The 72089-nt window shown below is 38.1% G+C and overlaps 1 protein-coding gene across 2 annotated transcripts; it reads left to right on the top strand.

The window, feature by feature from the left end:
• Window positions 1-15405: 15405 nt before the first annotated feature.
• On the top strand, window positions 15406-69152 carry DHX40 (DEAH-box helicase 40). Of its 2 annotated transcripts, XM_074223575.1 has the most exons (18): window positions 15406-15594; window positions 18103-18272; window positions 22688-22833; window positions 26479-26598; window positions 26851-27078; window positions 28200-28266; window positions 31627-31758; window positions 39876-39975; window positions 41545-41631; window positions 41812-41994; window positions 48160-48240; window positions 49438-49595; window positions 62534-62648; window positions 63344-63452; window positions 64901-64995; window positions 66924-66993; window positions 67310-67538; window positions 68092-69152. In XM_074223575.1, the coding sequence occupies exons 1-18, from the start codon at window positions 15521-15523 to the stop codon at window positions 68229-68231; spliced, it is 2304 nt and encodes a 767-aa protein (XP_074079676.1). In that variant the 5' UTR covers window positions 15406-15520; the 3' UTR covers window positions 68232-69152. The 2 variants fall into 2 exon arrangements, with proteins under 2 accessions (XP_074079676.1, XP_074079677.1); XM_074223576.1 differs by lacking the exons at window positions 15406-15594; window positions 18103-18272 and adding an exon at window positions 25842-25897 and having other exon boundaries at window positions 22747-22833.
• The last annotated feature ends 2937 nt before the right edge of the window (window positions 69153-72089 follow it).

Genomic DNA, 72089 nt, shown 5'->3' with positions numbered 1-72089 from the left:
TAAAACAGGGTATAGCAAAACAGGTATATAACCAAATCCAGTTTGCTCCCATTTTTTTATGGACCTTAGGCTTGATTTTTTAAAAGATTCCTAGCTTCCAGGTAATAGGAAAAACTAGCCAAGGCCTAGATTTATCCCTCAAGGAGGCATAATTTGCTGATCCATGAGCTAAAGCATTGGGCTGAAGCTAATAAAATGAAATTTAATAGGAATAACATATTCTTTACATATGTACCCTCCATATGTAATCATTCATTCAATAAGTATTTATTCCCTAGTTATGCATTTTCCCTGTGTGCGTGCCTTTCCCTACTGGTGGTATGGCTGAGCTGTTGGCAAGTTAACCCTATGTGTATATGGCATGGTATTATGTTATGTGCTATGATATTGAAATTTGTATTTTTTATTTTTAACTAATGTATTCCATTAGTTAGGCTACCAGGTAAAAGTAAGGCATGAGCTAAGGGCTATAACCTATGCCTCAAATTTTTGAGAATATTTCTGGGGATCTGTCTGGGGGGGGGATGCTCTCCAGGTTATTTCACAAGTCTTTCTCATTTCATAAAATGTCATATTTGGATAGAAAAAAAATAAAAAATCTTTAAAAAGTAGTTGTCAAAACCCATCACAGATTTCAACTATAAAATTTTTTTAAATGTTCTTCAGCACCTTTCACTAAGTTCACATACTTATTAACTTATGTATTAAAAGTGAAATTTTTAATGGAGTGATTACATACAACTGAAAATAAAATATCAAAATGAAATGTTTACTTGACTACTCTTTCTAATACTGTCAGGACAAGGAGTAGGCATGTTTTTTTTTTCCTCCTCATCAGGGATATGCTCTCCAAACTCTCCAAAAATGCAAGACAGCATTTTAAAGTTTAGTCTGTGTTATTAGCATTTTTCTTCATCACTTTCTTAAGCCAAGACAATTAACAAAACAATAAATCAAGTCCTGAACTGTAGTTTGCTGACTTCCAAGGTGTAAATGCTCTCATTGACAATTTACCAAACCAACTCCTGTGCAAGCTGGCTCTAGCACACCCATCTCTAGACTGGCATTCCTAGTATTTTCTCGACAATTGAGATGCAACATGGCATTGAGACTAATAGTGAATTCAAGCCCTCCCTCAACTATCTGCTGATGGAGTGATCCTGGCTGGTTCAGTTACTTAATTTCTAGTTGCTCTAGGCCAGTGGTATCAAACTCAGAAAAGGAGGCCATATATTGACTTAGTAAATAACAAATTAACATTGCTTATTTTGTATTCCATATTCATTTGTTTTCTTTTTTCTTTTTTTTTTTAGGTTTTTGCAAGGCAAATGGGGTTAAGTGGCTTGCCCAAAGCCACACAGCTAGGTAATTATTAAGTGTCTGAGACCAGATTTGAACCCAGGTACTCCTGACTCCACCTAGCCACCCCCTTCATTTGCTTTCTTAAACATTTCCAAATTATATTTTAATATGTCCAACTTTTGCAGTCAGTTAGGAAGCTTGACAATTCTGCTATAAGCCATTCTTAAAAACCATAAATTACAGTGTAGTTGCCAACTTGCATTAGTAGAAGTTATCTGGGCATTTCCTATATCATTATAATAATGGGTCCAATCCTTATCCCCCTATCATTTTCATTCAGCAATTGATCCTCTTTTAATAGATCCCACCATAAAATCGTGGTGATTGTTACCTATTGGTCTCCAGCTTACTCTCCACCCTTTCTAAAAAAATTCAGTATGTGGCTCATAGTCTTCCTCTCCTTTCCATACATGGTCCTTATAGTTTGTTGTCATTTGATCATTTCAGTACTGACATACTCTTCATTACCCCATTTGGGATTGTCTTGGTAAAGATCCTGGAGTGGAGGAAACTGGGAGGTTTAAATGACATTCTCAGGGACTCATAGCTGGTAAGTATCTGAGATTAGGTCAGAACTGTCCTTGTTTTTATAATTAAAGACTTTAATTCATATATTTATGTCTCTTAAAATACTTTTGCTTTGGGTGGCTAGGTGGTGCAGTGGATAAAGCAACGGCCCTGGAGTCAGGAGTACCTGGGTTCAAATCTGGTCTCAGACACTTAATAATTACCTAGCTGTGTGGCCTTGGGCAAGCCACTTAACTCCATTTGCCTTGCAAAAACCTAAAAGAAAAATACTTTTGCTTTTAAATTCATCAAACTTCTCAATTCTCAACCTTCTCAGATTCACTTCATATACACATGGAGACAGTCAATCCCTTGAGCTCTTCATTATCCATAAGAGTCTCATCTCCACAATCCAGTACTTTTTTTCTTACTATATTGTAGATAATTTTCGGGGGAAACTAGGTGGCACAAGGCATAGGGCACTTGATTTGAAATCAGGAAGATTTGAATTTAAATTTGGTCTTAGACACTTGACTGTGTGACTGAGTAGTTACTTAACCCTATTTGTCTCAGTTTCTCATCTGGAAAAAGAAATGGCAAACCATTGCAGTATCTTTGCCAAAAAAAAAAAATCCAAATGGGGTGATGAAGAGTCAGATGTGACTGAATAACAACAGTCTCCTAAGCTTCTAAACTGTCTTGTGCCTCACTCTTCCTAAATTGAGATCCATCCTTCTTGGTTTTCTCAGTTCATCACCCCTTTCATGACCTCAGTTTCCAGGAGAATACTATTGTCAACAAGTTCACCTTTCCATCTATCTTACCTCTGAAACCTCATACTTGTGTGTCCTCAATGTTTAACCCAATGCTTTACATTTAATAAGCCCTTAATAAATGCAATTTCATTCCTTTCTTTAGAGAAGCACCTATATTGCTTTTTTTCTTTTAGATGAGGCCGATGATGGAGTCTCACACAATCCTAGCTTGCCACCTTCAGGCCACATATGGATTTACACAGACCATTCAGCCAAGATAGAAAATACATTGAACAAATTTTCTACTGATATGGAAATCACAAGTTATTGACCACTCGCATAGGTCCCTTTGCTCATGAAATTCCTTCCCCACCATCAGAGATACCAACCAGTCTTTAAGGCTTGGTCCTGGGGCGGCTAGGTGGCGTAGTGGATAAAGCACCGGCCTTGGAGTCAGGAGTACCTGGGTTTAAATTCAGTCTCAGACACTTAATAATTACCTAGCTGTGTGGCATTGGGCAAGCCACTTAACCCCATTTGCCTTGCAAAAACCTAAGCAAAAAAAGGCTTGGTCCTCATGTTCTTTCCTTCATGAACTTCTTTGTCGTTTCCCCCATTAGATTATGAGCTCCTTGAAGTCAGGAATTGTCTTTTGCCTCTTTTGATATCCTTACAAAACACTACTGGAATATAATAGGCATTTAAAACAATGTTTATTGACTCACTGACAGATCACCAGTCAGAAATCACCTCTCCTTTTTCTGATCCTTTTCTTATTTTATACAACCTATAGTGTCCTTATCACAGTCATATTATATTGAATATAATTGTAATTATTGATGTTCTTTTTTCCCCTCCTCTGTAGCAAGCTTTTGAAGAATGCTTTTATAAATCTTTGAATTCTCCACTGTACTTCATAGCAAAAGCTTAATAAGTATTTGTGGAAGAAATGAAACAGTGAACAAATATAGCAAGATCATCAGTGAAATTTCATTGAGAGTAGGGGCGGCTAGGTGGTGCAGTGGATAGAGTACCGGCCCTGGAGTCAGGAGTACCTGAGTTCAAATCCAGTCTCAGACACTTAATAATTACCTAGCTGTGTGGCCTTGGCCAAGCCACTTAACCCCATTTGCCTTGCAAAAGCCTAAAAAGAAAAATTCATGGAGAGTAGGATCAACATCAGTGATCGGTCAGTGAAATTCTACAAATATATTCAGAAGTAAATAAGGAAGTCTTCCAGCACTGTGGGTGGACCCCTTTGTGGCAAATATGGGAGGATATGGATTAGAACTGCATAAAATGGAAAGGTCATAGATGCATTAGAATATTTGAATATCCTCTATGTCTAGGTTATGCATGTATAGCTTATATTAGATTGCTTTCTGTCAGGGGAAGAGGAAGGAGGGAGGGAGAAAAATGTAAAACTCAAAACCTTGCAAAAAAAATGATTGTTGAAAACTACCATTGCATGTAGTTGGAAAAATAAATAAATAAATTGATTTTTTAATAATATTTTCATATCCTGATGCCACCCACACCTCTCCCAGTGCCTTCTCTCTTAAGATTATTCCCTATTTTTCATATACATATGAATATATGCATACACACATGTACCCACTATATAAACATACATATTGAAATATATGCATATTTGTATATATTGGATCTTGAGCTCCTTGAGAACAAGGACTGTTTTTTGGCTTTCTTTGTATTCCCCAGCTTGTAACATGGTGTCTGACACATAGTAGGCATTTAATAAATACTTGTATATTGTTTATATCTAGTTTATACATAATTGCTTACATGTTGTCTTTCTCATTAGACTATAAGCTCCTTGAGAGCAGGGGCTGCTTCTTGCCTTTGTATCCCTAGCCTGTATCTGATATACAATAGGCAGGAAATAAATGCTTGTTGACTGAATGACTGCTCTATAACTGATTAATTGTTGTGTCAGTCATCAGATATCATTGGCAACGATGGCTATAAATATTTCTTCCTCTGTGATCCTCACAGACCAATACAACCAACTAGTAACTGTAAAATGATTCTTTGGGATCTAGTCCAGGACTAAGCTTTCCAGTCTTGACTTTGGACCACTAAGGCATATGAAGAACAGGAATTTAAATTATTTCACATCAAGTCTGAAATTACCACTCTGAGCATTATGATACAGGCACAATTGTTATACCTGATAATGATCTTTCTTTTTTTAATTCCCAATCTGTTTCTTTTTTGTTTAAAGAAATACCTTAAAGGACTATATTAATTACATACCCCTTGGGAAAAAAAATTTCTATCATGCTACTGTCTTCATTCCTGTTTGATCTCTCCATTAGAACTCTCACTCTCTCAAAGGTGACCAGTGATCTCCTAATTGCTATCTTTGATGTAATTTTCTCAGTAATCATCAATTGACTTCTCTGAAGCTTTTGAACTGCTGACCATCATCTCCTTCTAGTCTTTCCTCTTCTAGTATTAATTAGACAGCTCCCTCCTAAACTTCCACCTGCCCCTCTGACTCCTCCATCTCCTTTGCAGGATCATCATCCCCCTATGAAAGAATTTATTAAGTGTTTACTGCTGCCAGGCACAATACTAAATGCTGACGTTACAAATACAAAAAGTTACATAGTTCCTCCCCTCAAGGAGCTCACATTCTAAAAAAGGAAAACCAACACATAAATGGTAATTGGTGACTACAAAAGAGAATTTTGGTCTCAGGAGTTACAGGAATAGTGGACTGATGCCCAGGATAATTCAATGGTGCTCAAACATTTTGGTCTCAGGATTCCTTTATATTCTTAAAGATTATTGAATAATTATCTCTCAACCCAGAGAGCTTTTGTTTATCTAGGTTCTGTCAATATTTACTATATTCGAAATTAAAATAGAAGATTTTTAATAAGATATTTATTGATTCATGAAAAATAGCACTAATAAATATATTACAAGTTATTATAAATAGCTATATCTCTCCCAAAAAATAATTAGAAAGTCATTATATATATATGCAAATCTCTTTGATATTTGGCATGCTAGAAATGGCTGAATTCTTATTATTCTTATTAATAATTAATAATTAATTCTTATTATTTGCTTATATTCTTATATTTGCTTCTGCATTGTTTTGGTTCAAGTATATGAAGAAAATCCAGTTTCATACAAACAGATAATTGGAAAACTATCCTAATGGTTAAGTGACATCTTAGTATTATTATGAAAATAGTTTGACCTTGAAGACCTTCTAAAAGTCTCTTGGGGACCCCACAAGTTCAAAGACTGCACTTAGGAAACCAGTGGGATAATCAATTGATACACCCTTTCCATGAGTAATGGCAATATTAATTTGATTAATATACTCAAAGCAAGAAGAGAAAGAGTGGAGAGAAGAGTAGTCTATATAGCTTGAGTGGACAATTAGATAGAATGTAAAGGTGAAACATGGTCTGATCTTGGATCTAGATATAGTGGACAAGATGAGTTTGAACTCAGTCAATCACCAATCAAGCCAGTTGAGCCCCTGGGTAAGATTTTCTAAAAGTTTGGATTAACTTCTCAGGGCATCCTTCAAGAGGTCTTCTTCACATTCTTTCTATTGGTGACCTCTTTTCCCACATCACCAAATTCTTGCTGGATATCTTCAGACTGTCCTGTAGCATCTCTAACTGAATGTGTTCAAAGTAAACCTTATCATCTCTCAGCAAACCCTCCTTTCCTTAACACTTCCTTATCTTTATTGAAGGCACCTTCCCATAATGTAGTTTCATAAATTTGGGAGTCATCTTAGTGTACTAACAGTCACTTTGGGTTCACTCACCCAACCTCCATTTGACCTGGCAAGTTTGGGTCCTCTGAAGACAGATGACCACTGCTCCTCAGGTTCTAAGGATAACCCTGAGATTTTGGGGTTTTCTAATACTGTTATTGTGAGCCCCCACTGATGATTAACTATCTATCCAGAATGTATTAACTTGTAAAAGTAGGTATTCACTAAGGTGTTATAATAAGAAAACTGGTACATAATATCCTTCCACACTAGGGGCATTACTAAGCCCTTTCAAACAAGATCCCTAGGAAGAATGGATGCCAGCTTGGAGAGAACATGTTACAAAGGAATAATTCACAGTCCTTGGATACTGAAAGTCTTTTTTTAAATTCATGTAGCCCTCATGAAGTCTCCCTTAGTTGTAATAATTCTCTGTTAGGTTCTCAAGGTTGGTATCAATGTACCTTTACCCACTATATCTAGATATTCCTTCAAGTGTCTCAACTCCTGATTTAGATCCTGTCATCAGCCACTGATGTTCTAGGGAAAGTGCTTCTCCTTTTTCCATAAGTACCATTTGAATATTATAGCTAATTCTCCTTTGGAAAACAATTAGTATCAAATAGAACTATTAGAGGATAAAACAAATTAATAGAGTCAATGAGATGTTTCAGGCTACAAAGCAAAAGAGGAAGTGATATTGAAACTAAGGAAAGGAAGTTGAGAGAAGACTCAAGTTACTATTTTGAGAACTGATAATATAACTGTAAAATCTTCAACCAAGTATAGAAGTTGAAGTGTAAATTCCTTTAAGAGATTAAAAAAATTTTTTTTCAAAAGTCTGAACTAGTATGGAGAGCAAGGGAAAGGTGCAATGACTTTTATTACTGTGTGACGTTTGTATTTCTGTCACAACTAGGGATGATTATTTTTGTTTCAAAAGTACACTGAGCTGCTTAGAGAAGACAGAGGGATTTTAGGAATCTCTCTTCACACTCCAAATTGTTAGGGACAATGAAGACTTCCAAAGGAAATAGGAGTGAAAAATCAAAGAGAAATGAGGAGGACAGATATGCCTCCTAGAGAAAGTTTAGACATTGGAATAGTTATTATTACCCAGAGAGGAATGGAAAAGGAAAAGGACAGCTATAAATTTAGGACCCATAAATAAATTTGAGTCTCTTCCTGAAGAGGGAGCTATCTGCTCTAAGAAAGAAGCAACTTCTTGTCCTCTAAAGAATGACTTCGGATTGCAGTCAAAATTTGCCCAAGACCCTTTCAAGGGATCTATGAAGTCAAAACTATTAAGAATGTAAAGAAGTCCTGAGACAAAAAAAAAAAAAGAAAAAGAAAAAAAGAAACCACAGTAGAGCTACAGAAGACATTGGGCAAGAGATCAGCCAGCAAACAGTAGTAATAGTCAATGATTTCCTGTTCTAGGGTTCTGAGGCAATATTTTGTCTACTAGAAAACAGTACTCAACATCTGTTATCTTCTTAGGATAAGTATCTGAGATAAACAACAGAGAACTTCTCAAGATTTGTTAAATTGTATAACAACTACCTGCTTCCCTGCTTCTGTGCGGACACAAATGGTGCTGTCAAAAGGAACCTAAATAAATTGTCAAAGATTATGAAGCTTTGGGGCAGCTAGGTGGCGTAGTGGATAAAGCACCAGCCCCGGAGTCAGGAGGATCTGAATTCAAATGTGACCTCTTAATAATTGTCTAGCTGTGTGACCTTGGGAAAGTCACTCTTAACCCCATTGCCATAAAAAAAAGTTTTTTTTTTAAAAAAGAAGCAGTACATCTGAAAAAAATCAGGGGTTTTATGAATTGAAAATTAAATATGAGTAAGCAGAATGGTGTAATAAACAAAAAAATAATAATTTGGGGTTGAAGTTCTAATCCCAGTCTCGAAGCTCATTGATTGAGATTCTCTCTTCATTTGATGGAGATAAGTACCCTGTCCTATGTGAGGGACAGAAGAGTTGGAGATTGAGAAGGCTTCAGTCTTCTTTGATTTCTTTTCAAGTTTTAGTCCCAGAAGTAATTTTGGTCAATTTTGTCTTCCAGTTTCAAGAAAGAAAATGGAAGAGGCCAAACCCTCTTCAGGTTGCTGAAGGAAAAGACAAAGACGACATGAGAAGAGCTGGCAATCTCCTTTATGTCTGTGTCTCTAACTGGCTATAATAGAGATTCTGGGGAGATTTGGTGAAATCTAGGATGCTGTTTTGGTCAAGCTGAATTTCCTCACTCCCAATGGGAGACCTCTTTTATTCTGTTTTGTTTGATATATATTATGCTTCTCTGATTTCTGTTTTGCTACACAATTAGTCAAGGTATTTTGCAAGAAAGAGAATATTTTATGGGATCTTTTATCTAGTATATACCTAAGTTACTGTGCTTTCACTCCCTTAATCTACCTTTATAATATATGTAGGAAACAACACCTTCTTTTATTTCGGGTCATACTTCATTGTAGCCATTGTATAAATTGTTCTCCTGGTTTTGCTCACTTCACCCTGCATCAGTTAATAGAAGGGCTTCCAGGTTCCTTTGAGTCTATCCCTTTTATCACTGCTTATTAGTGCTATAATATTCCATTACATTCAAAGTGGTCTAGTGGATTAAAGAGCTAACTTCAAAAGATTCAAGTTCAGTCTTTGTCAACAGACTGGTTGTGACTTAGGACAAAGAATGCACTTAATAAATGCTTTTGAAATGTTTATTGATAAACTGAAGGAGAACAAAGCAGGATGATGAAGAATCTTGAATCCAAGTCATATATGTGTGTGTGTGTGTATGTATCTATATCTATATCTATTATCTATATCTATATCTATATCTATATAGGCATATAGTTGAAGGAACTATGATGTCCAACTTGGAATAACCTGGGGGTAGAAGTGGGGGAAGAGTTCAGGTGGTATGAGAGTTGTGTACAAATATTTGCAAACCTACTGGGAAAAAAAGTTAAGACTTGTTATATTTGGCAAAAGAGAGTAAAGTTGGGTAGAAGTTGCTAAGGGTCAAATTTCAGCCTGATGTCAAGAAAAACTTACTATCAATTAAAGCAGTTCAAAAGTGCCTTGAAAGAGGGAACTTTCTCCCTCTTTGGAGGTGTTCAAGTGGAGATTAGATGGCCACACATCAAGTAGGTTATAGTGGGAATTTCTTGTAGGTATGGATTGAACTAGATGGTCTACTGATGTCCTTCTAATTTTCAAATTATGTGATTTCTTTTCTCTCTTCATTTATCCTCAATTCTCTACCTACCCCTTCTTTGTCTTTGGACTTTTTCAAGATTAGCTATTCTGGGAGAAGCATCCAAGTTTTTAATGTGGAAGTCAATCTTTTTCATAGAAAGTCAACATTGGAAGCGAATTCCAAAATAATCTATTCCAATTTGTATCTAAGCAGGAGTCTTACTTGTAATTCTAGAGCGCACAGTTTCTAAAAAGGATCTGCTTGACTTCAAGGACAAAGAGACTTTTGAGAAATAATAAATAGGATTGTGTGCTGGTAGTAAAACAAATCCTTATATTTAAGTCCAAAAAGTAGAAGCAGTCAAATGCCCTAGGAATAAGTCTGGAACAGAAATGTAGGAAGCCCACTTCTGTCGCTTATTTTACCATTGTTACAACAGTAAAGGCATCAAGGAAACCACATCATTTTTGTGGTGGAAACTTGTATGAGACCAAAGGAACTCTCAGACTCACAGCAATCTAGAAATTTCATTTGGTATATAATCCTTGTGAGAATTTATGTGTTTTTCTTTGGTTATGCCCTAATAGATATGATTACCAGGCACTTGTATTGTGTGTTGCCTTAGACCTGGAGCCAATAAGACCTAAATTCAAATCTAGCCTAAAGTCTTACTAGTTTTGTGATCTTGGGCAAGTCACTTACCTTCAATTTCCTCAACTTTAAAATGGGGGTAATAATAGTACCTATCTACCACCATTGCTGTGAGGATCAAATTTGTTAATATTTGTAAAGAACATGGCACATGTTATTGCTATATAAATGTTAACTCTTATTGTTATTCTACTTTTCCGTTTTTACATGGGCACTGATTCTCACCTATCTTCATCCAAATCCCTACTGAAAGGATTCTAGAATCTTCACTGCACACTAAATTTGTTTTTCTTAAGCTTCTACAGTAACCCCTAGAACAGGAAGTGAGTAAAAGATGCAAGTATGTATATATTTTCTATTGTTTTCTTTTTGTGTTTTATCTACCACTGGGATTTGTGAGGACACCAGAGGAAGGAAATGAATGTACTGTCTTTCTACTTTGAACAGGGCTAAGCATATGTTTATTATTAAGGATATTGTATTTTATAATCCCATAGTCTAATTACAATACTTTGTATTGTTCCTACTTTTAAAAATAAATCATATTTATGTTGAACTCTTCTGTTGCCATTTTTAATAAACAGATTTAATTCTAGATTTTCTCATTATGCAATTTCACATGCAGGAAAAGAATGATGCATTAGAAAAACTTTACAAAATAAGATATTATTTTAGGGGCGGCTAGGTGGCATAGTGGATAAAGCACCAGCCCTGGAGTCAGGAGTACCTGGGTTCAAATCTGGTCTCAGACAATTAATAATTACCTAGCTGTGTGGCCTTGGGCAAGCCACTTAACCCCGTTTGCCTTGCAAAAACCTAAAAAAAAAAAAGATATTTAATACCTTAAATATAATAATAAATAAAAATTAAATTATTTATTTAAATAATGTATTAATAGGTTCCAAAATAATCCCTGAGTTTTAAATCTACTCACAATTGCCTCTTGAGATACACCTTTTTTAGATGTCATTGGCCTGGCTCTACTTGTACTAAAGTAATTATCTGGATCACCACTGCTTTTCCTGAATTTCCACTTTGAAGTGTTTTGTTTTTTGGTCTTTGCAAGCTTTAGTACCTTGACTTACTGAAAAAAAATGTTGCTACTTATAAAAAGCAGGATGGAAACTGCCTCTGACAGGAAAAGCTTGGGATGCCATTCTCTACCTTGTTATTATCCTTTCTAATCTTTCATTGCTGTAAAGCTAAGAGCTATATAACTCTCATGTTGTATGACAGCCAGAATCTCAAAAGATTTAGTTGGGATGACTCTATTAAAATAATATTTAGGATGTGAAGTCTTATTCTTGGGTTCAAAAAGTTGGACTCACAAGCACAACTTATATGGGAGTGGAGAAACAATGCAGCAATCTCTCCGAAAAAAATCTGGAGATTTCAGTGGACTGCAAACTCATATAGTCAACAATATAATAGATGCAACATGATTTCCAGTTGCATTTTGAGAGGCATAATGTCCCAGGCCAACACATCCCTGATTATGTAGCCTCTGAGAGCCCTTCCAACTCTTAGGTTCTCCCTTTTCATTGTCCTCCCCTTCCCCTCTCATCCCTTTTTCCTTTCTTTCTCTTAATTTTCCTTCCTCTCTTTAACAAGTATCTTTAATTTGAGTGATATTTAACAATTACAGAAAATTACAATGTCCTATTGCTTTTAATATGGATTTTTATATAAATTTTATAGAGGTAGTTAAGTGATTTAGTGGACAGAGCATTGGGCCTAAATTCAGAAAGACCCAAGTTTGAATGCTGCCTGAGTACCTACTAGCTATGTGATCCTGGGCAAATCACTTAACCTCTGTTTACCCCAATCCCCTGGAGAAGGAAATGGCAAACCACTCCAGTATCTTTGTCAAAAAACAAACAACCACCACCAAAAAGAAAAACCAAAACAAAACACCAAACCATGGATTCTATCAGCGCGATATGGTCTATGGGGTTAAGAAGAGTTGGACACAACCGAACAACAACAAAAATTTAGACTTTAAGGTTTGCAAAACATTTTAGTATGTTATTTCATGTGATCCTCCAAATAATCCCAAGACATAGCTGCTATTATTAACCCCATTTTACAGATGAGGAAACTAAGTTTGAAACTGGTTAAGTGCTTCATCCAGGATCACACAGCTAATATGAACCTCAGGTGATATATGAACTCAGGTATTCCTGACTCCAGGCTGAACACTCTATCTATCCACTTGCTATCTAGATCAACTTTTAGAGAGTAAGAGACACTAGCTAACTAGAAAAGGATATCATATAGGTATGAAATGTTACTGATATGAACCATATGAGATTACATTAGCATGGGCTCTGTGATAAATATAACCTGTCCAGAATGTCCTTGACAGTGTTTACTATTTCTTGTGCACCTAAGACTAAAAAGACCTATCAGCAATTAGTAGACTTTATCAATTATATCACATGCCATTAATTACTTAGCCTGGCATCTGACTAGGTCTAGACCTTTCCTGGAATCAGAGTTCATCATAGAAGGCCAGTTTTTCCTGCTGCCAGGTTTCTGAGGATTACAAATCTAAGCCACATCCCTTGAAACTGTGATTCAGAGCCAAGATAATGATATGAGTCATGTGAAGGACTGACCTTTTTTGTAGCTCTAATCCTATGTGTGTTCACATTATCTGCTGTTTTGAGTCTGTCAATGCAACCAGACCTGGAAATAAAAGAGCAAAAGAGGATTATGTGACTGTGACTTTGAGTCTTCTAATTTATGCCCCTTTTTTCTCCTTAGATCTCACATAGTATTTTGATGCATTCTTTATGCATTACTTTCTCTAGCTATCTAACCTTGGAGTTGGGAGACAAGGGTCTGAATTTTGACTTTATTGATGTATGATCATAGGCAAATCACTTCCCCTGCCTGAGTCTCAGTTTTCTCATCTGTAAAATGGATTTAATAATACTTACACTAGGATCTTTGTAAACTTTAAAGTGCTTTGTAAATATAAACTATTATTATTTTCCAGTGGGTACCTCTGGCTCATAACCCAGAGCAATAGGGAGACGATATCTGACCCTTGATATTTTAGAGTACACTTTAGCGAGAAAGGTTTCCCTTTTTCCCATGCTGTCAGCTCCAGCCTCTATCAAAGGATTTTCCTCAGTGTTGGGTTCCACTGATTGTTCCAGTTCTATTGAAGAAATTAACATCAACTACATTTAATAGGGGCAGCTAGGTGGCTTGAGCACCAGACATTTTGTTTTGTTTTGTTTTTTTAGTTTTTTTGCAAGGCAAATGGGGTAAAGTGGCTTGCCCAAGGCCACACAGCTAGGTAATTATTAAATGTCTGAGACCGGATTTGAACCCAGGTATTCCTGACCCCAGGGCCGGTGCTTTATTCACTGCACCACCTAGCCGCCCTTGACCTCAGACATTTAATACATATTTGGCTGTGTGACCTTGGGCAAGTCACTAAACACCACTGCCTTGCAAAAATAAATAAAAATCAAATTAGATTTAATGAACTTTTACTTTGAAGATGTAAAAGAATAAAGCATAAATATTCATTGTGATACCTCACAGGCAAGCTGTTCTACATCACTTCTATATCTTCAAAAAGTAGGGTCAATCTTAGCACACAGTTCCAATACAACTTTGGTTCCACCAAGTTTAAGTTGTGATGCAGTGAGTCCTGAACTCAGCTGCTGCTGATCTAGATCCAGAAGGTCACTGCCAGGGTCCACTTCTTGTTCTACTGCTTCACTGGGAAAGCAAAACTTTTAATTTGTGGAGGTTCTAACCCCTTCACTCAGAACAGAAAAGGCAGAAATTCAGAGATCAAACACCAGGATCCATTTCACAGGAGTCACCTTAGACAGGTGAAGACCCCTTCCCTCATCATTGTTTTTCAATGGCCTCTATATTTATGGGAGTCAAACCACTAGTGCCTAGCACAGTCAGACAGAGGCAAAGAGAAGAAGGGGAAGTTCATTCAGGTCTTTTTAAGATGTCCCCAATTCTAGCTATACAGCCAATCCTCACCATGGGGTTAACAGACCTGAAATAACAATAGCAAAAAAAAAAAAAAAAGCAGCTACCGTTTATTACATCAGATAGTTTACAATTTTGATCTCATTTTATCCTCACAACAATTCCACTGAGGTAGGTGGGAATCATCTCCATTTTACAGATGGGGAAACTGAGGCACAGAGATGTTAAGTGATTTGCCCAGGGCCACACAGCTAAGCTAGTGTCTGAGGCTGCCTTTTTTTTCTGTATCACTCCCCATCACACACTTTACACTTCTGTCAAACTGGCATGCCAAGTGCTCCTCCAAGGGGCATCTAGGTGGCTGGGTGAGTAGGGGTTCTGGGTTCGACACTTGACTTTTGACGCTTATTGGCTGTCACCTTTCTGCCTCGCACAACTTGTGATCTTCTATCTCATCTTCTTTGCACGATTTATTTCCTTTCCTCCTCTGCTTTCTTCCCTCCTCAGGGGCAGTTAACGTATTATTGTAATACCTCACGGGCAAACTGTTCTACATGATGATGATTATGATTAATTATTCAGTTTGCAAACAGCTTCGTTCCGGGCGGCACGCAAGCTCCCTGAAGGCAGGCCTTGCCCCACTTTTGCCTATGGCCTGACGTGCTAGTGCTAGCACAGTGGTCCGGCCTCCGCCCAGGGCTGTGCTTTCTTGCCTTCCAGGGCGCAGATGCGGTAACTCTTCATTGATAGCGGCTGGCTGTGCTTTCTTGCCTTCCAGGGCGCAGATGCGGTAACTCTTCATTGATAGCGGCTGGGAGCCGGGGCAGGGCGCGCAGCGGGCACACGCCGGCCCCAGCGTGCCACTTGGGCAGAGCTCTGCCTGCGCGCGCGCGCGCTGTACCTGGGCCTGCACAAAGCACCCGGAGACGAGCCGGAGGGCGCGCGCCCCGCTTACAACCCGACTGCGCATGCGGCACTAAAGCAGAACTGGGCGGTGCCTGAGGAAGGCCTGGGCGCGCACGTGCAGCCGGGAACTCGGCCGTTGGTAGCAAAACCTACTAACCCCAATTCAAAAGGAGAAAGGGCGGGGCTCCATTCCCCTGGAGCCCCGCCCCGCCTCTGCTCCGCCCGCCAATCCGCAGCCCCTCCCTCCTACGTCCTAACGCACACGCGGAAATGAACGCGCGATGGTCATCAAAATGCGCCCGCCCCCACTCGTCATTTTCTCCCGGACCAGTAGGTGTCACCCTGAACTACCCGGGCCTAGACTGCATTAGCATCTGATGTTCCCGGAAGATCTGCGCTATGGCTGCTGACAGGAAAAAGGGCGGGAGTCCAGCACGAAGATCTGTCCCCGTCGGTCGTCACAGGAGACAGAGGTGCGTCCCTAAGAGAGAGCAAAAGGATGAGGAGTGGGAGGGAATTCAAAGATTGGAAGGCCGCGGGGGTGTTGGAGCGGTGGCCGAGGAAAACTACAAATCCCAGCAGGCAAAGCGAAACGCGCCGCAGATCGTTCCTGAGCATGCGCAGAGCAGACTTGCCCGTAGGATTCCGGCTCCCGGAGGTCGGACTGAACGACCCTCTCGGTGCTCTTTGACCTTTTGGGGTTTTTAGGTCGTAGATCCAAAAAGTCATCGGGCCGATCCCCTCGTTTTACTGATAGGTTTTAGAAACCGGATGTGACTTATCCGTGATTAAAAAGTCAATAACTGGATCAATAGTGGAAAAAAAGGCCTCCTGCCTCCTGACCTAGTGCTTTGGCATTATACTGGAGCATCCCCGAGCCCTGGACCACTTTGGTTTTTTTTTTTCCTTTTATTAAAGATTTTATTTGAGTTTTACAATTTTCCCCCCATTCTTACTTCCCTCCCCCCACCCCCCCATAGAAAGCAATCAGTCAGTCTTTACATTGTTTCCATTGATCCAAATTGAGTGTGATGAGAGAGAAATCACATCCTTAAAGAAGACACAAGAAGTCTAAGAGATAACAAGATCAGACAATAAGATGTCAGGTTTTTTTTTTCTAAATTAAAGGGAATAGTCCTTGAACTTTGTTCAAACTCCACAGCTCTTTATCTGGATACAGATGGTATTCTCCATTGCAGACAGCCCCAAATTGTCCCTGATTGTTGCACTGATGGAAAGAGCAAGTCCATCAAGGTTGATCATCACCCCCATGTTGCTGTTTCTGGTCCTGCTCATCTCACGCAGCTTCAGTTCATGCAAATCTCTCCAGAGCCCTGGACCACTTTGGAGTCACCTCCTGGCTTTCACCAGGATGCTGTCTGTCATCATGACTTTTCATCACTCACAGCTTTGGACCATGAATCAGAATCACCCAAGTCTCCTCTGTCCTTTACTATATCGTCAGGGGGTGATTTTGTATTTTCTGAAAATAAGCCCCAATTTGCTTTCAGATTTTTCAGAGTGCTTGTAACTTTAGCTAGTACATCCATTACAATAAACTGCAGAAATGTGGAACTATAAAATAATGTGAAATATAATTAAATTACATAATATTACTGATATTAATACTTTAAATAGATTTTTGTACATAAAAAAAAACACTCCCTGAAAATAAGCCCTAATAGGCCCTCTTTTGGAGCAAAAATTAATATAAGACCTGGTGGGGAATAGGGTATCAGTATTCTCCGAATCGACATCAGCTTTTCTTGTGTCAGGGCTTTAATGAGCCATTGGTTGTGTTGTCAAATAGTTTGGGTCATACTTTGACCAAGTCTTTAATGTGTAGAGTTCAGAGGTCTTAGCATTTCACTGATTTAAAACTGGAAGAGACCTCAGAGGCCACTTTGCCCAATTCCCTCGTTTTTCAGATGGGAAAACTGAGGTCTAGAGAGGGTAAATGATTTGACAAGGGACACCCAGGTACTGTCAATGGAAGGATTTCAGCTTGGGTCCTCAGACTCCAAAGTCAGTGCTTTAAATGTCGAGCCCTACTTAGGAATTTTGAGTGGGTAAGTTGATTTTTCCTCCTAAATAATAAATGATGTGAGAGGCAGGATCCTGTTTCTGACTAGGACTTTGTGACTCTGGATAAATCACTACCCTCAGTCAATTCTGAGGCTGTTTCACAGCAGGGGTGGGGTGGGGGCTGATGATCCATTTTGATAGGAGTGTTCTTCCTAGCATTTCATAAACTGGCAAAATCACAAGTTAACAACAATACAAAAGAAATACTATAAATACACAGATTCCTACAATTTCTGGAAAAATCGAGCCATGTAAAGCCCAGATCTGACAATGTCACCCCTTATATTTTCTTTTCTAGTTCTTTTCCCCACACTCCTTCCTCCAGTAAACTCCAGTATTTCCCTATCACTTCCAAGATTAAATATAAAATGTTGTTTGGCATTCAAAGCCTTTCACAACCTCTTTCCCCCCACCAGTCTTTCTACACCTTATACCAACCCCCCCACTCTCACCCCACCTCTGTGATCCATGACAATAGCATCTTTACTGATCCTGTACCAAGATACTTACTCCTATCTACAGCTCTGGGCATTTTCTTTGACTGCCCCCCCCCATACCTCTTCATTTCCACCTCCTGGCTTTCTTCAAGTCCCAATTGAAACCACCCCCCTTCTTCTACAAGAAGCCTTTTCTAATTTAACATTACATTTATTACAGTCTCTTCTCTATGTTGATTTTTTTCCCTATTTATCCTGTATGTAGTTTGTTTGGATATAGTTTTGTTTTGCAAGATTGTGACACTCTTGAGAGTAGGGATTGTCTTGTGCCATTCTTTGTATCCCCAATACTTAACACAGTGTCTGCCTCCTTGCAGACATTTAATAAATTTTATTTACTGACTACAGATTACTTTGTAAGCTTTTGAATTGCAGATTCTTTTTTTTTCACTTCAATAGAGATAAGATGCAGATTCCAGAAGAAAAGAAAAGTATCTATTGTGACCTACCTATTAAGCAACAAAGAAGAAAACTTGTTCAATCTGTGAAGGACAACCCATTTCTTATAGTGACTGGAAGGACAGGCAGTGGTAAAACTACCCAACTTCCTAAATATCTTTATGAAGCAGGTAAATGTATTCTGGAAATTGTATTACATTTGATGAATAATACTAACAGTGATCATAGTGACTTCCCACCACATTTTCCACATCTCTAACAAACCCCAACTTCATCCTCACTCTGAGAAGTTGACTGAGCCTTTATTGAGAATTTAGGAGCAAAGTCATTGACAAGAACTTCCAATAATCATTCCATTGATTCTCCTAATCCTCTTAATGATATCACCCATCCTCCTCTTTCCTTTCCCACTTTATTGGGTCTTCCCCTCAGTCTACATATGTGCTTAAGTCTTGTCCTCAAAAAAACTACTGATGTTATCATCCCATTTCTTTCCTCACATTAAAAGACAAAATCCTATGTAGAATAGTTGATAACTACCACCTCTATTTCTCAGACTCCTATTTGTTCCCTTGCAAACTGGTTTCCAGGTTACTAATTGGTTGATTTTTGAACCTGCTGGCTACTTATCAGTTTCTTTCTCTGACTTTTCATAGTCTTTCTGTCCCTTAAGCCTGGTTGTTTCCTAAGGTTTTCTCTTAAGTTTTCTTTTCAGGGGCAGCTAGGTGGTGCATTGGATAAAGCACCGGCCCTGGAGTCAGGAGTACCTGGGTTCAAATCTGGTCTCAGACACTTAATAATTACCTAGCTGTGTGGCCTTGGCAAGCCACTTAACCCCATTTGCCTTGCAAAAACCTTAAAAAAAAAGTTTTCTTTTCCTTCCTTAATGATATATTTCTTTCACCCTCTGTGACTTAAGTAATTACTTTTATACAGGTGACTCCCGATCCATAGCTTAACCTTCACAGAATTCCAGTTCCATTTCCTCATTCTCCTTGACCTCTTCTGCAACCTTTGATCACCATCTCCTCCTTGTTGTTCTTTTCACTCTAGGTTTTCCAGAATACCATTCTCTCCTGGTTTTCCTACAACCTATTCATTTTCTCTGTCTTTGCTGGACACTGCACTAGATCATGTCCTTTTAACTGTAGATGTCCTTTAGGGTTTTGTCTAGGACCATCTTCTCATCTCCTAATATACTTTTTTACTTGGTGATCTCATCTGCTCCCAAGAATTTAATTACCATCTATTTGCTGATGATTCTCAAATCTGCCTTTCTTGCCCCAGTTGCTTTGCTGATCTCCAAACTCACATCTCCAACTTGAACTGGTTGTCTAGTAAACATCTTAAATTCAGTATGTCCAAAATTGAATTCATTATTTTTCTCCCTAAATCCTCTCCAACTCCTCCCTTCCCTATTACTGTAGAGGGCAGCACCATCCTCTCACAGCCTGGGAGTCATCCTATATTCCTCACTTTCACCTCCCACATCCAAGTTTTTGCCCAGCTGATTTCACCTTTGCAGGATCTTGTGAATACCACTCCTTTTCTACCCTGACACTGTTACCTCTAAATGCAAGACCTTCGTCACCTCCCACCTGCCAATGTCTCTCCCAACTCCAGCCCACTCAGCCATCAAATGATTTCCCCAAAATACATATCTGATCATATTACTCTCCTATTCAATAAGCAGCAGTGACTTCTTGTTGCCTCCAAGGGCATATGCAAAATGCTGTTTGTCATTCAAAGCTATTCATAACCTAACCCATGTCTACCTTTTCAGTACACCCTAATGTGGAGTCTTTTGACGCTGACCACCTGACTCTTCCACGAGTAAGAGGCTCCATCTCTTGGCTCTGGGCATTCTCTCCAGCCATCTCTCATGCCCATATGCTCTCTCCCTCTACCACTCATGACTACTGATCTTTAAATCTAGACCCCTTGATGACCTTCCTTTTAAGTTCCAACTAAAATCCTACTTTTCTATAGGAAGCCTGTCCCAATTCTATTGCTATTACCCAAGTGATCTTCCTATTTCTATCTTCCCATGGTTCCATTCCTCCTCAACTCAAAGGCTCCTCTTTGTCTACTGAATAAAGCATAAACTTATTATCCAAGTTTCCCCCTAGCTAATTTCTAACCTAGCCCCCACCCTTATCTCATACTACTCTTATCACATAGTTTGTTTCCATTAAAATATACTATTCCCAACTCCATTTCTCATCCTGTTACCTTTGTGCCATCTCTGAAGCCCAGAATGGATTAACCAAACCCTTTCTCTCCTTTCAAGGTCTAGCTCCCGTGCATTTCCTGAGACCCCTTTCTCTCACTCTTATCCTGATTCCTCCCCTATTTGAAAGTGTTGTCTCTTCTTGTTCAGCACTTTGTCTGACCTTCCCCTTTGCACTTTGTTCTCTAACATGATGATTTCTGGACCTACCCTTCCACCCATTAGGCTATAAACTTCCTGTGACTTCTCAGAGCAGTCTTTGTTTCCCAAGGGCTCTTCATATAGTAGGCATTTAACTAATTACTTCTTGAAATGACTTAATTTCATCCCCAACCCAATTTTTGAATGCCAAAGATGAACATACAGTTTTTATTTAATAAGAGGCCCAGAGACATACAGATTGAACTTTGCTTAATTACATGTTTTATACTTGATGAGAAATAAGTACATTTTGTTTTTTAGTTTTTTGCAAGACAGTGGAGTTAAGTGGCTTGCCCAAGGTCACACACCTAGGTAATTATTAAGTGTCTGAGGCCAGATTTGAACTCACATACTCCTGACTCCAGGGCCGGTGCTTTATCCACTGTGCCACCTAGCCTCCCCGAAATAAGTACATTTTGACATAGCTTAGAGGTACCTTCGAATCAGCAAGCATTTATTAAGAACTAAGTTCTAGGGGCAGCTAGGTGGCACAGTGAATGGAGCACTGGCCCTGGAGTCAGGAGGACCTGAGTTGAAATCCGGCCTCAGACACTTAATTACCTAGCTGTGTGACCTGGGGAGAGTCACTTAACTCCATTGCCTTGTAAAAACCTAAAAAAAACCCCAAAAAACTGCATTCTGGAAAAAAAGGGGGGAGGGCAGCTACGTGGGGCAACTATGTAGCACACTGGATAGAGCACTAACCCTGGAGTCAGAGCCAGGAGGACCTGAATTCAAATTCAGCCTCAGATATTTAATAATTGCCTTGCTGTGTGACTTTGAGCAAGTCACTTAACCCCATTGCCTTGCAAAAAAAAAGAAAAAGAACTAAGTGCTAGACTTACAAAGACAGGCAAAACCACAGTCCCTGCTTTCAAAGTGCCCCCATTCTAATGAGACTATATATAAACTATGTACATATCAAGTATGGAATAAAACGAGGAACTGTCAGAGGAAAGGCTGGGGTGAATTGGGAGAGCTTTTTTGGGGGAGGGAATCACACTGAGATGTGAAGGAAGACAGAGATGAAGAGAGAGAGCATTCTGGGCTGGAGGCCAGCCAGGGACAAGGTGATGAGCAAGGAGACAGAGATAGACTCGTGTTGAGGAATAGCAGTGCCAATGTGTCATAAAGGATTATTCTAATAGTTCCTTCCACTCAAATCTGAGATTGGTATTGTTAGCAACAGTTACAGAATTGTCTAGTAGGGTCACTCTTAGACTTGTGATAAATTGGTCACCTATCTATGAGGGCGTTATACTGATGAATTATGAGCCTCCTTTGCATGGTGATCTTCTGTTTGTCCATCTCCCATTCCCTTAACTGTAGGTACTTCCTGCTGTTTATTTTCTCCAATTTATCCATAATTTAACTTGTTTGTATATATATATCTATTTACAGGTTGTCTTCCCCTGTTATACTGGGAACTTCTTGAAAGCAGGGACCACTTTTTACCTTTTCTTTGTAACCCCAATGCTTAGCACAGTGCCTCACATGTTATGGGTGCTTGGTGTTTATTGACTGACTTATGTACAACTCATTCCTTCTTTAGGGCATTCTCAGATGCTGGAGCCTTGCTAGCACCAACTTCACCATGATCTGATGCTTTCAGCGACACATATGAGGAAACTAATGACAATGGCAGAGTGGCTTTATTATAATTATCAACTTAAGCTTTTCTTTTATTGTAGAAAGCTTGTTTGACATATTTATATGTCAAACCCCTACCCCTGAGTTTAGAAACACTTGGCTTGGTCTCTAAACAATCTAAAATGAAAATAAAAAGATTCAAAGGAAAATTTAAAAGTGTCTACCTTCAGTAATCTGCCTTCCTGTATTAGTGCAATTTTAACATTCCAGTATGTAACACTAAGTTGCAATATTGTCCATTAAAAACAGCACAAACACAAAAATAAAAATTAGGCAACAGGGGCAGCTGGGTGGCACAGTGGATAGGGCACTGGCCTTGGAGTCAGGATTATCTGAGTTCAAATCCAGCCTCAGACACTTAATAATTACCTTAGCCGTGTGGCCTTGGGCAAGCCACTTAACCCCATTGCCTTGAAAAATCTAAAAAGAAAAACAAACAAATTGGGCAACAGTAATAGGTGGAAATAATTGTATTATTTTGAGTTTTTTTATCTTATTTTGTAGGGTTTTCAAAACATGGTACAATTGGTGTGACTCAGCCACGCAAAGTAGCTGCCATATCAGTTGCTCAAAGAGTTGCTGAAGAAATGAACTGCTCTTTGGGAAGCTTGGTAGGATACCAGGTTCGCTTTGATGACTGTAGCTCTCAGGTATGAACTTAATCGGTGGTTTCCTGTTACCTAACTAAGTAAAGTTCAAACTCTAGCTACCCTTAGCTACCATTCCAGGTTCCCTGCATCTGGTACCATACCACCTATCTGGCTTTATGTCATTTATCCTCTGCCTATTTATTCTTTACTATCTGGTCTCTGCTTTAGCCAAACTAGGCTAATCACTGTTGCCCATATACATTTGGCATTTTGGTCTTTCTGTGTCATTGTTCATGCTTTTTCCTATACCTGGAATGCCCTTCTACCCTCTGCCTGCTGAATTTCTACCTATTTTTAATACTCTACTCAAACATAACCTCCAAGAAGTTTTCCCATTTCACTACACAGGCTGTCAGTCTATTTTTCCTCACTCTCACCACCTGGTTGGTTCACCTACTTTCACAGTCATGTTTCTTTGATAATATCATTTGTGTTAATTCTTTGTGGTTCTTCTTTAGTAACTTGCGGTACCCTACTCACCCCTAGCCTTGTGTTTCTCCATTTCCCATCAGGTGATCTGTTGCTTTAATTCATTGAAATGAATGGCACAGCTATGTACCATCTTAGATGACAATTGATTTTAAAGATATGAGCCTTGGTGTCAAATAGAAACTTAAGGTCATCAAAAGCTTTATAGGGGTGGCTAGGTGGTACAGTGGGTAGAGCACCGGCCCTGGAGTCAGGAGTACTGGAGTTCAAATCCGGCCTCAGACACTTAATAATCACCTAGCTGTGTGGCCTTGGGCAAGCCACTTTACTCCATTTGCCTTGCAAGGGAAAAAAAACCCTTAAAAAAATACTTTGTGGGGCATCTAGGTGGCATAGTGGATAAAGCACTGGCCTTGGAGTCACGAGTACCTGGGTTCAAATTCGGTCTCAGACACTTAATAATCACCTAGCTGTGTGGCCTTGGGAAGCCACTTTACCCCATTTGCCTTGCAGAAAAAAAAAACCTAAAAAAAAATACTTTGTAAAAATTTCCAAAGACATTTTATCTCTTCTTCAGTTTTGGGCAATTCATCATTCATCACACCTGGCCAAGCTTTAGTAATTAGTGGACCAGCTCAATTAAATGTAACTAATTTACCAGACTTTCAATCCAGTTGCATATCTTAATTTAAACAATAGGTATTTGTTCATCTATTTCCTTTCTCCTACGAAAAAAGACAAGTCTTTTGAGGGATGATAGATTTTATTTAGATTTCATTTCTTTCCTATATTATTGCTTGATACAAACAATCACTCTAGCATTTCCCTTTAAGAGGCACTTTCCTGAATAACTTAGATGAAGCAATGTGGTACATTCTCCTGGAACCCTGTATTTAAGGCTGGTGGCATTGGTTTGAAATCCCAGTCTAACACTTACTATGTATGTGACCTTGGGAAATGACTTCATGTTTCTGAATCTCAGTTTCTTATTTAAAGTCAGGGGTTTGGATTTGATGACTCGACTCCTAAAGTCTCTTCCAGCTCTTGAGCTGTGATCCTCAGCCTCTTCCATTTAGACTCTGAAATATCTTTTCTTTTTCTTTTTTTTAGATTTTTGCAAGGCAAATGGGGTTAAGTGGCTTGCCCAAGGCCACACAGCTAGGTGATTATTAAGTGTCTGAGGCCAGATTTGAACCCAGGTACTCCTGACTCCAGGGCCGGTGCTCTATCCACTGCATCACCTAACTGCCCTCTGAAATATCTTTTATGACAGTGAAAAACACTCTAGGAGGGGGTGGCTAGGTGGCATAGTGGATAGAGCACTGGCCCTGGAGTCAGGAGTACCTGGGTTCAAATCTGGCCTCAGACACTTAATAATTACCTAGCTGTGTGGCCTTGGGCAAGCCACTTAACCCCATTTGCCTTGCAAAAACCTAAAAAAAAAACACTCTAGGAAATCACACATCTATTCCTAACTTTAGGCTTCACTTGGTATTAATAATCATAGGGTTGTCAAACAAATGTATCTTCATTGTTAAATCTCTCAAGGGATTTTTTTTCAAAAATATTTTATTGGGTCAACTAGTGGAGAGAGCACAAGCCCTAGAATCAGGAGGACCTCAGATACTTAATACTTGCTTATTTGTATGAACTTGGGCAAGCCACTTAACCCCATTGCCTTGAAAAAACAAGCAAAAAAACCTTATTTTTCCAACTACATATAACAGTAGTTTTCAAAAGTATTTTTTTTTGCTAGGTTTTGAGTGTTACCTTTTTCTCCCTCCCTCCTTTTGCTCTCCCTCCTCTGACAAAAAGCAATCTAATATAGGCTATACATGTATAACCAGATCAAATGATTTTTGACATGTGCATGGAAGTCATATTGTAAGAAAGACTTTAAGAGATAACATTTTGGGTGGCTAGATGGCGCAGTGGATAGAGCACCAGCCCTGGAGTCAGGAGTACCTGGGTTCAAATCTGCTCTCAGACACTTAGTAATTACTTAGCTGTGTGGCCTTGGGCTAGCCACTTAACCCCATTTGCCTTGCAAAAATCTAAAAAAAGAGAGAGAGAGAGAGAGAGATAACATTTTGTTCTGTTTTTTTTTTATTTTTAGGTTTTTGCAAGACAATGGGGTTAAGTGGCTTGCCCAAGGCCACACAGCTAGGTAATTATTAAGTGTCTGAGGACAAATTTGAACCCAGGTACTCCTGACTCCAGGGCCGGTGCTCTATCCACTGGGCCACCTAGCCGCCCCTAACATTTTATTCTAAATCAAATGCTTTTTTATACTTAACAAAAAAATAAGCATAGTAGAGTCTTAAATGCTCTATACCTTTCAAACAATTATGTGACTATAAAGATGTGGTCTCTAGTAGAATATCATTTGTGAAAGCCTATCTGTTTCCTTCTTATATCTTCATTGATGCTATCCAGGATATAAGTAGATTGATTCTCATTGAGTTAGTAGAACTTGAAAAGTTAGCATGAATGTTAATCATTACTAATATTTTCTCTGTTAAACATTTTTGGCAATAATAAGGGCCAGGATGGGCATCTTTTGTTCTTTTAATTTTAAGAATCAGTCCTTTGGACAGCCTCAATTAACCCAGGATTAGTCACCTCCACTGAGAAGGTAAGCAGTATGACATTAAATATACATATGAAATCATGCAAACATATTTTCATATTAGCCATGTTGCAAAAAAAGAGCAAAATAAATAAAGAAAATTATACTTCAATTTGCCCTTCTATTTCTGGAAGCGGATAGTATTTTTCATCATGAGTACTTCATAATTGTCTTGGATCATTGTACTAATCAGAGTAGCTAAATATTTCATAGTTGATCCCAGTTATAACATTATTACTATGTTACACTGTTCTGGTTCTGCTTACTAGAGTTTACATCAGTTCATATAGGTCTTCCCAGAGTTTTTTCTGAATCTATCTCCTTCATCATTTCTTATGGCACAGTAGTATCCCATCACAATCATACCATAACTTGTTCAGTCATTTCCTAAGATAAGCATCCTGTCAATTTTCAGTTCTTTACTTCCACAAAAAAGAGCTTATTTTGAAATCATTTTGACTGATTAATTTCATTTTTATGGCAGAAACTATTGGAATGAAAAATTTAGAGGTGCCAGAAATGTTTAATGTTTTATCTAAAATGTCCATGGCACTATAACCTGCAATATTATGCTGTTTAATCCTCAGGATACAGCAATCAAATACATGACTGATGGATGTCTACTAAGACATATGATGGTTGACCCAGACCTTACCAAATTCAGTGTCATCATTTTGGATGAAGCCCATGAAAGAACTCTAACAACAGTAGGTATTGTTATTGGGTATCTTGTTACCAAATATCATGAGATTTGGTTTAATTTTGAGGAAATGAGATGTTTTCCTTCAATTGTCTTTTATTCTTTTATGAATTGTTTCCTTTTATCTTTAGAAATCACTGGCCTTCTTTGGGCTTCTCATTTTTTTCATTTTTACTGGTTTCTCATAAGAATACATTCAAAGTAAATTGTCTATTTAATTACATATATGTGTTTTATTTGATGGTAACTTTTCCTTTAGGATATTTTATTTGGTTTGCTGAAGAAATTGTTTCAGGAGAAGTCGCCTAACAAGAAGAAGCATCTGAAGGTGGTGGTGATGTCAGCTACAATAGAGTTAGTTGGACTCTCAGCCTTCTTTGGAAACTGTCCAATCATTGACATTCCTGGAAAGATTTTTCCAGTCAAAGAGATATTCTGCAACTTGATTGGTCCCAAAGACAAAGAAAACTCTTCATATGTGAATGCGGTACTACTTAGAACACTTCTTCCTTTGTTTTCAAACTATGTTCTGTTTAGTTGATTAACCTGGATGCTCAGCTGCACCCTTTCCTACTTTTGGCAAGACTTCACTTTTTGATGATATTTTTCAAGTGAAATGTCATATTCTGTAGCTCATATTTCATTCATTCATTAATGCAACAAACAATTATTAAGCACCTGCTCCATACCAGACTCTGTGCTATGTGCTGAAAATACAAAGACAAAACCAAAACATTCTTCTGTCTTAGGAACTTATATTTTGCTGGGAATAAACTAACATGAACACAGATAAATAAATATAAAATATATTCAAGTAAATACAAAGTACTTTCTTAACAACTGAAGTATCAGAATAGGCCTGATTGGGAGCTGGAAGTTGAACTGAGTTTAGAAGGAAATTAGGGATTCTAAGGAAGGGTTGTATTCCAGTCATGCATAGCCCATGCAAAGGCATAGAGATATGCATTTAAATGTTGTATAGGGGCTCCAGGGAATTGGCAAGACTGAAATATAGGAGAATACTGAATGAAGAAGAATGATGTATGATAAACCTAGGTAGATAGTTGGAGCTAGATTGTGAAGGACTTTAAATGCCAAACAGGATGTTATATTTTAACCTGGAGGCAGTGGGGAGACCTTGTATTTCTTAAGCAGGGAAGTGTCAGTCAGACCTGGGCCTTTGGAAAAATCAGTTGGGTGTTTTGTTGCCAGATACCATTTTTCTACTGGAAAGGCCCATTAAAAATGAGATTTTTGCTCTATTTCTTTCTCCCTCCCAGTTGAATGCTAATATGTACAATGCTTTGTATATAGCAGGCATTCAATAAATTTTTAATGAATGAGACCAGAGTCACCATAGAGCTTGATATAATTGCTAAGGAGGCAGTACATTAATGGAATTTTCCCACAAGGACAAGCTAAGTCTAAACTAATGAGGAAAACTCCATGAGACCAATCTCATGCCTTCTCTGTCAGGTCCCCTTGAAAATGAAATATTTTATATAGGACAGCTTACCTGAGATAAGTTTGATTTTTTTTTTTGTGGGGTAAAGGGATAATTTCTAATTATCTTAAATTAATAAAACTTTTGCTTCTTCTTTTCTTTAGGTTGTAAGAGTAACTATAGAAATCCATTTGAATGAATTGGCTGGAGACATCTTAGTGTTTCTGACTGGTGAGGATTCCCCTTCACTTTTTCATTTCTTATTGCATGTAAAGAATGTCAGTGTCAATGATGACTCAGGAGCTATAGGAAGCTTTACATAGCCCCTGTCAGATAAATTTGGTCTTTGCATGCCTATATGTAAAAACTCAATACAGGAGTGGCTCGGTGGCACAGTGGATAGAGCACCAGCCCTGGAGTCAGGAGTACCTGAGTTCAAATCCGGCCTCAGACACTTAATAATTACCTAGCTTTGTGGCATTGGGCAAGCCACTTAACCCCATTGCCTTGCAAAAACCTAAAAGAAACCCTCAATACAAACAACACTGCTACTTGTATGTATGGCAGGAGAATCTAAAAATAACCTTAAGCACTTGAATTTCTACTGAAGGGCAATAAATAAATGTACAAAGGTGGTGGAACTATGCTCAGTTTCTTTGTTCTGTCTTGTACCAATCATTTGACAGACAATTATCCCAGGCAGGCCTGAAGGGCCTCATCATCCCAGGGCTCTATCCCAGCAGCAAATTTTTTCTTGCCATTATGGGATTGTTGCTGTGCCTAAGCCCTTTGTGTCTCCTGGATATGATGTGACAAATGTGTGTCTCATAGAATCGCTTATGGCTGCTCTTTGGAGTTTAAAATTAGAACAGTTAAATTCCAAACTAGGGTGACTCTTGAGCATTCTATTAACAGGAATGAGTCATTTTATTATTATTTCACCTCCTACTCCTGCCTTGTCCTGATGTCAGAAATGAGGCAGGCTAAGGATCTTGTCTCCTTCTTAGGGAACCTCATACAGCCTAACATAGAGGCAGTTGCTCTTAAACTGACTTCTCTGTCCATTCAGTTCTTTTCAGCAATCATTTAATAGATGCCTGCTATGTATTAAAGGCCCATCTTACCATAAATTGATCCTTTAATCATCCTATCATCTTACTCCAAGCAATGTAATAAATTATAAGGAATGAGACAAATGATGAAGGGGGAGTGGAAGGGGAATGGAAGAAAAAAAACAAAAATGTCAATGAAACAATTTAAAAATATGCAGAAGAAAGGAGGTTCAAAAGTGATTAAAGATAAGCTAAGAAGAGTAGGTACTACTTGTTTAAATTCATGATATGCTTTTCCTTATCCTTTTTCCTTATTTAAACATTTAAAGACTCACTCTTATAAGAAGGTCACATTTCATAATCAGTCCTCCTTTTCTGGTTTTTATGTGTGGAAATGTTTGTGTTTGTCAAATTTGTAATAAAAATTAGGGGAAAAACCCCAACATAATCTGAGGGAAAAGAAATTCAAGAGTTTTAGAGTTATGAGTTGAATTTCTAATCCTTATTAAAATGTTTTTTCTATAACTTGAATTTTTAAAATTATGATTAATTACACATTCAAAAGAGATGAAGCAGTTTCAGGCAGTGATACTCTAGTTTCATTTTCATCTTAATAATACCAACCTTAACATCATTTCATTACTTTACAGTATTTGTGGTACTCTTACATTCTGTTATTAGATCCCCAGAGAAACATTGTGAGATAGGCAAGGCAGGTATTATCATCTTTATTTTACTAATTAAAAAAAGTAAAGCTCAGTGAATTTTAGGTGCTTACCTAAATTAAGCTAGTTAAATAGGATAGTCAGGATTAAAACTCAGATCTTTTCACTCCTGACTCAGTAAGTATTCTTGTTTAACCCTTTGCTGCCTTTCCTCTCCTATTCCTTATGAGGGTCTTTATTAACTTAAGGGTAGCTAGGTAGTACAGTGGATAGAGCATTGGCCTTGGAGTCAGGAGTTCGGGAGTTCAAATCCAGGTTCATACACTTAACAGTTATTGCTGTGTGACTTTCAGAAAGTCACTTAACCCTGATTGCCTCAAATCCAGAGTCATCTCCAGTCATCCTGATTCATATCTGGCAACTGGACTCAGATGACTCTAGAGGAGAAAGTGAGGCTTGTGACTTAGCACAGCACCCCTTCACTCAAATCCAATTCATGTATTTGTCATGGCATTAACTCCCTGATGACATGATCTTCTTTGAGAATGAAGGACAAAAAAAAAATCATTAACTTATTTAATTTACTTTGGGGCAGCTAGGTGGCATAGTGGATAAAGCACCGGCCTTGGAGTCAGGAGTACCTGGGTTCAAATCCAGTCTCAGACACTTAATAATTACCTAGCTGTGTGGCATTGGGCAAGCCACTGAACCCCGTTTGCCTTGCAAAAAAAAAAACCTAAAAAAAACTTATTTAAGTAATTTTAATTGTGACTTAACAATTCAATTAAATTAACAATTTAACAATCAGACCAAACAAAATAAGGATTAAAGCCACAATCCAAATTATTTATATTTTAAAAGAATAATTTTAAAATTTTTATTGTTATCTTTTTGGATTTTTTTTGGGGGGGGGGTTGAAGTTGTTAAGTTGTTTCCCTCTATAAAGAAGGGAGATTTATTTTCTCATCTTTTCCCTGGGGTCCACTTGATCTTTATAACTATATGCTCTACAGTTTCAATTAAAAATAACATATTTCTCAAAATGATTATTTAATTATGCCCTCTTCTTACTTAGCTGAATACTTTTTTAAACTTTTGTTGTTTATATAGTCTAAATTTGAGAGGACAACAATAATAATCACTAGCATTTATATAAAATTTTTGAGCTTCTCAGTTGCTATTAAGACCCTCATGTGATAAGTGTCTGAGGCTGGTTTGAAGTAAGGTCTTCCTGACTCCTGGACAAGTGCTTTATTCACTGTACCACCAACTACAGAGGATCTGTAACTTTGTCAGAATCGGCAATTCAGAGACAGAGGCACCAAGAGTTTGAGAATTACACAGCTAGTTATTGATAGGGGTAGAATTTGAACCTTCCTGACCCTGAGCAGAGCCTTTCTCCTCTATTACACTCTGCCTTTACAGTCTATGGATAGAGACAGGCTAAGAATAGGGCTTGTGATTTCATCAATGCAAATGGAACTCCCTCTGCTAATGAAGGCCAGCACCTTCTGTACCACTAGACTGTGAGGTAGGTGTCTAGAGCCCTAAGACTAAGTTACATGACTTGTCCAGGGTCATTCTGCCAGCATGTGACCTCTCAGGGACAGGCCTCAGACCCAGGTCTTCCTGACGCAACCACCATTGCCATCTACTTTGCAGCACTACCTACTGACTTAGGTCATATGGACTACATTCAATATATGTAATGATTGCGATTTGATTCTCTTTGTATAGTTTTACCATGTTCACATTCAAATGGGGTTTTAAAATAGACAATTTGTCAAGCGCTTTCTAATCCACTTATAATTACATCCTTAAATTAATTTTGCTCTTCAGGTATTTATGTGAATTTTTTTTCCCACCCATTTTAGGCCAGTCAGAAATTGAAAGAACTTGTGAATTACTTTTCCAGAAGGCAGAGTCTATTGATTACCAGTATGATGTTCGAGACAACACCATAGACGGTTTGCTGATATTGCCATTATATGGAGCAATGCCAACAGGTACTTATTTTTTTTTTGGTTTTTGCAAGGCAAACGGGGTTCAGTGGCTTGCCCAAGGCCACACAGCTAGATAATTATTAAGTGTCTGAGACCGGATTTGAACCCAGGTACTCCTGACTCCAAGGCCAGTGCTTTATCCACTACGCCACCTAGCCGCCCCAACAGGTACTTATTTAAAACAGTTTTTATCAAATTAGAATTTTATCTGAAGTGATTTTTTTTTTACACTTGAGGGCTGAACAGAAGCAGCTCTTTTACATTTGATTTCATAGGAACAGAGAGTACCTGTGATTATTTTTCCAGAAGCATTGGAAATGAGTTTAATTTACCTCTTAACTATGCCACATTGAATTGTATCTCAGTCAGTCACAAGAACAAAGGCCAGAGTGGGTTTCCTATGGAAGGCTGGCTATCATGTGGTGATAGTCACAACTTTGAGACTGCTTGGAGTTTAGTTACAGATGTGGCATTTCCAACTATTTCTGAGACCAAACTCAGTGCATAATTTTTTGGGTTTTTTAAGTCAGCTAAATGTGTTTTTAAAAACTGGATCTGGGGCAGCTAGATGGTGCAGTGAATAGAACACAGGCCCTGGAGACAGGAGAACCCAAATTCAAATCCAGCCCCAGACACATAATAATTGCCTATTTGTGTGACCTTGGGCAAGTCACTTAACCCCACTGCCTTAAATAAATTTAAAAAAAAATAGAAAAACTGAGCCCGCTCTGTTATGTGGAATTCTAGAGGTAACTCAGAATTATTTGGTTGTACTAAATAAGTATTGATTGAAATAAGTGGCCAGGTTTTAGAGATGCTATTGCCACTACTTGTTGTAGTAGCATGACATGAAACCAAAGGTTTATGTCCTATTTAGAACCTCAAGATTTTAGTGTTAGAAAAAATCTTAGAGATCATCTGGTTTAACCCCCTCGTTTGATAAAGAATGCAACTTGGGTCCAGAGAATAAAAATAAGTGATTGTAATAGGTGACACAACTTGTAACAGAAATTGATCTTTGAACCCAAGTGTCCTATAGTTCACTGGGCCCATTTTACCTTTGAATTTAACCAGGATCATTTAATGTAGTTGACTTTTGATTTGATATGCTCTCTCAGCTTATTTGAATTAGGTTATTATCTTTCAAAAATGCCCTAAATTTAAATTGTTATTCTTATGCCAAATGACCAGACCACATAACTGCTTTATGATCCTGTAAATAATTCCCTGTCCTTCACTTCAGTATTCTGAGCCCTTGGAGTCCACATCTCTATTTTTCAGTTTTTACCTCTTTTTTTTTTTTGTCAGCAGAGTCTAGGGGTGTCTGTTTAGATGACCCCTTACTTTCTGCAGATCTGACTTCTGACTCCATTTACATGTATTTGGTTTATAGTTGACAATTGGAAATGAAGCTGTTTAAGGCTTATTCCTTTTGCTAGTGTCAGGATCCATTGTAGCACTAAATGGAGCTTTGTAGAAAAATTACATGAGCCAGTCACATTGAAAGAAATAGGCTCAAGGGGCAACTAGGAGGGCGCAGTGGATAGAACACCAGCCCTGGAGTCAAGAGTAGCTGAGTTCAAAAATAGAGACTGACAGATTGCTTTCCATGGGGTGGGGTGGGGGGAAGGAAGTAAGATTGGGAGAAAAATTGTAAAACTCAAAACTCAAATAAAATCTTAAAAAAAAAAGTACCTGAGTTTAAATCTGGCCTCAGACACTTAATAATTACCTAGCTGTGTGGTCTTGGGCAAGCCACTTAACCCCATTGTCTTGCAAAAAGAAAAAAAACTAAAAAAAAGAGAAAGAAATAGGCTCAGGAGAGGAAATGGAGGGTGGTAGAAAAATATAGAACTCTAAAGCTTACTCTAGGGATCAAAGCATAAGGACAAAAAGGGAAAAGAATTAGAGCAATCCACTGACCCTTGTCACTGGGACTAGGGCTGGTATCTCTGAACTAGGGCAGTCCATCAGCCTCTTCACACTGGGACTAGAACTAAAACCTCTAAAGCAGGAATGGTAATAGCTAGGGAAGGGATACAAATAGGAGGTCACACATAAGAGGAAGGATTGTGCCTAGCACAATTATAGCCTATTGGATAGAGAAAGACTAGGCTATGAAAAAAACAAAAATAAAAACATTTTCTCTAAGATTACCACAATCAGCAACAGGGAATTCCCTTACCTACTTCCCTGTTAATTCATATAAGTCTTCCCATATTTCTATGAATCTGTTATTCCCTTTAGTGCTCATGGCACAAAAAGATTCCATTGTATTCATATGCCACAGTTTGTTCAATATTTCTTATTCAAAAAGGTCCTTTCCACTTGTCTCTGATCTTTGGATATGAACTTAATGCTGAATCAAGGGATATACAATTTGAGTAACTTTTGAGTATAATTCCAAAGTGCTTTACAGAATGATTGAACCATTTCACAGCTCCTTTAGAAGTACATTTCCTTCTCACACCCCTCCAGTAATTGCTTTTTTTTCTTTTTATTGTCATCTTTTCCAAATAATAAATATAAGGTAGAACCTCAGAATTGCTTTGATAACCATTTCTTTCACAATTAGTAATTTTGGGTGTTTTTTGTGTGGTTGTTGACTACCTATAAGCTTCATATAAGAATTGTTGGTTTATATCTTTTGACCACTTATTTGAGGGAATAGCTCTTCTTTTGCAATGTTTCTCAAACCTCTCCTTTTCCATTACCACTTTTATCACCTTAGTTGTCTTTATTATGTCACCTTTGAACCACAACAATATTACTTTTCTTTACTTTTCCTCCTGTGTCTGGTCTCATCTTCTAATTCATTTTATTTTTAAAATTATTTTTATCTTAATTCTGAACTTAATAAACATCAACAGATTGGGTATTAATACATTATCAAACAAAACAAATCCCCACATTAGCAGTATCTGAAATATATATATATGTTTTTTATTTTTCATTTTAAGTCCATCACTTCTCTCTCTCTCTCTCTCTCTCAGGAGATGATGGACTCAAACATGCTTCATCATCAGTCTTCTTAAACTGTGGTTAGTTATTATATTGATCAATGTTTTCAAGTCTTTCAAAGGTAGCGGGATGTGTGTATGTATGTATGTGTGTATTAGGGGAATAAAAAAAATTTTAATGCTTTTGTTTATATTGTATTATTTATATTTATATTATTTTTATTTATAGCTTAGCAGAAGTCCTGTGGGGTTAAGTGACTTGCCCAAGGTCACACAACTAGGTCTGAAATCAGATTTGAAGTCAGGTATTCCCTGCCCCCAGACAGTTCATTTTTAAACTTTGTATATTTCACAGTTTAATTTCTGCATTTGCCCTCTTTTTCCTCAAGAAGTCTGTAATCATAATCAATGTCCTTTGATATTTTCCCCTTGTTATTGTAATATTGGAATTTGACTGTAAATTGGGTAAAATGGTTGAATCTTAAGTTTTTTCCCCTTGTCAAAATCCTTTAAATGCTTAATTCTGGAAAGTTTTCTTAAGTAAATTCTTATAACAAGAAGATTGAGGATTAAGAAAAAGTCACTTAAATTGGCAGTTAAGAGGAGAAAGCCAGGTCAGAGCCAGAAATGAGGTCAGAAGCCAGAATGTAGAGTCAGGAAAAGAAAGACAAGAAAGGAAGTGGAGGTACTTATTGTAGATAGGAGTTTAACTTTAAGATGACAGCCATCACTTTTGGTTGGACTGGTAGGCCCCTCTTGGGCTTGCCCTGGGTTCTTGAACTGACCTCCACCCTCTAGAGTTAAGCCCCATTCCACCCCACTGTACCTTTGGAGCAGGTGCCAAGGGCTCTTGTAGTCCCTGGGCACCAGGGCAGTTGTACAGTTATCCCTTTCACATCCCTGGAGGTAGGGGTGTGGCTCCCCTAGCTCTGGAAAATCCACTTAACATTTTTGGACCTCCCTTTTTTTTTTTTTTAAGGTTTTTGCAAGGCAGATGGGGTTAAGTGGCTTGCCCAAGGCCACACAGCCAGGTAATTATTAAGTGTCTGAGACCAGATTTGAACCCAGGTACTCCTGACTCTTTAAGGCCAGTGCTTTATCCACTAAGCCACTTAGCCACCCCTTGGACTTCCCTTCTTCTAAAGAAGAAGTCTGTATTTTTCTTTTTCTTTTTTAAGTTGTGTGTTTATAGTACCTTATTATAAAATATGGGTTAAGTATTTGGTCATCTGCTCTGCAGCTTCCACAAAACTCCCCCAAAATTTCCATTTAATTTCTTATGCCAACCTACAATTTATTGAAACCAATTTATGTGGAATTCCTGTGGTCCTACTTAGCACTGCAGTGCCTCCCCTCCAGGGGGAACCCCTCTGGGTTGTTGCCTTCTCTGTGGAGCCTTCCACTCTTACTGCCATTAGCCCCAAAGTATTCCTTTACCCTGTCTCTGGTCACCCTGGGAGGCTCCTGGCTTATTGGTCTATTCTGCTGTCACTTAATGGAACTAGGATTTATATGAAATGTTTGTCTTTTTGACCCAGGGTTTGGTTGCTCTTCAAAGACTGATTTGAAATGTGTATTTCTCTTTTTTTGCCTGCTTCTTTAATGTGCATAGCTTGCCTTGCTGCCACATACTATTGTATGTCTCATTTTGCACTCATAGTCCAACACCTGTCCTTCAAGAAGTGGAGGCATTTGGGGTAAGTGACTTGCCCAGGGTCACACAGCTATGAAGTATCTGAGGCCAAATTTGAACTCAGGGAGATGGGTCTTTCTGACTCCAAGCCCAGAACTCTATTGTGCTGCTCAGCCTGGAATCAGGAGGACCAGAGTTCAAATCTGACCTCAAACACTTGACACTACTCTACGTGTGACCCTAGGCAAGTCACTTCACCCCAGTTTCTCTCATCCATCTGGCTCCAGAGGAGAAAGTGACATTGCACACTACCCTCCCTCAAATCCAGTTCATGTGCTTGTTGTAACAGCACCCCCTTGATGTGATGGTCTTTTTTGAGAATGAAGGAAAACAAACAACAACAAACAGACACTAAATTTGCTGGTGGACCCCCCTTTTCTTATTGCCCATGAGCTTATGACCGACTCTTTTTGCTGTTCTATGGTGGAAGAAGTTATTCATGCAGTTTCTCTTTGCATTTCTTGGTCATTTGGGAGAGGGGTGCCAGGGTTCTAGAGTAAACAAGAAGGAGTTTGGGGGAACTTGTTCTTGGTCAGCAGCCACTTTGCATTCTTCTCCAGTTTCCCTTTCCAGACATGTAGCAAGTTCCCCATATGGTCCAAATGGCCTTCCTTTGTGGTTTCCTTGTCATCCCATATTAGAATCTCTACTTTCTTCAAAACTCTGCTCCAACATCTGAACTCCTGCCTGAGACCTTGCCTGATCCTCAAGGCTTGTTTGAGACCTAATCACACCAAATTATCTAGTATTTATGTACATATTTTGTGTGTACTTGGTATGGACACATAGATTCCCTTAATCAACTGCAAGCTCTTCGAGAGGAAAGGTAGTTTCATTTTTTTATTTTCTTTGTACCTCCAGGGCCAAGCATAGGGCCTGGCAAATAGTGCTTGTTAATTGATCACATCATCTGGGAATCTGCACCATTCACCTAAAAACAAACTGGAACCCTCTCTAAGACTAGATTCTAGTGGGGCCAGGAGGAGGAGGAGGAATCTGTCAAGATCCTTGTTCCTATCACCTGCAGACCTCCAGGTCTCTCCCTCCCAATAAGTTCAACACCTACCTTGGTCCTTTTCCCCCTAAACCTTCCCACCCCAACCCCCAAAACAACTTGGCAACCAAGATCCTTGACTTCCTCAGCTGCCATGACCCGGGTCATCTTTCTTCCTCACCCACATGACCACATGCAGGTGCGCCTCAGATCTTGGAGCCTATCTCCAGTGAATAACTCCAACACCACTGAATTTGCCTCAGGTGCCAGAATCCCTGCTTACAGCTCCAGAATTCGCTCATTCTCCAATGGCTGGATATAGATGTTGTTTCCAGTTTTTGTTATTTCAAATAGAGTGACTCTTTTTACAGAGATGAATCTTTTTCCTGTTAACACTTGTTTGTGTGGGATTTTATAAAATGATTCTTGCATTAAGTACTTATGTGAGGAGCACTAGGTTAGATGATGGAGGTGCAAACACAAAGAATGAAACAACATACCTTCTAGTGGGGAAGATTTTAAACAAATCTCTGATAGTTTCTCTTTTTTAAGAAAAAGTATAGCCAAAGAGTGTAACAATAATGTACCTTCACAAGGAGAATGCCAGAAACCTGACTTGACAAACATGTAAGAACTGCAGTCTTCAAATTTTTTAGGTGGTTCTAATGTTAATGGGGAATGAAGAATCAATAACAGTCATTCACAATTAGGGGATTTTTGAAAAGTCAGTCAGTCATCAAGTATTTATGAAGCCCTTACTATGAATAAAGTAGGTTTAAAATAGCCTAAATTATTTAAAATCAAATATAAACAGAAATGAGCACACCTACTCTGTGCAAAATGTTAGCTGATCTATGTATTATATTGTATTTATTGTATTTATTCTCTGAGGGAAGGGTCTTCACTTTATTTTCCTTTTAAATTTAGTGTTAGGATTATTTTTAATTTTAAAAATTAGAATGATTTTCTACTTAATGGAATAAAACCATTTAAGTATATGTTTACAGCCTCTTAATACTTTTTTGCATGAATTTCATCACATCAAACATCAATAATAGCTTATTTATGACTTCTTCTTTGACCTTTTTCATTCTCTTTGTGTATTCACTCCTGTATTTATTTTTCTTTGTATGTTATATATTTTTTTGATTCTATCATTTGATTTTTATGTTACTTTCAAAATTTTTTTCATTTTATTATCATTATTATCATTATTACTTATTTCAGTAGTCTACAATGTTGATAATAAAAATAGTCAAGTCTATATAGCATTTTAGTTTTTCGTTTTTGTTTTGCTTTTTTTTTTTTGCAAGGCAACAAGGTTAAGTGGCTTGCCCAAGGCCACACAGCTAGGTAATTATTAAATGTCTGAGATAGGATTTGAACTCAGGTACTCCTGACCCCAGGGCCGGTGCTCTATCCACTGCGCCACCTAGCTGCCCCTTATGTAGCATTTTAAGGTTGCTTTGCTTCATAGTTCTATGTGAAGTAAATAGAATAAGTTATGGTATTAGGATTCTACAGATTAGGGGAATTTGTACCTCTACAGAGTTTTCACTTCAATGCCAAGAAAAGCTTTTTAGCTGGTAGAGAAATTAACTTCATAGCAGCATAATCATGCAGTAGAGAGTTCTCTGTTATTGAAAATATTTAAGCAGAATTTCTATATAGGGATGGGGAATGGATTAGTGATCATACTACCTATGTGACTATGGGCAATTAATTTTAAAATCTCATTGAGCTTCAGCTTCCTCATTTATAAAATGATCAAGTTGAACTAAATGATGTAAAAGGTGCCTGCCAGCTAGAAACCTATAATTACACGTTTTCTAATGTCCCTTCTAACTCTAAAATGATATGACTAATAGAAAATATTTTTATCTATTTTTATCCCTTCAGTTTAAAAAAATAACTTACTTAGAAATTCTTTAAAAATTTTCTTCGAATTTATTTTAAAGACTTTCTGCAGTTCACTTCTTTCTATAAATTTGCTTTCTAGAATTTCTGGATTTCAGCATTCATTATAGAGTGTTGCAATAATTCTTCACTCCAGAATTCAACAGTAAAGTGTATCTAGATTGTTTTTAACTTTTTCTTTGAATTCAGGTTCATTATTAAGTCCAAAACAATTATACCTGTATAATTTTTGCCCAGTACAGAATATCTATAGATGGAGTTTGAATTTTGATTTTTTTTATTTTATTGATGTAATTAACATATATCTATATCTGTCTATCTATTTATGAATGTTAGACTAGGCATAAAATATCCATATCCATACACACACACACACACACACACACACACATACATACACATATATTAGAATGTAAACTCCTTGAGAGTAAGGGTTATTTCATTCTTTTATATCCACCTAGCCAAGTCCTGGATTTTTGAGTAGATGCTTACTAATTTTGAGTAGATGCTTATTGTTTTATTGTTAATATAGATTTTATTTTGACTCATATTTTAGAACAACAAAGAAGAATATTTTTGCCGCCACCACCCGGTATTAGAAAATGTGTAGTATCTACAAATATTTCTGCCACATCTTTAACAATAGATGGAATCAGGTATGATTCTTGACAACTTTATTAAGTTTCAGGAACTTCTTAGTTTAACTAAGTTTCTTTGCCTCTCTGTTCCTCCTTTGTCATGCAGATTTTCTTTTCTTTTTCTCTTTCCCCCCAATTCAGCTGTATTTTTAGTTCTAATTTTTTTTTCCTTCTCCTTTCCCTTTCCCCCACCCACTGAGGAAGCTAGAAAAACAAAACCCTTTACAAATAAAGGTGCTCATGCAAGATATTTTCTGCATTCAATGTACCTTCTTTAACCAGTTGGAAGAATTTTATTTCCCTTTCTCAGTTTTAGACTGTCTGTGACAGTGCTTGTGTTTAACTAAATAAGGAATCCAAAACCAAGTCTTTAATTCCATGCTTCTATCATCAGTCATATCTTTTTCAGAATCTATAATCCTTTTAAATCAAAAGATATTTGGTATCCCTTACTCCTCAGTAGCTATAGAGTCAAGTAAGGTCACGTTTGTCCTAAGTGTTCACCAGAACACCATTCTGTTGTTAGTTGCTATTTTTGTGTTGTCATTGGCACACAGTAGGCATGATGCATGGCATCTGTGTATGACACATAGTGTAACTTTCATGGTACATGGTATGTATTGCATAATACACAGGTTTTCTTACCTGCTACACAGTTGTTCTAGAAGAGGACCATGAGATCAGGGAGATGATGCTGTAACATGCAGGTGGGGAACTGTGCAAGGTCACCAGCCTCACTTTCTCCTCCAGAGCCCTTTGGATTCAGTGGCCAGAAATGGATCAGGACTTAGTGCATATTATGCTTTTCATGTTGCATTGTAATGAATTGAATTATAAAATGCTGGACCCAAATTGCTGGAATTTTAAAGATTTCTGCTTAAATATTTTTATCATAAAGTTATTTTTGGCTAACATTCTAGAAAAAACATAAAATTCTTGAGAATTTAAGGCCCAAAACAGTAGCTTCTGACAGCTGAATTTGGCCTCTTGAAAATATTTCCTAGTGTAAATACCTTTTGCCCTGTTTTAACCAAATATTTCTGCCTTGGAAAAGTAGACTCAAAAAAATAGTTATTGTTTATGTTCCAGCAGAAAGAAATAACAACTAATACCCGAAAAGGCCTTCTATTTTCCATCTCTCACTTTTATTTGTCTTCTACTTACTTTTCCTTTTAAAATAAATTTCCCCAAAAGGAATAGAAATGGGAATGGCAATTGATTTCCCCCAAATCTTTTTCTTTTCCAGGAGGGGTGAGACTCTTGTTATAGAGGTGAAAAAAAAATAGATCTTTACTTTCTTTGACTTCTGTCCTAACTTGTTTCTCTTAATTGATTTTGTCATATCCAACATTAAATGGACTGTTTAATAGAAACAATGTGAACCTGGAGAATGAGTGAGTGTTAGAGTCAGAGCCCACAAGAATATAGCTCAGAATCAAGTTTTAAAATTTATTTTATTTATTTATTATAAATATATATATATATATATAAAATGAGTATATATATATTTTTGAATAAATATATATATATAAAACTGTGTATTTCCTCTCATTCCTCAAAATATTAACTTAATTCTGTTTTCTTCAGATATGTGGTGGATGGTGGCTTTGTGAAGCAGTTAAATCATAACCCCAGGTTAGGGTTAGATATGCTGGAGGTGGTTCCAATTTCAAAGTAAGTTTCTCTATACTACTTGCAGTCAAAAACATTTGGTAGGAATGGTTCTTGAGATTGAGAAGGGAAGGCAGAAGAATGGTGGAATGGTTATGTTGTCTGGGAAATGTGCAAAAAGAATTTTTTGGAAAAAAAAGTCTTTAATTTTTATTTTTTTTAAACTTTGCTTGGTTTTGGAAGGAGTGAGGCAATGCAACGAACTGGTCGAGCTGGTAGAACTTCCTCCGGGACTTGCTTTCGAATCTACAATGAAGATTTCTGGGACCAGTGTATGCCTGACTATATGATTCCTGAGATTAAAAGAACTAGTTTAACATCAGTGATTTTAACCTTGAAGTGTCTTGCCATTAATGATGTTATAAGGTAAGGAGACAACTTGGACAAAGATAGGATCAAGAGGAATTAAACTTTTGAGTTCCTTGAGAAATGTTATCCTTTTACATTTACATGAGTTAGGACATTACTCTCTGTTCTTTGTAAGGTTTTTCTGTTCTTTCTAAAGTACTAGTAAAATTAAAAAGTAGTACAGGCAGCTAGGTGGCACAGTAGATAGAGCACCAGCCCTGGAGTAAGGAGTACCTGAGTTCAAATCCAGCCTCAGACACTTAATAATTACCTAGCTGTGTGGCCTTGGGCAAGACACTTAACCCCATTTGCCTTGAAAAAAAAAACCTAAAAAAATAAATAAAAAGTAGTCAAACTGGTAATTCCTAGATGACTTTAGAAAATGTTGAGGCTGATCCTTTGCCAGAATTTGAACCTTTACTTACAAGGATGAATCTGGTGTCCATGTCTGTTATGGGCAAGGTGTATGCAGCTTGGTTTTAGTGACCTTGACAGATCCTAAATCATAGATTCTTGGGATTTAGAGTTGGAAGGATCTCTTGAGGCAGAACAGCAGGAGACCAAATTCTAATCTGGAAATCAGAGAAAAAATGACAGTGAATCATTTTTCCAGCTCAAGTCAACATAAAAATGCAAAGAAACTGCAGAGTGGAGATGGAAGCTTGCCAGGAACAGTCCCTTCCAGCTCAGGGAAAGACTGTACACCAGGACAAGGAAAGATCTCAAAAATGCAGTATAAAGAAGCTTCAAATTGTGGAGGAAGCAAAAAGAAGGGCCAGCTGGCAGTGCTGTTACTCTATCAAATTCTAGGTAGATTCAAGTTGTATTGATATCAGATTTGGGATGAATTAAAGAGGGTACCCGTGCCTTAGAGTGTGTCCCAGGAGGAGGAGCAATAGTGGACATCCCAGACCCCCTGGGAATGACTTCCAGCCCAGTCTGAAGCCTCCATAAGACTAGCCAGGAAAGAAATTTCAGACAAATGGTTCAGTTCTGTCACTTGAACCAGCAAGGCTTGTCAGTTGACTGCTAGTAGCTGAGTTCAGGAGCAGTCCACTGAAACTCCAAATAGAGCAAACCCATAGTCCTGTAGCTCAGACACAAATCCAGGTCTCAGATTTGCAGGGTTCAGACAAAGAAAATCAGACTTTGCCTTAGATCAGACTACTTTGGAAGCACTGAATGCTTGCAGTTCTCTGGCCTGAACTATCCCTGAGATCCTGGAATAATTCAATAATAATTCAAAACATTCAATATTCCAAGAAAGGAGCACCACCTTAGACATTCCCTAATGTGGAGAGGCTAGCCTTAACATAAGTCTATGGTCAGGAAGTAGGCTGCAAGAATGAGCAAATAAAGAAGAACCTCCCCATAAAAAGCTATTATGTGACAAGTACTTCAAGATACAAATCTGAGTAAAACAGTGACTCCAAAACTTGTACAAGCAAAACAACAACAAAAAAAGCATAGCTTGGGCTCAAATTAAATTAGAATTCCTGGAAAATATGAAGTAAAAATTTGTTGAGTTTTTTAAAAGAGTTAAAAATTCTTTTATATTATTTTAATGAAATGAGAATGCTAAAGGAAAAAACTTGGAAAGAAATTGAGTATTATGAAAGAAAGAATTGTTAAGGGAATTAACGGGCTGGCACAAGCTACAAACTCCTAAAAATTATGATGAACCAAATAGAAAATAAAAACTCCGTAAGACAAATATTAAAAAAGTTAAATGATTTTTAAAACTTAGAAGAAAATATAAGGTATCTCAGCAATCACTGGCATGGAAAATGGAACAAGGAGAGATAATTTAAGAATCATGTACTTCCTAAAAACCATGACCAAAAAAAAAAAGGAACTTGAGCATCATATTTCAAGAAATCATAAAAGAAACCTGCCTAGATTTCTTAGAACCACAGGGCAAAGTACAAAAAATTTTTTTAAATTACAGAATCTACTTCCTGAAAGAAACCCCAATAAAAATCCCCAGAACATTATAATCAAAATCTAGAAATAGATAGTGAGAAGGAATGTGGGAGGAGTCATGGTCAGGATCACACATGATTTAGCAGCCATCACTTTAATGGAGTGGAGAACTTGGAGTGTAGTATTCCATAGTGCAAAGGATATAGGCTTGCAACCAAGAATAACTTGCCCCAAAAAGCTCAGTATAATCCTAAAGGGGGGAAAATAGATCTTTAATAGATCTGTACTTCAAGGCAATCCTTATGAAGAGACCAGAGGTAGAAAGAAACTTTGAAATGTATACATTGGCATCAGAGACATAATAAAACAAACATGATCAAACAATTATAAGGGACTAAACAAGGATAAACTGCTTATATACCAATATAGGGAAATGATAACATATGTCTCCTCTGCCTCTATCATCATCAGAGAGGACAAAGGAAGTCTAAATAGATATAGGACATGAAAGTGGTTCTTTTATGCTCTGATAATCATAAAAGAACAATGGAAAGGGAGAGATGGGGAATAAACTAGTGAGGAAAGAGAGCAGAAAGAGAAAATTATCCTCAGAATAAGAGTATATAAGTAGAAATCTATACAAACAATGAGGAAAGGATGTTAAATAAATGGATCACAAGAAAGAATACAGAGTTAGATACAAAAATACATCTCTGGGGCAGCTAGGTGGTGCAGTGGATAGAGCACCAGCCCTGGAGTCAGGAGAACCTGAGTTCAAATTCGACCTCAAACAATAATTACCTAGCTGTGTGACTTTGGGCAAGTGATTTGCAAAAGAAAAAATTAAGGAAATATATCTCACTAAACAGGGGAACCAAAGGAAAAAACAAAGAAGGAAAAGGGGGAATGAGAGGGGAAGTAAATCAAGGGAAGGATTAGCCCTAAGCAAAATAAATTCTAAGGAAGTAGAAAAATATTTATAGCAGCTCTTTTTTGCAGTAGTAAAGCATCAGAACTTGGGGAGAGGAGATATCTAATTTAGGGAATGGTGAAATAAGTTATGGTATATAAATATGATAGATATTGACCTCTAAGAAATGATGAAGTGAATGACTTCAAAGAAACCTGAGAAGACTAGTATGAACTGATGCAGAGTGAATTGAACAGAATGAGGAAAACAATCTTGTGAAAACAACTTTGGAAGATTGATCAGTTCACTGATTAACCATGATTCTAGATGACTCATATGGAAACATGCTACCCACCTCCCAAAAGAGAGGTGAAGGACTCAACATGAGAAGGAGGATGTTTCTGGATATGTCCAATGCGTAAATTTATTTTGCTTGAACATATTTGTAACAGGAGTTTGTTTTTCTTTCTCCTTCATTGAGGGAAAAGGGGGTAGAAGAGAAGGCAGCTTTTGCTGACTGGAAAAAATCTATTTAGTTCAGCCCCTTCATTCAGTAGAAGAACTTAAATGCTCAGAGAGTTGAAATGACTTGTCCAAAGTCACACATAACTAATAAATGACAGAACTAGAAGTATGTTAACATGATTTTATTGAGCATTTACTCATGGGGTAGATAACATGGTGAGACCAAAAAAAATTATGACATAGTTTTCACAGAGCTTACACTCTTGTTCATGAGAAAAGTCAAAAATTTGTAGCAGTATCATAGTGCTGATAGTGTGGAATAGGGCAAATATTAAAGAGGGAGGCTGCAATAGTGATAGAGTTTATTCAATCTCCTGGGAATCTAGTTCTGCTCATGTTGAGCATTGGAAACATTTTTTTTTTGCTTTACTAAAAATTTGATCCCTCAGTAGATCAAGGGAGCAAGAAGGCAAACTACTCTTCTGAGCTTAATTATTTTTTTTTAATTTTTATTTATTTAAGGCAATGGGATTAAGTGACTTGCCCAAGGTCACACAGCTAGGTAATTATTAAATGTCTGAGACTGGATTTGAACTCAGGTTCTCCTGACTAGGGCTGGTGCTCTATCCACTGTGCCACCTAGCTGTCCCCTGAGCTTAATTCTTACCAGCAAGAAAGAACTAGTTGGCAAGAACCCAGGGTGGGGGTGGGGGGAAGGGAAGTGACCATGCCACTGTGAAGTCTGTCTTATGAGGGAAGACAACATATCAAATATGTGCCCTTGAACTGAAGCAAAATTCAAATAGTTTAGAAAAAACATAATTAAGATTTGATAGCTAGAAATATAGGCCATCTGGTGAAGAGGGTCTGGAAACCAGGTCATATCAAGAGCAGCTAGAGAAATTAGAAATGTTTTACCTGAACCAAAGGAGAGATGTAATTGCTGTCTTCTGGTGTTTGAATTGATGCTCTGTAGAGGAAGGAAAAGGTATATACTGTCTTGTTCTAAGACCAGAAAAATTTGGACCAGTGGTGAAGGACAAGTATTTAGCAGATGGAGTGGTGAACTGAGAGAACATTCTGCCTTTTTGATAGTGAACGCTCTGCTATGAATGAAACTATGACTATAAAAAACTTTTATTAAAGACTTAATATATGTAAAGACTTAATATATGTAAATATATGTGGGTGCTGAGAAGAGGAGATAAAAATACAAAAGTGGAGATAGTCCCTGCTTTCAAGGAGCATTCTAATTGGGGAGACAGCATATATAGGAGTTCTCAATTACATGTCAGAGAAAAAATCCCTTGGTCCTCAGGGTGCAATGCAGATGATAATCCATGTTCTTTGACGTCATTTCTACTGATAACATTATATTCATTTTTGATACTGAACCACTAGGCTAAGGACTCTAGTGGTAAGAATTTTCTTTTCCCAATATACTTTAGCTTGGATTACTGGGTTGAAGTATCTATAAAAGCAATTACCAGGAGCTCATCTCCATAGGGGTTTCTTCCTGAGGTGATGGCTGCAAGGGCTGGGCTGGAGCGGGGCTGCCATTCCTGGGCTTCTTGGGCTTATCTGCCCATTGGCAGCCGTTGGTCAGGTGTGGGTGTTGCTGGTGGTGAAGCAGATTGGCCTCTGCAGGGTTTGTTCTCTTCAGTGACAATTCTGGGCTGTGGGCCCTGGCCTGCTGCCAGACCAGTGGTCTGAGCACTGTTATTTGCAGAACATAAGTTCCAAGCCAGGGGCTTTCCTCCATCAGGACCTGAGGGGAAGTGGCTACAGAGCTGGCAGCCATGCCTGATCTAGCACCTGCTAGCTCCTGTCTCCTCCTTAGGGAGTCTTGCCTGCTCCTGGGGGGGGGGGGCCTTCTTTGGCATTAGTGGGGATGACTACCACCATTCAGCAGTAGTAGTAGCTGCCTGCCTCAGCTCTCTCCCCTTAAATCTTTCCTTCATTCAGCCACCAAAGTGATTTTCCTTAAGCATAGATCTGTCTCTGTCACTCTCCTTAAACCCCAATGGCTTCCTGTCAGCTTGTCATTGAAAGCCCCTTCCTCCCGTAGCATCTTCTTAGAGTTTACTCTCCTGGGACCTGCCCTCCTCAAACAAGATGCTCTCCTTCCTGAGATTTCTATAGTTCCAATTAAAATCCCATCTTCTCCACAGGAAAACTTTCCCAACCCCCCTGAAATCTGGTGCCTTCCCCTCTGTTCATTATTTCCCATTTATCCTCTATCAAGATTGCTTTGAATAGATTGTTTGCACATTTTCTTCTTCATTAGGTTGTAAGCTCACTGAAATCAAGAGTGTCTTTTGTCTCTTTGTATCTGTAATTCTTAGCTTAATAAATGTTTACTGATTGATTGACCATTGTCAGGAGTTGCTTACTCAGATCAGTGATGCAGAGCGTTAAGCCCAAAGCCAAGCCAGTGGTCTGGGGCCCTGCACATGTCTCTCAGGTCTACTGTTACTGGAAGTATTAAAAAAGAAAGACTGACTTGATCATCTGTAAAGAGTATTATCAAGAAAATTCTTGCATTAGATAGGAAGTTGAAGGAATGGCTTCTAAGGTCCTTTTCACTTTTAAAAGTCTGTAACTACAAAAGCAGGAGAAGATCAGGAAAGAGGAGAAATGTGGGATTCAATAGGTCTATAAAAGTTTTCTTAAAGGAGTAAAGTTTAATTTAAGCTGGATTTTTAAATATGGGCAAGATTTGGATAGATGGAGAGAGGGATGCAGTCAGAAATCAGATTTTATTAAAGATGTTATTTCTCCTGAATCTAAATTCTCAAACGAATTTGACTTGTGAAACTGTGAGCTGTTGGGTCAGGGCATTGTGAGCCCTGTAACCTTCTTTTGCATTTCATTTACATACCTAGGTTTCCCTATTTGGAACAGCCGGATGAGAAACTTATTTTAGAGGCTCTTAAACACCTCTATCAATGTGATGCTATTGATAGGTAAGAAACAAATTATTTCTTTATGGTTTTAATGGGATTCAGCAAATCAGTTGCTTAATTTGTTCTTATCCCAACTCCTCTTTGTCTTCACTCTTCCCTCTACTCTGTGGTTTCCAGTTCTTCCATTTCTCAACTCTCACTTTTACAGTATTGGTCCTACAGTTAACCAGTTCACTGTCCTCTTAGTTTTTGCTTAAATCTCTTTATTGCTAACAAGTCAGTTGACTGACAATCTAGAATATTCTTTACAATCTGAATTGCAAACCAGTGATCCCTAGTTAACCAACAAGCATTAAGAGTTTACAATGTGGGGCAGCTTGGTGGCTTAGTTGGGGTGGCTTGGTGGCACAGTGGATAAAGCCTGGAGTCAGGAGTACCTGGATTCAAATCCGGTCTCAGACACTTAATAATTACCTAGCTGTGTGGCCTTGGGCAAACCACTTAACCCCATTGCCTTGCAAAAACCTAAAAAAAAAAAAGTTTACAATGTGCTTAAATACTGTAGAATCAGAAAAAAAAAGCAAAAACATTGAAGTTCAACTTTTTTTTTCAACTTTTCAACAGAAGAGGCACAGAGGTAATCTGGAAGTGCCCTATTAGTAGAATCAAAACTTTGCTTTACCTCTTTCTCTTTCCCTTAAAGAGATTGGAATATGTTCGAAAGACAAGGCTAAAATCAGTTTTCTTACCAGAAGTACTTTCTAGACTTAAGAACTGTGATTAACATAATGATCAAACACATTCCAGAAGACTCATGATAAAACCTGTTGCCCTCTCTTGAAAGGAAAGTTCAAAGGGAGGTGTTTTTTTGAGGGGTGAGGGTTGGAGGAAATTGACTAACATGGGAATTTGTTTTGTTTGACTGTAATGATTTTGTTTTTCTTGATTTCTGAATGAGGAGATATAAGGAGTGAGAGGTAGGAGGGAAAGAAGGCAGATATAAAAGTAAAGTAAAAGCTGAATTTTTTTTGAAAAGTACTTTCCACTCACATATGGATATCTAGCTTTGTGCAAGTCCTTCTAAGTAAAATTATGCTAGGTGAAAGTTTCTCTACCTGGATAATTTGTTAGTTATCTTCAGCTGCACATATTTGTAGGAAAAGAATGATTTGTCTCTTGTTTGTCCTGAAAGATTTACCTTACAAATATAACTTCCTTACAAAAGAATAACTTAAGGACTTTTTCCTTTTTCCTAAGGAGTGGCCATGTGACAAAACTGGGTTTATCAATGGCAGAGTTTCCCCTCTCTCCAAATTTGACCTGTGCTATCCTAAAGGCCGCTTCTTTGGATTGTGAAGATCTCCTGCTTCCAATAGCAGCAATGCTGTCTGTAGAAAATGTCTTCATTAGGCCTGGTAAGAAGCTAACTGCTTCATTCTTGTTTTAACTTTGGAGAGGAATGTCCTTAACCTCTGTTGTTAGAGTAGAATGAAAGGAAGTAATTCTAGGAATGTCATCAACAATTTTTTTCTTTTAGTTTTTTTACATTAATACACATTTGTGGAATAAAACCATTCCCATAATACAGTATGATTTAAAAAAAGGTGATTGTACTTGAAACTGCAACTCTGCTAAGCATAATTTGCTATCCTTTCAAATATATAACAAAATTATGATGTAAATTTCTTTTTTTATCCTTCCCCTACTAATTTTAATATTTTTGAGATGACTGAACTTGCATATTTATTTGGCTTGAGTGCATTTATTGTTTGGAAGTTAGGCAGTATTATATAGTGAATAATTTAGAGACAAATTCAAATCTCACTTCTGACACTTATTAATTATGAAATACTAAGAATATCTTTTCAACTCTACATTCCTTAGATAATTCCCTAGGAATTAATTGGCTACTGATTCATAGATGGGTTGTTGTCTTAATGGAAAGTCTCCCATCCCTTCCCATGCTAACAAATCACAGACTCAATGCATACTTTTTTTTTAGGCTTGTTTTTTTTTTACAAGACAAATGGGGTTAAGTGGTTTGCCCAAGGCCACACAGCTAGGTAATTATTAAGTGTCTGAGACCAGATTTGAACTCAGGTACTCCTGACTCCCAAGGCCAGTGCTTTATCCGCTACACTACTACACCACCCCACAAAGTATTTTTTTTAAGGGTTTTTTTTTCTTGCAAGGCAAATGGGGTAAAGTGGCTTGCCCAAGGCCACACAGCTAGGTAATTATTAAGTGTCTGAGACCGGATTTGAACTCAGGTACTCCTGACTCAAAGGCAGGTGCTTTATCCACTGCACCACCTAGCCACCCCTCAATGCATACTTTTTGAAAAAGCTAATCTAAATAGTAAGGTGTGACAGTATGCAGGGGACTGAAAGTCCTAATTTTACTATGTGAACTTTTTTTTTTTCCACTCCTAGGATACAAATGCTAGTCTGTAGGCACTACATTTAATATTAAGGGGGAATGAGGGAACCACAGATTTCCAAGCATGTGGAACCATATGAGTTAAATGACAAGGTACTTTTGATGACCAGTGAGTAGTCCAGTTTGGCTAAAATGTAAAATATGTAGAAGGGAGTAGTATAAGATTAGATTAGAAATGTAGATTTGCACCTGGTTGCCTTGAGGGCCAAGCTGATAAGTTTGAATTTTTATGGTAGTCAACTAGGGAGTCACTGAAGATTTTTGAGCAGAGGAGTTACATTACCAAATATGTTGGCACTTTTTCTCTGAGATTTTGATCGCCAGGTCTTTCTAATACTGAGTTTGGTTCTCAAGAACTAAATAAATCTGCTACACAGTACATTGATGTGTTTCTTTTCAATTAAGTGGATAAAGAATGCCAATTATCCAGGCTATGATATGGAGTTGAAAAGACAGCTTGCTTAGACATTGCAGATTGAAGACAAATTGGACCCAGAATCATGGAGAATAGCTTGTCATATCCAGTGATCTGAAGGTCCCTATACGTCTCTAAATCATTGACCCCTATTTTTAAAAACGTGAATATGTTCTGGTCATGTGGTGAGATCACAAAATAACCCAGTGGAAGGAGCTCACATATTCTATCAGTCCTTGTGATATCATGAAAGTAAAAATAAGCCACACACACACCCCAACATTGGTAAGTGAGTGAGTCCCTGTGGTGATCTTAGGGCAGAACATGTACAGTAATCAAACAGAGCAACCAGGCAGGTCTAGGACTCCTGTGTGAACCACCAGAAAGAAATCCTGCATCAAAGAAATCCAGTGGTGTATTTGAGTATTTCTCAAGGGATGTTCTATGTCAATAAAATGAAGCATTGGATTATTACCTAGGATACCACCTTTCAATGCTTGAAAATCTGTCTGAAAATGACTTCTAATCTGACTAACTTTTCTTTTTCACTTTGTTGTTCTTGTTATTGCTTCTCTTTTTTAGTGACATTGTCACTTGCCCCTGTCTCTGCCCCCAACACATACATAGTAGCATCCTTTCATAAAACTTAGTGGGTCTTCCTGCTTGTGTGACCTTGGTCAAATCACTTAGTCTCCTTCATGGGCCTTAGTTTTCTCATTGGTTGTACTAGTTGGCTTGTGAGGCTTCTTCCCAGCCAGATTTATGCTCTTCTCAGCCAAGCAGAACAAACCAGGACATTGACCCCGTCTGAAAAGGAGATCATATTTTATTCTGCATCTGCTGTCCACCAACACATTTTTTGATACATAGGAAGTGTGCTTCATCTCATCCCTCCCAAGTCTCTAGTTACTCGGTCTCACAAATTCCACTTTCTCATCTTGGGTAAATATTTCAAAATGTGTTCTCCCATGCAACAACTGCTGCGTGTTTTTTTTTTAAGCTAGAGATTAGACAGCTATTCTCCTGAATTGTTGATTGATAAGAAGAACCAGTAGCATTTTGAAATGCTCTGAAAAAAAGATAGAGGAGTTTTACTCATCTCTTGATCTTGGAGCAAGAAATAACAAAGCTTCTCAAATAGCTTCATTATGAAGAAAACAACAGTTATAGAATAAGAAGCAGAGAAGTTGGGAGATGGGGAAGGAATATTCCATAAGTCTAATTCTGAGATTAAAACTCCTCATGTGAGCTTTTCTTTCCTATGGCCACCAGAAAGTACTGGGCACAAGATGCATACTGCCTGCATTTTGTGAGGGTCTGAAATAATCCTAAAACAGTGCTTCAGTTTAACAGTCCACTGAGCATTTAAATGCTCACAGAGTATACAGACAGTACTATAATAGGCAGATCCCTAAAGTGAAAGGCTGCCAACTCCTATTATCCTTTGGCCATATTATCCTTTGGAATGTTTCTAGCCGAAAGATTTTTATTTGCTTGTCCTGGTAAAGGAAAGTAGTATAGAAGACCTTTGCCTTATTGTAGTATATCAGTGATGTATTAACTCCATTTTACTGAATCAGCAGACAAGAGCCTTCAGCCCTTCAGCTCTTTAGATAATAAATGATCACATTTATTTGTAGATAATTTGTAGATACTCAGCCTTCAGGGACATTCCCTCAGATTTTTTTTTTATTGACATATGTCAATTTTAGATTCACCCTCCATGAGCTTTGGTGTAAGTAGGACTTCCCATCCACCACATCTCCTCTGATAGATAACTTGTACCTCTCCCAGCTAGGTTTAAAGAGTCTTATCACAACAAGTTGGACCACCAGGTCAAGAATTTTTCCTTGCTAAGGCCATTTGTGAAGAATCTGCTACTGCATGGAGAGATTGTATCTGCATAGGTGGAGGGATTCCCCACCCTCATGAAGTCAGAAATCTTTACAGATAAACCACATGGCTTGGAAAGGAATACTTTAGTTTCCCCTCTCCTTCCCTTGCTACTCACCTTCCTTTTCTTTTCTTTTAACTTTGATATTCTTTTTTTTCTTTTTTTAATTTAATATTTATTTATTCTCATTTTGTACAAATAATGTTTTTTATACATTAATAAAATATTCTTGTTTAAGAGTAAACAAAATACCCCCCTCCCAAAAAAATAAGGACTTGCTTGACTAATAAAATAAAGGGGAGAGAAAAAATTAAAATTAAAATTAAAAAAATAATAGTAATAATTATAGGTATGGCCTGGTGGCGCACTGGACGGAGCACCAGCCCTGGAGCCAGGAGCACACGAGTCTATATCCAGCACCATACACCAATCACCCAGCTGTGTGACATGCAAACCACCCCAACCCCACTGCCCTGCAAAAACCAAAAAAAGAAAAAAAAGACCCAAAATAATATAAAATAGTAATAATAGTAGGGGCAGTTGGGTGGCGGACAGAGCAATGGCCCTTGAGCCCAGAGCACCCAGGTCCAAATCCAGCCTCAGACACCCAAAGATCACCCTGCTATGCAGCCCCAGGCAGGCCACCCAGCCCCATTTGCCCTGCACCCCCCCAAATAATAATAATAATAAAAAATGTGCTTCAGTCTTTGTTCCAAAGCCACCAACTCTGTCGCTGGTGGGTCACATTCGTTTTTCTTTTTTTTCTTTTTCTTTAGCTTTTTTCAAGGAAAATGGGGTTAAGTGGCTTGCCCAAGGCCACACAGCTAGGTAATTATTAAGTGTCTGAGGCCAGATTTGAACTCAGGTACTCCTGACTCCAAGGCCGGTGCTTTATCCACTACACCACCTAGCTGCCCCCAATACGCCACTCCCAATCACATTCTTTATGATAAGTCCATCACAAAAGTTACTTCCATATTTTTCCACCATTGCCATTGCTGATCACAACTCCCTCCTTTCGTATTTCTCCACTACCAGGTACCATATTTTCTCTCTCCTTTCGCTCTGACTCTGCTGTAGGGTAGCTGAGTGGCGCAGCAGACAGATCCCTAGCCCTGGGGCCAAGAGACCCCGAGCCCCCATACCACCCCTTAGGCCCAGCATCTACCTGGCCCTATGGTCCTGGACAGGCCATCCAATCCCAGTCCCTTGCAAGAAGTAAAAAAGGAATGTCTTATATCTGACCACTCTTCCCCCATGGTCCATCCTCCCCTCCATCCCACCCCTTCCCCTTGTCCCCCTTCTCTCCTTCTTACTCCACATGTCTATACCCCATTGAGTATATGTGCTGTTTCCTCTCCTAGCCACCTCTGATGAGAGCAAAGATTCCCTCATTCCCCCTTGCCTCCCCCCTTCCATATCATTGCAATAGTTCATTGTAATAAAGAAAAATCTTATTATATGAAATATCTTAGCCTATTCCTCCTCTCCTTTTTCTTTCTCCCATTACATTTCCCTTTTATCTATTGACTCCACTTTTACACCACAGTATATCTTCAAATTCAGTTTTCTCCTGTGCTTCATCTATAAAAGCTCCTTCTACCTGCTCTGTTAATTGAGAAGGTTCATATGAGTATTATCAGTGTCATTTTTCTATACAGGAATACATGCAGTTCATCATCATTAAGTCCCTCATATTTTCCCCTTCTCTTCCAATCTCTATGCTTCACCTGAGTCCTGTATTTGAAGATCAAACCTTCTGTTCAGCTCTGACCATTCTAACAGGAACATTTGAAATTCCCCTGGTTCACTGAAAGTCCATCTTTTTCCCTGGAAGAGGACATTCAGCCTTGCTGGGTAGTTGATTCTCAGTTGCATTCTAAGCTCTTTTGCCTTCCGGTATATAATATTCCAAGCCCTATGAGCTTTTAATGTAGCTGCTGCTAAGTCCTGTGAGATCCTGATTGCAGCTCCACGGTATTTGAATTGTGTCCTTCTGGCTGCTTGTAATATTTTCTCTTTGACTTGGAAGTTCTGGAACTTGGCTATAATATTCCTGGGGGTTGGTTTTTTGGGAATCTCTTCCTCGGGGAGATCGGTGAATTTTCTCCATTTCTATTTTGCCCTCTGCTTCTAGGATATCAGGGTAATTTTCCTGTAGTGATTCTTTGAAAATGATGTCAAGGCTCTTTTCCTGATCATGACTTTCAGGTATTCCAGTAATTTTTAGATTATCTTTCCTAAATCAGTTTTCCATATCAGTTGTTTTTTTAATGAGATGTTTCACATTTTCTTCTAATTTTTCATTCTTTTGGTTTTGAAGTATTGAGTCCTGATTTCTCGTAAATTCATCAATCTCCCTGAGTTCTATTCTTTGTCTGAAGGATTTGTTTTCCTCAGAGAGCTTTCTTATCTCTTTTTCCATCTGGCCAATTCTGCTTTTTAAAGCATTCTTCTCAATAACTTTTTGAACTGTTTTATCCATTTGACCTAAGCTGGTTTTTAGCATGCTATTTTCTTCAGCATTCTTTTGGATTTCCTTGACTAAGCTGCTGACTTCATTTTCATGTTTTTCCTGCATCTTTCTCATTCTTTTCCCAGTTTTTCTTCTATCTCCCTCATTTGATTTTCAAAGTCTTTTTTTGAGCTCTGTCATAGCCTGAGCCCAATTTCTGTTTTTCTTGGAGTCTTTAGATGCAGGAGCTTGTGCTTCCTCATCTTCAGACTGAGTGTTTTGATCCTTCTTGGGCTCACAGGCAAAATGTTTCTCAGTGGTGTTCCTCTTGTTTCTCTGCTTGCTCATTTTCCCAGCCTGTGCCTGTTTTTGGGGTGCTTCCTGAGCTTTTGGGACAATCCCACAAGGGTCTCAGTGTGTGAGGCTCTGTCCTCCCTGCTGGTCTGTGAATGATCATAATCACCCTCCTCTGAGGTGGGGGGGATCCCTGCTGTTCTATGGGGGGGCCTAGACTGCGATCAGGATTTAAATGTGGACAAAACCCCAGCGTCCTGTTCCAGGGGCAGAGGACAGAGCTCGGCAGTCTCTCTTCACTCCCCTACCTAGGTTCATTGGGCTCATGCCCTGGCTCTGCCTGCTTCTGTTTTCTGGATCTGGGCTGCCACAAGACCACATTTCTCTCTGTGTGCCCTGAGGGCTGGGCTTCATGTGCTCTCTCTAGCAGAGGTCCCCCCAGGTTGTGCCCAGTGCTCCCCAGGATGTAGCTCAGGAAACTCCCCTGCTGCTGTGAGCCGTGGCTCCCAGCACCCTGGGGCTGCCTCCAGGGGACTGAAGTTCTTTCGCTCTGGCAGGCCACCCCTCTGGCAGGCTGCCCCTCCAACCCCGGGGAGTAGTCTTTCTACTCTTTTCCAGGTTACCTTGAGTAGGAGAACTGCCTCACTGGGTCCCTCTGTGGGTTCTGTCTCTCAAAAATTTAGAGCCCTTAGTTTATAAGTTTTATGAAAGAGCGTCTAAGAGATGTTACTCTCTTGTCGCCATCTTGGCTCCGCCCCGCCTTCGTTTTCTAATATAGAGCTTCATATGTGGTAGAATGTCATAGTGTTGATTGACATTTAAAACTGCTTAAATTAAAGATATTTAACAAAGAAAATTGCTAAGAGCTCAAAAATAAAGTTCCCATATTTAAGACTTGGTAGTAGATGAATGAAATCAGTGGTTGCTTATTTATTCTTTAAAGTTGTGGAATGGCATTTAAATTAGGTACACACTGATAACTTTCTTTGGCCCTTTACAGAACATAATTTACCTATTTTTACCTTCTGTTAGATTTTCCAAGCTTATAGGGATTGATAAAATGATAAAACAGCATCTTCTTCTTTTTCTTGTTCCTGTCTGCTACTTTTTGTGTTTTTGTGATCTGGAAATATTTTTTAATTTATATTTCTTGCAAATATTAAAAAAAAGGTTGAGCTGGAGAATTTCCCTCTCATAAAGGTGACTTGCCTTTGATGTCAATTATGCTAATAGGCAAGAGAAATAATCAGGTCAGAATGACCTTGGTCATCCAACATTATGACCTAGGAGTACTCAGAGATCTTTGTTATTCCTGTAGAGTTTATTAACAAGCTATAACTTTAAGTGGTGTGAATGACCTTTCCTTTCTGTAAAGGGGATTAACAAATTGATACATTTCTCTTCAGTTCTGACTCAGATTTTTGTAATCTTGAGTCTAGTCTTCAGGAACTAAATAAAGCTGCTATATAATGCAGTCCTATTTTTCTTTTTTCTTTTTCCCTTTCTTCTTTCCCTTTTTTCTTCCTTTTTTTCCTTTTCTTCTTTTCCTTCCTTCCTTCCCTCCCTCCTTCCATGATACTTGCTGAGATCTTATTCCTTATTGTTCCAGAATCTATTACCAATTGATAATACTTTTTTTCAGGTACTATTTATGGTCTGACTTTAATCAATAAAACCCTGTCTGGGTCTTGATGATTGGAGACCAGTTATGTGTATTTACATTTCCTTCATAGACAATATGAGGTATGCTTAGACTAACTATCCTCATATTAGAAAATTGTGGTCTAGTCTGAGAAATAAAATGAACCCTTTTAAAGCTTGTTCCCCTGTCCCCATTCTCTGCCTTGCAGTAGTCAGCTGCTTATCCAGTAAAGACCAATGCACATATTAAGTTGAGAAAGCAAAGAATGGTGCAGAGGATATTATGAGTGAATGTATTCTTTTTAGCTGGAATTTATAACCAAAATAATGTCAAATTAAATCTTAGATTCAGATCTCTCACCTACAGCTAGCCACTGTGTATTCCTTTGTAAGAGATCTGGAAAGCAATGGAGATACAGCAGCCTAGATGACCTGCTCCTTTGTCTCTACTAACATTCTCTGCAAAACCTTTTTCACTATGGACTGTGAAAGAATTGATTGATGACTGAAGAATTTCAGCAGTTATATCCCGGTCTTGTTGACACTGCCGCTGCTCCAATTCACTAGCATTGACTTATTTTCACAGACTAGAACTGAAAATAAAATGACTGGAGAAAGGGGTATTTTTTTTTAACTGAAGAAAATTGCAAGTACAATAGTGTGAAAAGTGATGAAAAAGGGACAGCTCACTTGTTCTACATCAAGAATATAAAAGAGTCTTATAAGGGCAAGGTGAAGTGATGCAAGATACTGCATTATGCCAAATGCTTGGATTTCTTCCCATTCCTGCATGGCAGTACCCACCCTCCCCCCTCACAGAGATGGCCAGGTCCCCTTCCACTAAAATATCTCCCTGACTTCCTGAAATTCTTTCTATTAGATTTACTTAGATTAATAAACAGAACCCCCTGGGAGGGTTGGGAGGATGCCTGTCAGTCTTTGATATCATAGTAATATTGTCTCTAAAACAAGGCAAATTATTTTCTCTGCTGTCTTTTGGAAACATTTGTGTGCTACATTAAAATGAATATTGTGATCGGCCTTGAAAGGGGAAACCCAGCAAAAAAGATGCAGCCTGAATGTTGAGTTTGGAAGTGAAGGTTATAGCAATTTAGGTAATTTTTAAAGTGCCATATGTATATGCTGATTATATATATATGTCTCAGGCCTTTTTTTTTTAAAGTACCAACTGCTATTGTTTCCTTCCTCTAGAGTTGCTTCTCTGAGTCTCTGCCAGGTATCAGCAACCAGGGCTTCCAAAGCCCAAAACGGGCAGGCTCAAACCTCAATGTGGATTAGTTAACCAGATAGCTTTCCTCTTTCCACTTGGTTGAGATGCATGCATGAGAAAATAAGAGTTTGGTGATGAAGGTGAGGAAGCATCAAGAGAGAATTCCGGTCACTGGGGCTCTTGTTGGGGGTGGGGGGGGGGGGCTGCAGTAGAGAGTGTAGCATCAGCTTCTGGCTAGGATGAGGGAGAGGAATTTTTTAGGAGGCTAGACCAGGAGTGTGTGTGTCAAACAGACTACTTTGAAATTTTGTCTGAATCTCTTTTAGTTCCAGCCACTTGCTCCCCCTCTCATCCCCCCTTCCCTGAAGCCAAGCCTAGCTGCGGCTTAATTCCTCAGGCCTCTTTACCTTGGCCCTGCTTAAGAGAGTGAAACAGTAATGAAGTGGGAGAAACAACCCAAAGCTGTCTCAGTAATTCAAGATGAGCTAGATTTTGGAACTGTTCCACTGATACAAAAGTGGAATGAAATCAAAAGCTTTTCGGGGGGTGGAGCCAAGATGGCGACAAGAACGCTTCATGTCTTTGGCACTTTCTCATAAAACTCATAAGCTAAGGACTTTAACTAAATTTTCAAGAGACAGAACCCACAGAGGGACCCAATGAGGCAGTTCTCCTATTCAAGGTAACCTGGAAAAGAGCAGAAAGGCTCTGCACCAGGGTCGGAGGGGCGGCCAGCCAGAGGGGTAGCCCGCCAGAGCGATAGAACTTCAGCCTCCCAGAGGCAGCCCCAGGGCACTGGGAAGTTTCCTGAGCTACACCCCAGGGAGCACCGGGCACAAAGTGGGGGAACAGTGGGGACCTCTGCCAGCCCTCAGGACACACAGCTAGCAACGTGGTCTTTCAGCAGCCCAAAACCAGGAACAGAGGCAGAGCCCTAAGTAGGAGCTCCCAGGGCATGAGCCCATTGAACCTAGGGAGGGGAGTAAAGAGAGAGACTGTCGAGCTCTGTCCTCTGCCCCTGGAACAGGACTCTGGGGTTCTGACCACATTCAGATCCTGATCTCAGTCTAGGCCCCACCATAGAACAGCAGTACCCCCCCACCTCAGCCCTGTGGCAGAGGGGGGTGCATATGGTCATTCACAGACCAGGAGGGAGGACAGAGCCTCACACACTGAGACCCTTGTGGGAGTGTCCCAAAAGCTCAGGAAGCACCCCAAAAACAGGCACAGGCTGGGAAAATGAGCAAGCAGAGAAACAAGAGGAACACCATTGAGAAATATTTTGCAAATATGCCCAAGAAGGATCAAAATACTCAGTCTGAAGATGAGGAAGCACAAGCTAAAGACTCCAAGAAAAACAGAAATTGGGCTCGGGCTATGACAGAGCTCAAAAAAGACTTTGAAAATCAAATGAGGGAGTTGGAAGAAAAACTGGGAAAAGAAAGGAGAGAGATGCAGGAAAAACATGAAAATGAAGTCAGCAGCCTAGTCAAGGAAATCCAAAAAAAAAAAAATGCTGAAGAAATTAGCATGCTAAAAACCAGCTTAGGTCAAATGGATAAAACAGTTCAAAAAGTTATGAAGAAGAAGAATGCTTTAAAAAGCAAAACTCGCCAGATGGAAAAAGAGTAAGAAAACTCTCTGAGGAGAACAAATCCTTCGGACAAAGAATAGAACTCAGGGAGATTGATGAATTTACAAGAAATCAGGACTCAGTACTTCAAAACCAAAAAGATGAAAAATTAGAAGAAAATGTCAAATATCTCATTGAAAAAACAACTGATATAGAAAACAGACTTAGGAAAGATAATCTAAAAATTACTGGAATACCTGAAAGTCATGATCAGGAAAAGAGCCTTGACATCATTTTCAAAGAATTACTACAGAAAAATTACCCTGATATTCTAGAAGCAAAGGGCAAAATAGAAATGGAGAGAATCCACCAATCCCCCCAAGAACGAGATCCCCAAAAACCAACCCCTAGGAATATTATAGCTAAGTTCCAAATCTCCCAAGTCAAAGAGAAAATATTACAAGCAGCCAGAAGGACACAGTTCAAATATCGTGAAGCTGCAGTCAGGATCTCACAGGACTTAGCAGCAACTACATTGGAAGCTTGTAGGGCTTGGAATACAATATACTGGAAGGCAAAAGAGCTTAGAATGCAGCTAAGAATGAACTACCCAGCAAGGCTGAATGTCCTCTTCCAGGGAAAAAGATGGACTTTCAATGAACCAGGGGAATTTCAAAGGTTCCTTTTGGAATGGCCAGAGCTGAACAGAAGGTTTGATCTTCAGATACAGGACTCAGGTGAAGCATAGAGAGTGGAGGAGAAGGGTAAAATATGAGGGACTTAATGATGATGAACTGCATGTATTCCTGTATAGAAAAATGACACTGATAATACTCATATGAACCATCTCAGTTAATAGAGCAGGTAGAGGGAGCTTTTATAGATGAAGCACAGGAGAAAGCTGAATTTGAAGATAAAATATAGTGTAAAAATGGAGTCAATAGAAAAAAAAGGGAAATGTAATGGGAGAAAGAAAAAGGAGAGGGGGGAATAGGCCAAGATATTTCATATAATAAGATTTTTCTTTATTACAATGAGCTATTGCAATGATATGGAAGGGGGGAGGCAAGGGGGAATGAGGGAATCTTTGCTCTCATCAGAGGTGGTTAGGAGAGGAAACAGCATATATACTCAATGGGGTATAGGCATCTGGAGTAAGAAGGAGGGGGGACAGGGAGAAGGGGTGAGGATGTGAATGAAGGAGGAGAGGATGGACCATGGGGGGAGAGTGGTCAGATATAACACATTTTCTTTTTTACTTCTTGCAAGGGGCTGGGATTGGATGGCCTGTCTGGGACCATAGGGCCAGGTGGGTGCTGGGCCTAAGGGGTGGTATGGGGGCTCAGGGCTTCTTGGCCCCAGGACCAGGGATCTGTCTGCTGCACCACTCAGATACCCTACAGCAGAGTCAGAGTGAAAGGAGAGAGAAAATATACTACATGGTAGTAGAGAAATACGAAAGGAGGGAGTTGCGATCAGCAATGACAATGGTGGAAAAATATGGAAGTAACTTTTGTGATGGACTTACCATAAAGAATGTGATCTGACAGAGTGCATTCTGGGGGGGGGGGGGGGGAGCAAGATTGGGGGAAAAATATAAAACTCAAATAATACCTTTAATTAAAAAATAAATTTAAATTAAAAAAAAAAGAATGTGATCCACCCATAACAGAGTTGTTGGTGTTGGAACAAAGACTGAAGCACATTTTTCATTATTATTATTATTATTTGGGGGGGTGTGCGGGGCAAATGGGGCTGGGTGGCCTGCCTAGGGCCACACAGCAGGGTGATCTTTGGGTGTCTGAGGCGAGATTTGGACTCGTGTGCTCCTGGCTCAAGGGCCAATGCTCTGTCCGCCACCCAGCCACCCCTACTATTATTACTATTTTATTTTATTTTGGGTCTTTTTTTTTGTTTTTTGCAGGGCAGTGGGGTTCGGGTGCCTTGCATGTCACATGGCTGGGTGATTGTTTGGTCTACGAGGCTAGATGTGGGCTATGGTGCTCGTGGCTCCAGGGCTGGTGCTCCGTCCATTGCGCCACCTGGCTATACCTACAATAATTACTGTTTTTTTTTAATTTTAATTTTTTCTCTCCCCTTTACTTTATTGCTCAAGCAAGTCTATATTTATGGGGGAGGGGTATTTCGTTTACTCTTAAACAAGAATATTTTATTAATGTAAAAACATTATTTGTACAAAATGAGAATAAATATTAAAAAAAACCTAACTGGGAAACATTTAACAAAATAAATGAAAATACCATAAAAAAAAAAAAAACAAAAGCCTTTCCAAAAAAAATAAGACTTGTTTCTTTACCTCATTTTAAGCTATGATCATAGCTTTGGCTCTGAAAAATGAATGAATGGAGGCTCTCCAAGCTCAGCTCTCATCCAACTTGGCCTTTCTCTAGGTGAAGCAGAGAAACAGAAAGAGGCGGAGCTGAGACATCAGGAGCTATTATCCCAAGCTGGAGGATTCAATGACTTTGCAACTCTAGCAGTAATCTTTGAACAGTGCAAATCAAGGTATGTAAAAGAATACATAAAATTACTGTGGCAAAAATGTTCTTTCTTGGGGTTTGCATTTACACATGTTTTTTATATTTGTGGATTCTTAATATTCTACATGGTGAGCTATTAAGTTGTCTGAAGTAATAGAATGCTTGAAGTATTGTGTATATGAAAAATTCCATCCATAGACTGAAATTACCTCATTTATAAATTGTTGGAGTTTTGTTGTGTTTTTTTTAACTCAGTGAAGGTGTTTTTAATTGACATAGTTTGTTGTTAAGCTCTGAAATAAGTTTTTCTCTTCATAAGCTGGTCCTAGCTGCCAACTTTCATATAGGCCAGTCCTACAGATGACTGGTTTCCTTCTCTATGTGAATGACACAAATAACCTTTCCCTAAAGCCCTGATTTGATTCCTTGTCTTAGAACTGATGCTACTGCACAAACTGTGGGAGGTTCTGCCAAGCCAGGGAATGAAGAGGGTATCTATAATCTAAGAATCAGCAGCTCAGCTAAATTTGTAGAGGCAGGTTAGCCACAGGGTAATGGATTTTTCAGGCAGAACAACTTTTAAAGATCATTATTTTAAATCATAGAAGGTTGTCCTGGGCCTCAGGGAAGATGATAACTGCACAAATGAAAAACTCAGATTCCTGAAGCAGTAAGAAAGTGATCTATTGCTTTTCATCACACCCAGATTCTCATTCACAGCCCATCTCCAGCTGCATGGTGTCAGAAACACTGGATCCACTGGAGGTGTTTACAGTCAGCGTTCCGTGTGGAAGGTCAGCTTCGAGAGATAATCAGGAAACTGAAGCAGGTGACCACTGCAGTGCTTCCCTTTAGGCTCAATCTATTTCAATCTTTTAGAGCAGCAGGGATTTATAAGTCCTTTCTATTATTTCCACCTTCAGTGCTACTCTGCCTTTTTTTTTATTATTTATTATATCATATTTATTATTATATTGTATTACTCCAAGAGATCCCTGGGAGATAAATCCAATTTGACAAATATTTATTCAGTTCTTACTGCATGGTTCTGTGCTCAGTGCTGGAAATATCCAACAAGCTATGAAATAAACCTGGCTTTCAGGGAGATTATAATCTAATAGCAAATGGAAGAGGAGTCAAAGATGACTCTGAGGTTGAAAATCTATATTATTGAGAGGGTGATGTTTTCAGGAATCAAAATAGAGAAGTAAAAAAAATAGAGAAGTAGAAGATGTAGACAGATTACGAAGTGCTTGTGTGATGGCATCAGGCAATTGCAATATCAGACTGGAACCCTGGGAAAAGGTTGCACAGAGAGGGTTGGTTGTCATTTATTTTAGGGGTGGAGGATTTAGATTTACCAAGAATGAGGGCTGCCTCTTTTTCTGAGACTTGAAAAAAGGGTGAGAGAATTAGTGAGGACACTGAAATCTTAGGGAGTAGAACTGGGAAGTTAAAGAAGTTCACACAGAAGAGCTTCAGATTTCTTAGCCAAATAGGAATAAAGATCATTTGTTGAGTGTGATGAGGGCAAATTGAGTCCTTGAGGTTCAAAGACTAGGTGGGAAGCAACTGTTGTGGAAGCCATGGGTCAGTGGGAACCAAATACAGATAATTGAGCTGCATCACATGGAGGGTCCCCTTTGAGATTAGTGTGCATACATTTTTGTGATTCCTTCTAGTAGCCCTCAGGCATTTAGGAGTGGAGAAGGAAGATGATACGAGTTACCCAAAATTGGGGGTTAACAGGATAGAAGCAGAAGACTTGAGGGAAAAAATGATTCAAGGTTGGAGAGTTGTATCAAAGTTATTGACCTTAAGGTCAATGTGGAGGGACCTGAGGCTCAAAAAGAAATGGAAAGGGCTGGAGATCATGATGTTATTGAATAACATGAGTAGAAAGGAGGAGAGGGGGAGAAAAGGAATAACAAGAGGGTAGTCAGAAAAGAGATAAAGGAAGTGAAAAAGTTTTGCATGATGGTGAATGAAATCCAAGATATGACCATCTTAGTGTATAGATGAAGGAAAGTAAATATGGAGGTCATAAGCTTTAACATACTCAAGAAACTATGAGGACAACATGTTAGAAGGGTCATTATATAGAGGCTGGCATCTCTGGGAATGATGCAGGTGAAAGACACAGAAGACCAAGATAGATAGCAAAACCATGGGAAAAGGTGGAATAAAGAACTAACTTTTTAAAAAGTTTTTAAGGTAAAAGATTATTTGTAGTTGTTACAAAAAAAAATAACCTCTTTACCAATATTCTTTATATAGCAACCTGATTTCCCAAGAGAAAGTTTTAATGGTCCTAGAAATGAAATCTTACGAAGATGTTTATGCAATGGATATTTCACCAATGTAGCAAGAAGGTGAGCAGGAAATTAAAAGAAAACTACACCACTGTCAGCAGTGATTAGGAGGGCTCAGCAGTTGACACATCCTCCAAAGTAATGGTGATGGCCTCCTTTGTAATTTTCATTTCTGTTGAGACTATATCAGAAAAGTGTAGATTATTTGGTCCATCTTTTCTTTTCTATCTGTTTCCTACTATGTAAATATTCCCATTATAAAAAGAAACTCTTCTGTTTTTAATTTAGAGTAGACTTCATTCATTTTTATGGTTATTTCTCATAAGACCATCCCTGGTGAGATAATCTGGTATTACTATATTCTTTTTACAAATAAGAAAATTGAGACAGAAAGTAAATGGCCTTGCCAGAATCAATCATTGAATGAACATTGTGAACAATTACAAGGTTTTCTTACCTCCTCAAATGTGCTCAAACTTTCCTTCTGCCTAAAGTTCCATTCTCTAACTCAACCCCATTTCTATCAATTGAAATATTTTCTTTTCTTCAAGTTCCAGCTCAAATACCAGCTATTCATTGAAGTCTGTCCTGATTCCCCTCCACTTAAAAGTAATCTTACTCTTGTTCTGAATCCATAGCACTTTGCCTGTGCCTTTCTGTATTATAATTATTGTTTGCATTTCTTATCTTCATTCTGAAGACCCTTCTCACATCTTCCCCTTTTTCTTTGCCCTTAAGTCTTCTCCAGTTTAAAAATATTCAGTAATTTTGACTGATTCTTATCCAAAATATGTTCTTTGGGCTCCTGACCATTCTGTTTGCTCTCTTGTGGGCATCCTTCAGGCACTCACCATCCCCCCTAAAATGTAATACTCGGAGTTGGGTATGATCTCTTCATTTCACAGGACTATCACCTATTCTAGATGCCACATTTTAATGCAGTATGTGGTCATGCTCACTTTTTTAGTGACCACATCACACTGCTGACTTATTGACTTATTGAGCCTCAACTCAAAACCCCTCAGTCTGAACTATTATAAAACCATGTCTCTCCTATTCTTTGCTTGAACAGTTTGCTTTTTTAAACTCGAGTGCAGAATTTTGCTTTCAGTCTCATTAAATGACATTCTGTTAGGTTCAGCCTTTTGAGATCCTCATCCTTTCAACTATTGTGCTAATCATTCCCTAGGCTTCATGTTATCTGCATATTTGGTAAGCATCTCATCCTACCTATCTTCAAATCATTAATGTGAATATTGAACAGAATGGGATTACAAATAATAACTAGTGGAATACCCCTAAATATCTCCTTGATCCATTAATCAACATACTTCACTTCTAATCATTCTGTCTTTTTTAGTCTAACATTCTATTCACATGGTTTCATCTTGTCTACAAGATTTTGGTGAGAATTCATCAAATGTCTTGTATCTACAGCATTTCTCTGATTTACCAATCTAATACTCTATCAAAAAAAGGAAAAGAAATTAGTCTGATAATTGGCTCCTAGTTATCACTGCTTCTGCTGTGATCCATGTGCTCAAGTCAGAGATCAAACTCACTATTATGTATACTTTGTGGAATTCAATTTCTTTTGAACATTTGTCAGATTGTGGAGGACTTTAAAAACTAGGCTAAGGATAAAATTGAGAAGAGATGTAATGAAAATCTAGCAGTGAAAACTTTTGCATAGGAATTTTAAATTAAGGAAATTGTGTTTTCATTGGTATCAGACTTCTGAATAGCAAAACTCAGATATACTTTTTAAAGGAGAAGTCTTATTTATTAATTGGATTGCTCATATCTAATGTTCATTTGAACTAAAGTGAGCCATAATGATGAAAAGTTTTTTTTAAACCTCTTATCTGTACTTAGAAAATCTTGCTAAGCATGGGGCCCAATATACTGCTTGTTTTATCATGTTACATTGATATCTTATAATCATGATGTAAAGTGCATCAGTATAACAATTTTTATTGTTTTTATAGGTCTGTTGGAAGAACATTTTGCACAATGGATGGGCATGGAACCCCAATACATATTCATCCTTCTTCAGCGGTAAATTATATTTTAAACCTTTGCTATAATCAGAATAATTATTTTGCTGATGTGTGTCTCTCTCTTTTACTTTTTCCTTTAAGAAATAAATTTGGCATCTATATTACTTTATTACTTAGTGCTATAAAGGCCTATGTGGAATGCATCTATGAAGAAAAAGTCCTAATATAAATTCTTCATATAATGAATTCAGAAAAATTGTAGGTCTTAAATATTTAATTGCTAACAAAGGATGATCTCATGTTACCTAGTACTCTAGATTGTTGAACAGAAAATCAAGAAAATTATGTCTCCCTTAATAAATAATTGTGTTTAGCTCTATAATCAGGAACCCAAACTCGAGTGGATCATTTTCCATGATGTTTTAGTTACTTCCAAAATGTATGTGAAGACTGTGTGCCCAATTCGCTATGAATGGGTTAAAGACTTGTTACCCAAGTTATATCAATTTGATGTGTATGAACTGAGCAGTATGGCCCGACATGAAGTGACAGAGGAAGAAATAAAGAGGTGGGAAAACAAGGAAGATCTAAAGCAACAAAAGGGTGAGTAAAACAAAAAGTCTAGTGGATTTTATGATTTAAAAACATGTGATAGAACTTTGGCTTTAGAATTTTTCACTAGGCAACAAAGGAATGCAATGAATCTCATCTTGGCTAGTCTTCTCTCTTACCAACTTTCTCTATCCAAGTAAGCATGTATTTTTATTGCAGTGCCACACCCTCTTCTAGACACAAATTGAATAGAAACTGAATTATTGGATGACTCCAAACCCAATGGGAGACTCCAAAGAATAGAATTGTTCTTTCTCTTAATATTCAAGAATATATAGAAGGAGAAAAAAAATGAAAGCATAGAGAAACCAGTCAAGTATTTTGTCAGTATCTGGCCCTGTACACTGATTAGAAGCACAATTTAAGCTTGCCTCATGTTTTTTCTTGCCTAATCCTAGACCACACTGTTTCTCTTGGGTGAGAAACGTTACTATTTTATTTCTTTACATTTTTCTAAGAAAATTCAGTGTACTTTTCCCCTTTAAAACCTTCAATCTCAATTCCAAGGATATCACTTGTATGTATTAATTTTTCATGTTTCCAGATAGAGCAATGAAGGAATCTCTAAAGAAAATGCAAAGAAGAAATGATGATAAATCCATTTTGGATGCACGAGCTCGCTTCCTGGAGAGGAAACATCAGAGGTCCCAGAACATCACAAGCACTTTGAAGGAAACTGACTAGGGGAAGACCTCTTGATTCACAAAAGACCAAAAGCAGTCAGAAAATAGTAAATAAAGCATGACTGCTTTACTATGTATTTCAGATAGTCCTGTCAAGTACCCAAGGAAGTTGCTATTGAATTTATTAGCCTGGGAGCTAAAATAGCTTCCCTACATTGATGCGCTCAGAAGGAATTTTCACAGGGAAAATGAGTAGGTTGCTCTGATCAATGGCATTGATGAGTGAATGAGTACAGCATGAGACATGAAGCAATGTTCCCTTTTACTTTCCATTCAGCTGACCTTAAATTGGCATGGAACTCTGTCCCTCAATACTTTTAAATAACACATAAATTGATATTTTATTAAGTTGCAACCCATTTGTAATGAAATATTAAAGATTATTTTGTTAAAATCTTCCTCTAACATATATTGGCTATGCAACCCTTAACTTCTCAATGTTTTAGGCAATTCTTTAGGACTGAGTTGTAGAACAGGTACCAACCTACATTGATAGAATTATTTTTTAACCTGGGTGTTCTCTGTGACAGTGAAAATACAGATTCAAGCCTCATCTCTAACTCCTTTCAAAACCACTGAATTAATATTAGAATTGCCTGTTACATCTGATGTGTTGTCATTTTTAAAGCATTATAAAATAATGACTTGAATGATCAAGGAGCAAATAAGAAAAATGTCTATAGCAGGACTCTCTTTAGAAAGTTGTTTTTACTGGGATTACATAAAACACTTTTATATAAGCATATGTTGGAAAAAGTACCCATAGCCAGCACAAGAAAGGGATCATACATGTAAGGACTTTTCATATATGTGTGTGTGTGATTAGTATAGTCTCACCTTAAAACTCAAAAGATAGAATAATGTATATTTAAGGTTTTTTTCTGCAAAGATTAAAATATTAAAATGTCTTATAGATAACTGACATTTTCTGGAAAGTTACAGCATTATTTCTATGTACTTAGAGGCTGAGTTGATTACTTTGGTTTTTAGGGTGAGAATTTTTTTGAAACCTTTACTAAAGAAATTATTGGTAGACCAAGATCTCTACTTCTTAAACTTTCTAAAGCAGGGGAAATGGTGATAGATTCACTCAACATGTTGCTGAAGTAGGCATAAAAGAGATTATTTCCAGAAGTGACTATTTTCCTTGGAAGTTTCTTGAAAAAGCTTATGTAAATTTTCATACATTGTGAGTCACAACTGAGATCCCAGGAAAAATTCTGAGTGATTAAAGGAGCTCATATTCTAAAGGTGGACTCACATTCTAAAGTGAAAGTCAAAGGGAAAGGTCCCATGGGCCTTGAAATATACTGCAGTAAAGCACAGAGTAATACTTTTTCAGAGTCATTTCTACTGATAAAATCCTAACAGTTTCTGTTGTTGAACCAATTGACTCTACTAAGGATCATGGTGGTAAGATCCTCCATTTGCAGTCTCATAGAAGGGCAGTTTCTTGGTATATTTGCTAAGGGGGCTGGGCTGGGATGCAGGGTCACTCTTGGAGATCTTGGGCTTGCCTAACTATCAGTGGCAGTTTGTTATTAGTGTTTGGGCCTCTTATCCACAGAGCTTGTTCCCCTCAGTGATGGCAACATTAGAGTTTGAAGATAGGTGGTAGGTGAGGGGCCTAGTGGTGGTTTGACTTGCCTGCCTCTGTTGCCTTCTTTCTTTCCCTCAGGGTGCCTTCATGCTTCAGTTGGGCTGGCTTGCCTGCCCTTTGGGCAGGAGGTTGTTAGGAGTTGGTTGGCAGTTAGTAGAATGACCAGCCCTTCCCCAAAAGAGTCACATCCCTGGGTGATGACTGAGCCCACCCCATCTATGCTCCAGCCCTACCCAAACCTTTAAATTTAAGTAGCCTCTTTCACACAAAGCCTCCATTTATCCAGACAGCATTATTAACTTAACTTTTTGGAGCAAACAATGTAGCCCAAAACATAACTCCCACAAATAGTCAATTCTTGGCACTCACAATTTATTTTTATCAATTACAAGGTAACCTCCTGGAAGCTTCTCTTTTTTTGAGATAAGATCATAGATGAACTCTTTCTAAGTCTGGAGGCCAAACTTTATTTCTGTGCAGTGACCAGGATTAGCTGGCTTCACAAATAAGAAATTTGGCCAAGCTGTTTTTATGTTCAGAAACAGATACAAGCTATAGGAGTCCACAGTGAAAATTCATTTTCATGAAGAACTCCAAAGGGAAACCCCTGTCTTCAGACCTACGCTATAGCCCCAGGGCAAGGCAAACAAACTAGGGAAGATTAAGGGATAATAAGCAACTCTGAAAAAGAAAAAGCTCTTAAAGAATGTCATTTAGCTCTCAGCTATGGAACACCTACATTAGAGATAACCTAGCTAAACTGGCCTTCTGAAATCTCATCTCTGGCCCTTTATTAGGGTACTCTCCAAGCAGCCCTGCTATTGTGCACACACCCATTGGCATTGCTTCATTCATTAACCCAATGAGCTGTTACCAACATACTCACCTCTGAGGCTGCCAGTTAATTTGTAACATTCTTCTTATGTTTTAAGTTAAAAATTCTGATTGGTTATTGTCTTTATTTCTGCTAGATTTGTATGTCCCTGAGAGATCAGTGTTTAAAAGGCATCCTCAGTAGGAACAAACATACATTATCATATCATAAGTCAAAGTGTCCTTTCAAGGCTCTAAAAATTTCACCAACCCCCAGCATGAACTTAATGGTATTTATTTTTGTTTTATATAAACAATAAATTTTATTTACAGTTTTAGATAGGGTAGGGCAGCCACATTGGTTTCTCTAAAAATGTTTAAAGAACAGCTGATAATCTTACAGAGAACTTCTATAAGAACATAGACAAAAGTAACACTGGCTAAAAGGAGATATTCATTATTGAAGAACATATCCACGACAATGAGATTGCAGATCTATTTGAATTTTTAAAAATTAATAAATATTTTAAATAGATTTTAATGATATCTTTATATATTTTGTTATATATTTATATTTTTTCCTGTGTCCTTCCACGATACTGCTCCCAAAGAGACAACCCTTATGACAAATTTTTTTTTAATTGAGCAAAAGCAAAACATCAAAACCTCTGAATATATATATATATATATATATATATATATATATATATATATAGTTTCACTCTACTTTGGAGTAAAATGTAAATTTTAATCACTCACATCACACATTTTTCAGCATTCATATTTGATTGTTTTGTGGTTGTTAGAGTCATTTTGTTGTTTTTTCCTGGCTCTGCTTTCTTCCTTCTGCCATGTTTCAATCAGATTTTTTTCATACTTCTTTGTATTATCTTAATCTCATTTATGGATACTTAGTAAAATTCATAAATCAGTTTGGTTAGCCATTCCCTCAGGCAGCAGATATATTTTGTTTTCAATTCTGTGGGGTCCCCTCCACCCCCAAAAATACTACTATAAAGCTTAGCTGTAGAATCTCTGGGTCAGTATCAATGTATTTAAAGGTATTCTATGCTACTTCAAACAACAAAGTGGAAAAACTAAAGAAGGGTTAATTAAATATCATAGTTGAGAAGTCCAAAATCTAACAAGGACTCACAAAGATTATCTTCCTGGAAAACTCAGCTTCAAAATAGATGCTCATGGGTAGCATGGCTTCCTGGAACCTTCAAAAATGCAGAAGACTTAATTCACTCTATCCTTCTCATCAAATAAATGGAAGTGATATAATTCTCACTAGGAAATAACTAATAAAAAATTGGGGGAATTATGATTTTAATACTTAACAAATTAGTACTTTGACTGTAACTTCAGAATTTTATACTGTCACCAAAAGTTCTTTTTTAATACTAAATTTATAAAATTTTATATAAATTTATAAATAAATTT

This window comes from Macrotis lagotis, chromosome 2, assembly GCF_037893015.1.
Source record: "Macrotis lagotis isolate mMagLag1 chromosome 2, bilby.v1.9.chrom.fasta, whole genome shotgun sequence".
Classification (NCBI taxonomy): Eukaryota; Metazoa; Chordata; class Mammalia; order Peramelemorphia; family Peramelidae; genus Macrotis; species Macrotis lagotis.
This window is presented reverse-complemented; position numbering and strand designations above follow the sequence as displayed.

What these genes read in the sequence shown, in the direction of transcription:
- DHX40 (XM_074223575.1), top strand. Translation starts at nt 15,521, where the DNA reads ATGGCTGCTGACAGGAAAAAGGGCGGGAGTCCAGCACGAAGATCTGTC. An exon ending in AAATGTCTTCATTAGGCCTG is followed by an intron (nt 49,596 to 62,533) that starts GTAAGAAGCTAA and finishes GCCTTTCTCTAG; the next exon opens with GTGAAGCAGAGAAACAGAAA. An exon ending in ATATTCATCCTTCTTCAGCG is followed by an intron (nt 66,994 to 67,309) that starts GTAAATTATATT and finishes AATTGTGTTTAG; the next exon opens with CTCTATAATCAGGAACCCAA.